The sequence below is a fragment of the Boleophthalmus pectinirostris genome, unplaced genomic scaffold, assembly GCF_026225935.1.
Source record: "Boleophthalmus pectinirostris isolate CB_2022bp ecotype Guang Dong unplaced genomic scaffold, ASM2622593v1 HiC_scaffold_17, whole genome shotgun sequence".
NCBI classification, from domain to species: Eukaryota; Metazoa; Chordata; class Actinopteri; order Gobiiformes; family Gobiidae; genus Boleophthalmus; species Boleophthalmus pectinirostris.
Window position 1 is genome coordinate 18,851,013 of NW_026571115.1, and position 72,089 is coordinate 18,923,101.

The 72,089-nt window shown below is 38.2% G+C and overlaps 4 protein-coding genes across 4 annotated transcripts; 2 read left to right on the forward strand and 2 right to left on the reverse strand.

Moving 5' to 3' along the window:
* Positions 1-29,095: 29,095 nt before the first annotated feature.
* On the forward strand, positions 29,096-30,208 carry LOC110169064 (somatostatin receptor type 2-like). The gene has a single exon (XM_020934572.1). The coding sequence runs from the start codon at positions 29,096-29,098 to the stop codon at positions 30,206-30,208; it is 1,113 nt and encodes a 370-aa protein (XP_020790231.1).
* Positions 30,209-33,223: 3,015 nt separating this feature from the next.
* LOC110167572 (ubiquitin carboxyl-terminal hydrolase 22) lies at positions 33,224-53,511 on the reverse strand. Its single transcript, XM_055152776.1, is given in 15 exon segments — positions 33,224-34,156; positions 34,712-34,861; positions 35,145-35,207; positions 35,915-36,006; positions 36,476-36,602; positions 37,786-37,944; positions 39,820-39,925; positions 40,638-40,797; positions 41,903-42,069; positions 42,777-42,869; positions 42,872-42,877; positions 42,979-43,092; positions 44,948-45,080; positions 52,276-52,308; positions 53,039-53,511. Coding segments are annotated over 15 exon segments (1,566 nt in total). The 5' UTR covers positions 53,159-53,511; the 3' UTR covers positions 33,224-34,113.
* A 2,619-nt stretch (positions 53,512-56,130) lies between these two features.
* med9 (mediator complex subunit 9) lies at positions 56,131-57,198 on the forward strand. The gene is made up of 2 exons (XM_020935355.2): positions 56,131-56,246; positions 56,470-57,198. The coding sequence occupies exons 1-2, from the start codon at positions 56,164-56,166 to the stop codon at positions 56,687-56,689; spliced, it is 303 nt and encodes a 100-aa protein (XP_020791014.1). The 5' UTR covers positions 56,131-56,163; the 3' UTR covers positions 56,690-57,198.
* Positions 57,199-57,929: 731 nt separating this feature from the next.
* LOC110169630 (dexamethasone-induced Ras-related protein 1-like) lies at positions 57,930-58,882 on the reverse strand. The gene is made up of 2 exons (XM_020935194.2): positions 58,559-58,882; positions 57,930-58,453 (listed from the first exon to the last, which is right to left on the reverse strand). The coding sequence occupies exons 1-2, from the start codon at positions 58,827-58,829 to the stop codon at positions 57,930-57,932; spliced, it is 795 nt and encodes a 264-aa protein (XP_020790853.1). The 5' UTR covers positions 58,830-58,882.
* Between the last annotated feature and the right edge of the window lie 13,207 nt (positions 58,883-72,089).

Consider the following 72,089-nt stretch of genomic DNA (forward strand, 5'->3'; position numbering starts at 1 on the left):
AGTGAGATCTAGTTTTACTACCTGTTTTCAATTTTATACAGAAATTTCATGACACTGTGGTTGGAAAACAGGTCCAGAAGGGAAATGTATCCAGTGAGAGGAGTTAGAGTCCAGATGGAGCTGTATTTTATGAGCCTGATTACAGCACACCTGCAGAACAATGGCAATCTCACATTGTTCAGTATGACGTCTTCTCAGTACAATGGAGTTGAACGATAGGTCAACAACCTCTGGGCTGCATGACTGAGGCACAGCAATGCTACTTTAGACAAACATACACCTTTATACAATATTACTTCCATTTAATAGCAACACATTAAACTAATATAGGTCCAAGTGCAATTTTCCATATTTGCTTTGATAGGGTTAGTTGTCAAAACTTGCAGTCAAGGTGGCTCACAAAATGAAGCCAAACACAACAAAGCATGTCAGAATAATTAAGGCTAACTGGTACGATGAGAGGGTTATCCAAAATACACATCAGTTTGACACACTATTAATAAACAACATTATCTTAGGAGCTTTTTGTATTGAAGATATACAGACAAAAAATGTAAACAATTTCCAGCCTGAATTTGAAGGATCATAATCAGACTACTTGAAGAAGCTAAAGCACAGGTCCAGAAGTTGTCGTATTATTCTAAAGACCACAGAATTTTAAAATTGTCTTCTTTTACATTTGAATTTTATGCCAATGAATGAGTCTTTGTCTGCAGAGGAATGAGATCCATATCGCCATGTTGTCACTAATCAGAAGCAGATGAACAGACAAGTCCTATGCCTGTAAGTGTGTGTAATGTGTGGAGCTCACTGGGTTTTACTGCTGAGCTATCAAACACGGCTGGGGTTACAACAGTGTGTCCATAGAGATCTGTACGGAAAACATTCACAAAGTTTAAAAATTTTATGTGAGTTTTTAAATAGGAAGCAGATGAATGGAATCAAAAAATCACTATCAGACCATCTCCAAGCCTAAATAAACAACTATTGCATATAAAACAACTTAAAGCACATCAATACTCCAGTTGGGTGCTCCAGAGCACTGGTATTCCTCACTGGTCTTGAGAGGAGTTCATATTGGCATTGAATTAAGGGTTGCATAGGGGACAAACTGACCTGCTGGAGCAATCAAAATGAGCGAATTATGATTTTTAGCCCAAATAAAATTGCCCTATAAAGTGTATGCTATGAGCATTATATGTACTTGCTTATTTCCTGTAAAATGTTTGGCAGAGATGAACACTTCCTTGTCTGGTGTGTTCAATGTACATACAGAATGGCATGTTACAATGAAGTTGCAGGATGCAGGGTTTTCCCGTGACTCCACTGTAAACAATGTAATGACATATCATTAAGCAGTTTCATAGGAATATTACACTTGAATGCACCCAAAGGCACTTTTGCAAAACTGTTCAACTCTGGGGTCTCTGTCCAAATGGCGTCACTGAGTGTGTGTCTATATGTGTTTGTGTGTGTCTGCGTGTGTGTGTGCGCGCGTGTGCATGTTTGTGTCTGTATGTGTGTGCCTCTGTGTGTGTGCTTGTGGTCTGGAGCAGATCACTGTCAAAAGGCAGTGGTCAAATGACCTCAGGCTCCAGTGCTGCAAGTTGAATGTCTCCCAGCAAAGAGGCTTTCACTGCAAAAAGAAGTAACTGTGATGTATCTGGGATGCATACTGCTCCCAAACTCCTCATGGCCACATTCATTTGGTACAAAGCTTCTCTGTTCGCCCCGGCCTCTCTCAGTATCCTTTTGTGAACTTCGTCGGCAAGTTCTCTGCACTGGAATGCCGTTCGGCGAAGAGGTAAAGGCACAGATGGATAAATGGGAGGAAATTTTCCCAGGATTTCAAAGCACACACAAAATAAATGACACGAGCATTTGATGTTTAGCTGTTTTGGTCTATGCCCAAAAATCAAAAGAAAACAATCAAAAGTTGAGGCTCAGTGGTCAAAAACACACAATAACTTGTGTTTGGAATAACATACATTGATCCAACCATTGCAAAGTTCCTATTACACATTATCTTATCTAAAGAGTTGAAAGAAGTTAAAATCCATTCTCTTTACGTGTTGCTTCAGAAGACATTTAACATTCTAAAGGCACAATATTTTGTCTCGTAGATCCATGAGACATGCAGAGAGAGCTTGGGAGCTTCAGACACCTTCTTCAGTGGAGAGCGCAGAGGGGGATGAATGTGGCCCTTTGTGAGCCCATAAAGCCTGTGGTCCAATCTGTGTGGAACAGAGCAACGCAGCGGCCTGGTCCCAGGCCTACAGATGTCTGGCCTCCTCACGCCGCGAGCAGCTGTTGTAGGGAGAGAGAGACTGGGAGACTGGGAGGGGGGCACCAGGCCTGAACACAAGACAGAGCTTCTTTCACGGCCCTGGTATGTCCTTCTGGATCCACACACAATGTATCCTTTGAGAAGCAAGAAGAATAACATTTAGATTGAAAGTTTTCTCGTCCTGGGAAGTTCGGGTCATTCGTCCAGCTCAATAAACTTTAGAGGGTTGAGTCTGGGGTGAAGGGAAAAATGGACACTGCATTGGAGCAGCTTGAGAGACTAAACTCAAGTAGTGTGGAAATACTTGTTGAAGAAACAATGAAACATTTAAAAACTTCCACTAAAGCAGGTTTAAACTAACAACTCAGACTCATTTAAGATGGGCTTATATAATCTATGCAGTGTGGAGAGTGTTTCAGAGCACTTGAACCTCAGCAGGTGTTTTTGAAGGCTACACCCTGCACCAGTGAAGAACTGAGACACACTGTTTCCAGCAAGTTATATTTACATGTTTTCACAGCTTTTGGCCTTTGGTAAAAATGTCTGTACAGAAAAAAATATAATTATGTATTCATTAGAAAGTGCTAGAATGCTTGTTAGAGGGGGCTTGTTAGCTTGTGAAGCCATGTATCTGAGATGCAATTACATATATTTATTTTACTTTTAATCGTTCTAATTTACTATAAAGGTGTGAGGACATTTGACCACATGCAGGTTTTATACTATACACTTTTTCTGTGTATTTTTAGATAAATATAAAATTGGCACATAACACTATGGGTATGGAATGCAATGCCAACAATGATATATCTGATAATGCTTTTTATGTACAGAATTTATAAATATTACTGTTGATCAGAGCAAAGTGTGTTAGTTATACATGTATTTGTAGCATAACATTTGTGTATCTCCTGGTCTATAAATGAGAATAATGAGGAGTGGGGAAGATGGTATGAAGCTTGGATATAAATGGAGGAGGAGCAGACCCCTTTGGGCTTACCAAACAGCCCAGGAATGCAGTGGTAAAAGTGACTTGGTCTCTGGCACAAGATGGCCCGTGTGACTGGGTTTAGATGATGGCCAAGACAAAGACTCCTTTCTTACTGCAGTTAATAACTACAATACGCCGGCCGAGCAACACAAGCAACCACTTGTTACAGAAACACTCCTTTAGCGTACAATGGAAAGTATACTTTCACTTTTGAAATGCCTGGACGCCCCATGCGGCAGCTCACGGTTAGCTCTGTTCTGAGCATTTATTTTTCTTAGTCATCAAGTACACAGCCAATGCACACGCCATATATTGCAATCACAATCATTTTTATTTCTTTTGCTATGTCAAAATAATCTCTTAACAGAGTGTTTTGGATCTACCTAGATCATAGAAAATTAATAATTCAGTAAGGACCTCTATCTAAATACCCAAAGGAAGCTATTGAAAGTAATTGTTGACTTATGAATCATCACTTTTAAATTATTTTCCCACCTCAATTAAGACCAAACCACATCACTAACACCAGGGCTAAAAGGTAAAGCCATATTTGAAACTTGATCATGAAATGTTCCCATGTACCACAGTAAATTGCAGAGGTCCCATGTGGGCAGCCTGGGCCCCCTCCCTCTCCACATCTGGATGGTGGTTTCCGGAGCATACCACAAGGTCCACTGCCTCTCAGTCCTTCCATTCACTCCTCGCATGACATGCACCTTACAAATGTGGGAAAAATTCAACCCAGTACATGTTATTCCACATTTTTTTATGGTTAATAAAAGGGGGTCTTGCAGGTGTTCAGTACTATGGAATATGGAAAGTACCTTTGTTTAAAAAAAAAAAAAAAAAAAACATTTCTGCTTCTTTCTTTGAATATTTTCTGGACTTATGACAACAAAGTTATTTCCTATTACCAATGTTTTAGTTGAAAACATCATTTTACCTAGGCTTGTGACCAAAATATTTCTCTAGATTATTTGAGGATTTTAGTAGTTTAGATGAGGTCATTTTGTTCCAGCAGTATAGAAAGCCATAATAGTAGGATGATTGTTGAGAATAAGTAAGAATACAACTAATGGTAGCTATAATAATACAATTGTCAATCTAAAATTTTTCAGCTTTTCTTAAACTTCAGTTTCTTATAATATGTAGGCCAAGCTGTTTATTTTTTCCCCAGATAGTACTACACTATATACGTTCAACAGTGACATTCTCCCAGTGCTCACAGTACAATGGGATTATATCTTCAGTGTTTCTGGATCTGGATGGTAGACATGTTCCTCTCTCTTTTCACCCCGGCCTGTGGTTCAGGTGTGAGGCTCAACAATAGATAAATTGTCCGAGCTGTCAGAGTGGCATTCCTCTGGCAGTGTAATCCCAACCACACTACATCATTCTGTTACCACGGGCGACGGAGGAGACTTCAGCTGCACAGACAGTATGGCCTTTGTTTGGTTTTCCACCTTTTAAGAGTGGACACAAGCACACCGTCAGAGCAAACAGGTAAAAGAATGACAGTAAACAATGTACCTTTCACCAAATTAAATCTACTCAACTTTTACATTTTTGAGATATGAATGGGCTCATGAAAAAGTGTTATTTAGTCTTAACTTCTTTAGTCCTCCTAAGTTTAGTCTTAAAGTATTAATTGTAAATGTGAACAATAAAAAGCAGATTGAAATGACTAATGACTTTCTTTTCAAACTGTGCAAGTTTCCAACATATCCTCTTTGTGATATATGAAGTCAGTCTATAGTCTGAAAGACTCATAGTCAACTACAATTGACATACAAGTTCACCTCATGTTACACTGTCATTCAACTGGAAATAGAGACACTGGTTGGTTTGTGCAGATGCAAATATTGAACTTCAGAGTATATCCTGTACATATGTGCTCATAGAGCCATTATTTCAGCTGTATCCTGAAACAGACAGAGAGAGAGGGGAAAGTGCAGTCTAACAATAAGCACTTTGTCCAGAGCTGGACTCAGCCCTGTGAGCAAACAGTAACAGTACAGACATGTAACAAGAGCCCTCATACACACCCTATTCATATTTTATTACCTTACAGATAGACAGATGGAGAGACTGGCATAAATGTTTATGTCTGAGATTTGTCCAGAAGGGGGCACCACTGCATCACATTTAGTGGATACAACCCACTGACAACACCAATATGCCTGGATTAAGTATCTTACAACATTCAGAGTAGTTTCAACAAACCATAATTGGTTCGGCAATAGAAACTACATTTAGAGGAAAGTGGTGCATTAAGGAAAAAAGATAAATTATCAGAATAGCGCATGTAATCTGAAATTGTGGGTTGATTACCCACATGGTTACAAACAAACAATAACTAAAAGACACATTTATGCAAAGAGAGGGTAGATGCCATTGAAAAAACAATGCTTCAATACTTGCATCTGCCAGTGGCACTATTGTGGTTCATGGCAGTCATGACAAATTACCATAAACCTTTTGTAAACTATTGACTCTTTTTTCAAATAGTAGATACATGAACATGGTAGTTCATGGTTAAGGGGCCCAGTCAGAGACTCACCTCATTGCTTGCCTTGGTCAGGACTAACTTAGCTGGAGCAATATACCTATGGTGCATGTTTTGGGTTGATGGAAGAAACCACACAGGGGAGACCATGCAAACTCCATACAGAAAGGCCCAAGAAACAAAACCAGAACCATTTTTTCACGCTTCCAACTCCAACTCTGATAGCCTGCACTATAAAAGCATCATTTGGGTCCACAGTAGAGAAAATAGTCATCTGCATGTTTAACTCACTTCACTCATAGATCCTCTATTCAGACTTAAAGGCTTTGACACTCTACAGTCATTTCAGTGCAGCTATAGGTGCCGGTCTGGCACACTGTCTGCGCTGTGCCGCTTTGATAAGATGACTTTATTCTCACCCCCAGGGATCAGTCGCTCTTGGACACTGGTGTAATGATTTCTTCATTGTCATTGCTGCTGTCACTTGTGCTATTGTGCTCAGATAGATCACTGCTGGCTCTCCTACTGTCAGCATCCTGCGCCAATTTACCAGCAATTACCTCTCCAGAACCATCCTTCAGAGACTGCACTTTTCAGTCCTCTTGAAGAGTAATTGTGTAGAATAGGCCAGGCAGCAGGGAACCAACTGTGATTTAGTGTATGTTGATGTACAGCCTCATGAAGTATAGTTTTAGCAAATCTAAATGTAAGGACACCTGCTGAGAAACATGTTTGTAGGCCATTTAAGCTAACAGCTATTATGTGAAAATTATATTTCTAAAGATATGAGAATTTAATATACAAAGTTAGGGTTGCATGATATAGGCTACATTTGAAACACACCCAGAGCAATAAGATAATGAGTAGATAGCAAGTTGATTACTATAAAAAGACATATTCCCTACATTGGTTGTGATTAATCATGCAGCTCAGGAGGTATTCATGAAGAATATCACTACTGCCACCACTGATTTCTACAGAAAGAATAAACTATTTTCTTTTTCTATACTAAACTTATTTTTTTGAGCTCTTAGCCCAGAATAACCCAGGGAGACTACTACTCCAACATTTCAAGCATTTATTTAAGGTTTCCAATACATCTTGCTGACACCATCTCTCTTCACTGTAAAAACATGATATAAAGCCCATTCCCATTCTATCTTGTGGCGCTGCTCAAAGTCTAAATGTGTAGACAGGATCTTAAAATGATTTATGCGTTGTTGACAAGGACTTTCCTACAGACTGTTGTATGCCATAGATTTATACTTGAGTTTTTGAGTAAATCAGAGAGATCATGTCTATGAGATCATACCTTTTATGGCACCTTAAATCCTTATGCCAGCTGAATTGGCATGGAATTGGAAATCATCAAACATTATTTTTAGTTTGCATTTTTTCTGGCATAGCACAGAAGATTTGCTCTGCTTTAGACTTCCTACAATATATTTTGGGGTTCAATATTAACTAAAACTGTCAAGATAACAGATTTTGAGGCACAGTATATATATTTTAAAGAAATATAGACAATAATACTGAAATGACTTTATGACAGTGACATAAAGCAAGATCCCCAAAAAGTTATTTTAAAGAGATAGTAGCAGAATAAACCAAAAATTTGTAGAAGTTATTTATTCTCCCCTGTAAAGCTCAGATCTTACATACTATTAACACAAATCTTCCCACTATTAAAGAAAAGAAATTATACACACAATAAATATTGAGCCCCAAAATACATTGTTGCAGCTTTCATATATTGAATGAAAAGACAATATAGTAATTATTATGACAGGCCTAATATTGTCTGTGTGTACATTTTCTTTGCACTTTTGCACTGTTAAATTTGTAACTATTTGTGTGCAGTATTGTACTATGTACTTATTGCAGATTGCCTATTTTTACAAGCCTGGTTGTTGATAATGCCACTGAATTAGTACACAAAATAAGCAGCTATACACTCTGTGAGAGCAGTGTTTAATGAATGCTTTGGTATGAGCCTTCTTATTCCCTGGACATTTGGCATCACAGGTAATTAGACGGCCTTCATGGGGAATACAGTGAATGGAGACGTTGCTGTTTATTGCTCTGTGTTGGATAATGGGAGCGAGGAGCAGATGAAGCGCCATTTAAAGGTCGACTCCCGTAGGAATGCAGTGTCACACAATTAATCTGCAGCACCACCCTGAGACCACACAGATGCATGTGGATTCTGAAACACTGTATATTACAAGTGGCTATTGCAACAGCTATTCAAAAATGATGGAGAAGGCAGATGATTAGTGTAGTATAATATGGTTAAGACAAGTAATTTTGACAGCAAAGCATCAACTCATCTCAAGACTGATGGTACAGTACTTTATCATTATTTCACTTTATCAGGATGCGGCATTGAGATTTTCAAGGGAGTCTTGAGTACACAGTTAAAAACATAAACATTTACAATTAATAAAATGCATAATAAAACGTACATTTAAATATTCGTTGAACCTGTAGTGCACAAGGCATTCAGTTAAAACAAGTGTAATAACAAAACTGAAGTCCGATAAAGCAGAATTATCCACAAAACACGACTCTAAATGTACAATATTGTAAAAAATAAAATAAAAAATATAAGCTGCAACAAAATGCAACACTCAGATAGTTTGTGTGTATCTCTAAGCTTTTTTGTCATAGAAGTTTGTTGGCCAACTCTCCACAACTCAAATCTACATCATATTATAGTATAGAAAAGTAAAGATAAGGAAAAAAAAAAATCCTACAAAGAAAGAAAAGAAAAAGTACCACTACTATCAAAAGTACTAAAGTATCATGTACTGAACAATAAGGCAATATAGTATTTATTGTGATAGGCCTAGGTACAGGTCAATAAAATAAAAAAGTGAAAATTTTTGGGACTAGTAATTCTTAAAAAAAAAAAAAAAAAAATTGCTGTGAACTTCTAAGATTTAGTAGTAGTCCAGGAGAATTTGCACACTTGTACTCTTTGGAACTATTGTCACTATTTCACATGATCTGTGAAAATCTGTATTTCACCAGACGCTGGAGCTGATACAAATCAATTTAGCTGCAAAAAAATTATCAATTCTATTTCTTTCTCCCAACCTAGCACCACATTCAATTATTTCTCTTACCAGTTTTTGCTATTAGATTGGCAAATTAGATTGTGTTACATTCAGTTATCAGTAGAAATTTAAATGAAGCAGGACATTACTTGATTATAGAGAGTTTGCAGACACATTGGATTAGCTATCCCAAACAGAAGAAAACCAGGTCCCTTCCTCCTTCTCCCAAGCCCCAGCACACCCTCTGTAGGACTGCATACATATTACTCACTACCCTCCAGCTTACACCTGCCCTTGCCTTCACATCATACCCTAACAGCAGCTTCCACTTTGTCCACTTGAAATCAGCTTGTAAAATGAACCTCAAGTGCCACTCGAGGTGTGATGAGACTGCCTCCTTCAGCCTCTGTTTACCCATAATTCACTGTGACGCATCATTTTGAAAGCTACTTCAAGCTAAAGCCGATACAAGACACAAGATTCATGGTGCTGTGACAGATAAGAGCTGCAGCAGTAATGGAGAGAAAATGATTATTTGGAAGAAGCAAAACACATTAGTAGTTTGAAGTTTCCCTTTCAATCTAATACTAGGCTTTTTCATTTAGGGGTTCTCAGCAAATACAATCAATGTCAGAAATGAGATGATGGTCAAAGGTAGCTAAGTGGAAGCCTGATAACTCATTGATTAGGTTTAAAGGGCTTGTACCCATTTTTTTCCAGGTATTTGCGCAAACTTTGTCTTGCCCTAGTACAGGGTCTGTACATAAGTCTGTACACAGTGGATTTATTTTAACCTCAAAGCTATAAAGCATTTTATTGTGTGAGAATCAGGAAGTACATGGTTAGCATGCTAGTTGTTGTTAGCATTACCGTGAGGGCACACCTCTGCACTGGCCTCTGAAAGTTGTGAAAAGTGATTAAACGCTCATTGCATTAATTAAAAGGTGCACTATGTAACATCTCGTGGAGGGTCTGCCACCTGTTTGTCTCTATGGAAATGTTAACACTTTGTCTAGAACAGGCATGTTCAAACTATGGCCCGGGGGCCAAATGTGGCCCTCACACAAATTTTTCATGGCCCTCAGGCTTCCAGGAGAAGTGGCCCAAATTACCTTGCATCAATGAAAAATGTACTTTTTATTGCAAGATTTTTGGAAATATACCTTGATAAAGCCAATATTTAATATTTAGTGTGTGGTTTTGAGAATCTTAACGTGAATAAAGGACTGATGGCTCTTCGTCTTAAACATGCACATATTTTAATCAATTGCGCACCAGTCTATGGCCCTCGATCGGCCCTCTGCCTTGTCTGTGTTTAGATATATGGCCCTTGATGAAAAATGTTTGGACACCCCTGGTCTAGAATGTTCCACAGTATAGATTAAAACTATCTTTCCCAAGGAAGACAAGCAGGTTACAGTATTACACTATATTACAATTCAGATTTGTGACCAGTTGCCCTTAATCATCAGCGGATTTCAATTCATGGAAACCGTCTGACCTCGCAGCATTAGGATTCGGTCGCTTGACGGTAGGCGGGTACTTTTTTTATTTAACCAATCGCTGCTATTTGGTCGTGACATTTGTAATGCGTCAAATCCCATAGGAAGAAGGGCAATAACGTCTTTCTCCTTGATAAAATTCACCAAACATTCTCTTTGTTCTGGCTTGAAATCCTCGATCTCGGGAATCGTTGCCAACACAGAATGTATGGGTTCATCTACATCCATTTCGGCCGCTTTGTTTACTGATGTGTTGTACCACAAAAGGGACCCAGACAGGCGCTTGAGTTTGACGTCATGGCTTCACAGCTCACAGTGTGCGGTCTACAACTTCCAGGGTTTTGGCAAACCGTCTAGTGTATTCCGATTCCTGACCTAGTCGCTGGAGAGAAAGTAAATTGAGCGGAGGCACCAGCCTGGCTATGTCACCCCTATTCACAGAAGGAATTATTGTATTTTTGAGCAATGGAAACACATCTACCATTTATTAATTAATACATGCTAAATGTATGTTCAATACCGTACCATGGAACATCCCAGGCAAAGCCCCTCCACCAAAAAAGTTGCACAGCGCACCTTTAATGTTTAATGGATAGGATACTGAGTCTTTTCTTCACCCATTTTGTACTTTATGTCAAGGGGTGTCAAAGTTAGATCACTTCACTTCTTTTGTGATACAAGAGACTCATCCAACAGCATTTTATTCCAACCTAGAGAAGACATCTGTTAAAAATTTGCTCAAAACATTTGCATGCAATTAAGCATGTAAAAAAGTCTATGATCACTTTTATCTAAATTGTATAACTTTGGTAATAATTGTGTTAGTGTAATGATAAAATCTGCTGAGAATTATTATGCAAAGCTGTCAGTTTTCTGCCATAATCTCACTAGAGGATAGTGGTTCATTTGAAGGCACCCATTAGCAGCACATATTAAGTGACAGCTGGTCTGACACACAGGAGGTGACACAGTCCAACAAGTGCACATGTCCTTCAGCCCTGGTTACCGTAGAAACAGCTTGAAAAAAATGAACTTTATCAACTTGCATTTCAAGGAGGATTTTCAAATTACTCAGTGTTTCAAATATGTCAGTACTTCCTGGCAGCTTGATGATCTTTGAGGCTGCACGATACAGAAAAGGGTTGATTTTTCTTTGTTTGCGATTAGATTAGCTGTTCAGCGCACACATTGTAAACAACTCCAGAAGCAATAACATTTGATAAGACATATGAACTGATAAACTAATACAAGCATCTCATCCATTTTGGAACATTTTTGTAGAAAATCACAATTTTATTTCAATTGTGGTATATTGTTCAGCCCTAATGATCTTGACGGCCAATATTAACTGCATAGTAACTTAACATGACATTAATGAGACCATCTCTCTCTTCATATTCAGAAGTAGTCACATCAAACATACAAAACTTACCCAACATAAATTTTTCTCACTGCTAATCAACAGCACTCTTTGTCATCACCCGTGAATAGCACTGTGGTCCTCAGTGTTCCTCAGTGTTGCTCAATGCATGTTTAGTTTACTTTATTCGGTCAACAAAATTAAAACAGGTTTGTCACTCAGAAATCAAATCCAATACAGAAGACATAGGCTGAAGCTCACTCTAATTGTGCTCACTGGGCAATTTAACATATGATACTTTATATAAACAAGAACAATATACATGCGGCAAATGCAACTTCATGATTCATGAACTTTTCTCTGCTAAATAAGAGTTGATGACTATGGCTTTAAACATTATTTTAAACATAAACAATGTCTTCTTTGCTAGAGTCCCCATTCAGTCAACTAATTAAAAAATAATAATTTCTGACCAAAAAGAACTACAAAAATAATTATTACCTTTAGAGAGGAATAGTAACTGGCTTGAAGATACTGTATTTCAAACCAACCTCACATTAATAAGACTGGTAAGGCAACAAAAATACAACAAAATAAAAGCTTTGCATCAAGAACTTTGACAGTGTCTTATTCCAAAGGGAGAAAAGCCACACAGAAATATGGACCCTCTGCTCTGGTCAGCTGTGGTCGATGTGGTGGTCATGCAGCTGTCCGTCAGTGGGAGTGACAGGTCTGAAAATCCCAGTGATACTTGTGGCTGTGGATTTATTGGGCTCAAAGGGAGATGGGCAGACAGGCCATGAACCAGATCAAACCAGTTATGAGACCGAGATAAGATTAAAAAGTATGTCTGTGGCCCAGTGTGGTGACGGTAACTACCTTAACAACATATATGCTTACACACCAATCTACAATATCAACCACACAAGTCAGGATATTAACCCGGAAATTGATGTCTGATATCACATTAACATTACAACCAACTGCCAAAGATAAAAATGTATGCCGTGTTAGCTTATAGTAGCTTAGACTTAGACGCAAAACATGAATTAGTGGAAAATAATCCAAAAGATGCACATTATTAGCAAAATCCTTCAAGTCAAACCAATGTCAAGATCTGGTGATGGGTCCACATAACCATATAGCACTGATGTTTTCCACTGCTCCTGACAGGTTACCCCAACGGATTTGAAAGATTGAAGGAAATAGAGAGGACAAATTTCCCAAGAGGAAAATAAAGTACAATTTAACCACACAATATATCTTAGTCCATTACAGTTTAGATATCATGTGCGCTTGGCAGGGGCAACAGTACTGAACTGATATGTTGCTTTTTTTCTTTGTGGCTTTACGGCTGATTCCGACTGATTTAGAACCTAGAGCCAATGGTCGATAAGCTCTGCCAATGTTTTTTTCACTATAATATTTAATATAATATAATATTTAATTTCACCCAGAGACCCTTTTTACCACAGACAACAATGTAGTCACATTTTTCCAGTGCCCTTTCAGCAATTAAGTGTTCAAATAAAGCTTTATGGGTATTCTTAGTGCAGATGTTTGACCCGCACAAAATATAGGCCTTTGCCAAAGATTTAAGACAGCCGATATGGTAAAAAGCCAGATGATGCTAATATATCGTCCAATTATTATATCGGTCTATCTCTAGTAAGAAAGTGTGTGAGGTAAATAGGATTAGTAAATTGTATAAACTTTCTTCTTTACATTTCGCACCTTGTCCACATCTAAATAAGTGCAATAGTTAGATTTCACATGTGAACAGTGTCAATAGCATCATTAGCATTCGCTCTAATGTTTTGCCGGCTTGTGTTGACTCAAAGGCTTTCACATCTGTCTCTGCAGTGTGTGTCAGCTTTAGTGAATGGGAGAGCTGCTGTTTCTAAGGACTGCACTGATAACAGCTCTGAACACAGGCCAAAACAAACATGTCCGCAGGGCCATCAGAGGGCACCACGAGCTGTTGAGCAGAGTGTCCTGTCCTCTGATTCCATAAACTTATCTTCATATACGTGTCAATACCACAAATAGAAAGACTGGTGGACCTTTTCAAGTTAGTGACAGAAAAATGTCTATTCTATTTTGTAGATATATGAGAAAAAGTACTGTAGGATCTATACTACAGCGGGAATGCAGTAAATATAACGTTCAAGTTCACTTGTTGAAACCAACTTGGGCAATAAAGACCTTATTCTGAAATAAACAATTTAAACTATCATGCAATTCAAAAAACTTTATATCATATAGAAAAGGTGAGGTAGAGAGTTTGTCTCCTGTGCTCAAGTTACATCGTGTAAAATGGCAAAAACAAAACTTGAAGCAGCATCTGAGTTTTTAGTCATTTAATTGTCACCAGAAAAGACATGTTTGAAGAGGGATATCAAGCTTTGCTCCATTTGACACCATTTTGCAAACTAACTAAATAACTACTTTCTAAACTAGAGCTGGGTCATATGGCAAAAAGAAACTGGATTAGATTTTATTTTGCCAAACAAACTGCTTTCAGCATTTATTTAATGAACATAAACAAGACAGACTTATAATCATTTCCATTTTGCACAACAACAGCCCAGTTCCAAACCATATGCTTTTACTGAGAGAAGATTGGCTGTAGACCTCTAAATTAAAAAGACCCAAGTATATAATAACTAGCAACAAGACACGACTGAATCTCTATCTTGATTAAAATTCTAATAATTACCCAGTACCAAGCATCTAAAACCATTGATTTTCTTGTCCCTCTACACACTAATAAGCAAACTTCTCTACATGTGCAAGCCAACATCATCTGACACTCTCGGACCATATCTTCTAATCTAAAACATCTGACATAAACAGTCTTTGTGGTGTAAACAAGCAATTATTTGGGTTAGTAATATTATTTGTGAAATTGTGGAACTCAGCTTTACCAATTAGACATTCAGGTTTGTGATGAGAAAACAAGATTCTAACATTACACAGCAGCAGGCTCCATGGTGATCCTTTAACGTTATCAACATGTTACAGCTCCAAAACAACTCAGCTGTGTGATGTATGGGTTTTCTGTACATCTACCATGCACTAATGTTTATTCTCTTACGTTGACATCTTATCACTCCAAACCACTGGTCTCATCACATTGGCCTCATGGTAAAGCTACAAGTGTTTATCTCTCACTGCGTTACACAATAGTTATTCTTTCTCTACCCATTGTCACTGACCAAAAACTCACCCATAATGGATTCAGTCGCACAGAGAACTGCATGAAACATCAGGCCATTAAAGGAATGATAATGAGAAAGAGAAATACAATGGTTTTTGATGAATAAAGCATCTATGATTAGTGTCAAAGAAGAAAAGCATCCATACAAACTGATATAAAGGACTACATTAGCTCATTTTAATAATAGAAATGTCGACATATATCTTCATCTCATTTGTTATTTGTGGCACAGGTTCATCTCCTCTCCAATATTCTCTTTCAAGAACAACATTTTTAACTTCTTTTAATCAACATTTACAGAGTTTAGTGTCTGGCTTAATAACTCAACAAAAGTCTATACCGTTTCTGAGTTTTTTCTGTTTTATTTTTTATTTTTTTTATTGGACACCATGATGTTTGTTTATACAAAATGGATAATGTGTATCTCTGATTGTTAATCACACCCATCAAAACCTGAGGAGATTAGACCCAGTTCCAGGCTAATGTTTGTAAAGTAGGAAATCGTGCAGTCTTGTCTGACCAGGCAAAAAAAAAAAAAAAAAATCAGTTTTTTATGGTCTACTGAGGATGAAATAACTGGTACTAACTCAAATACTCACTGCATAAAATACCCAAAACCTCAAGTGGCTCCTCTCACTCTGCTGTAGGACTGAACAGTTTAAAAAGTCCCTTGCCCCCACAGCCATTAGACTTTATAACCAGTCCTAACTCCTATGCCTATCAGTCACTGTTAAGATATATATCTGATAATGAAATATCTAATAATGAAATTTGTAAACAAGCACAAAGCTGTTTTGTGCTTATTTCTTCAAACTTAATTTACGGCAATATGTTTCCTGCAAGCTAATCTCCAGAACGGACTAATTAAAATGTAATTTAAGACAAGAAAACAATGAAATTCTGGAAGAAATTAATTTGCCACAACAGTGACTAGTCTCATGTTGATTAGAGAAAAAAATATTTCAGGCAAACTGAGTCTAATGAATGCCAAAATACAAGTATTTACAGTGTTTGTCCAACTGTGTATACATGTAGTGCTATTCTGTACATGAGCCTTTTGTGTGTTTTCTTTCATTGTTTTCAGAAGTCTTGACTCACAAGACAAAGCTCAGTGTGGATGAGCTGGACAGACATGAGGTTTGGTACACTGTGTCCTAATGACTCCTCTTACCCACTGAGAGGAGACAGGTCACAGCACACTCTCATTTAAATGGTGAAATGTATCTAGAACCACAACTAAGCAAGAGCATTTCTGTGAAGGTAAGCAAAATGAGATTAAAATGACACAAAATGAGGAAACTATAAAGGACAGTTCGATTTGCAACAGATTAAAGTTTAACAAGAGAGCAAGAGGCGAGATGGTGTGTGTTGCACTTTCTATTCTTGGAAACTTTGATTACTGCAAACAAAATTGAAAATGCAGGTGGATTAGATTTGCATTGAACATGGCTCCATATTGATGCTCTAGTCTAGTCTATGCAGACAATAGTGGCTCCCTAGGCTGAATATTGGTTGGTCACAGCCAGAGCTCTCATCTCCTCATTGTTTTGTTTGTATTATACAGGGCTATGGTCATCCATCTGCATCACCTGCAGCTAAAATCCACTGTCACAGTGCCTAAATTAGGTTCTATTAGAAACATTTGACCATTTCCTCAAGAGCTGGTGATTAGTGCTCAAATGAAGCTTTAGTTTAGACATAACACACAGCACAGACATACAAGCACAAGTGAACAGAGTAATGTATAATAAATGTATTGAGAAAAGACATCACAGGTTCATACCTCTGCCCTTCATAACCCTGGCAAAGGATTAGAATCCTTTTATACAAACTAAGAACTAACTGTTCTTTTTAGTTCAATTTTAACTAATTTATCCAATTTACAAACAAAATAAAACTGCTGAAAAAATTCTAAATCCTTGGTGAGGGTAAAGCCAGTCTACAATTATAGCATTGTAAACCACGATGTTTCATCTTATTTATAGGATGCTATTTGCACAAAGTTAATATTAACACACAAACATATGCAAAATTCATGCTTTCAAATCTAATCACATCTTTGCTGCTTGGAGCTATAACCACAAGATTTCCACCCTGAATCTATTTAATTTAATATTTATGTTTCATTACAGCATCAGTTTTCCACATTTACACATACCCAGCCAACACCAAGAGCAGCACCACGTTCCCGCTAGTTCAATATTAAAGATTCAAAGGGAGGGGTGCATGATTTAATGAAAGAGGGCGTGCTGCAGCACCCATAGGCGTCTGAGTTCTCCATCTCTGTCAGCAGACGTGTTTGTGTACGACTGCACACCTCAGCAGTGCATTAACAGCTCACTCTGCTTCTCTCCTTACACAGCCATCTGTCCCCTGCCCCATGTGGCACAACGAGCACCACACAAGATCAACAAGTCAACAGCTCCATGCTTTTTCTTTTTCTTTTTTATTATAGGGCACAAAATTCAAACAAAGCATAATTCAGTCTGCAACTACTTCCCATCTGTTTAAAGGTGCACTCTGTTTTCTGGTGGAGGGAATGTCACTTGCTTGTCTCCATGGAGAGGTTACTTATTTGAAAGAAATTTTACACAGTATGGCATTAAACTTATCTGTGTCCATGGAGACATACAGCTGGCAGAACCAAGTTACAGGTCAGATCAGACAGATAAGTTGTGGAAAATTCCAGGCGAAGCATTAACATCTCCATGGAGACAAGCAGGCAAAAAAGTCCATCAAAAAAAATGCATAGTGCACCTTTAAGTTAAACTGAAAAAAAAAAACTAACAAACAATGATGAATCCTGCAGGACTGCTCGGTTATGTGGAACATGAATACAAACCTATTACAGTATTTCTCTTAATGGAATGGAGAAATGTATTATAGTGTGTACATTCTAACTAAAGTTTTACTCAAGCACAATTTTGATAGAAAAAAGTTAACTTCAAGTCAAGAAAACTTTCAGCCTGAAAACATCAATTTCCAGCTCAGTGGAAAAAATCAGTGGAGGGCAGGCAGCATTTTCAAATGAGGAGTACTTCCACAATAAGCATTTAGACTGTGAGATTGGAGTGCTTTCTTCTAATAGAGAGAATAACCCCTGACCTGGAATATTCCTGTTCTTCAAATCCACACCTAGAGATGATGAGTATAACATCTCTATGGACATTTATTTAAAGCAAGTGTACAAAAAGTATTTTTGTTTCTAAAACTTCATGTCATATTTACCAACTCACTGCCCATGCAGACAGCTATATTTATCCTATTAACAAGAGCCTTCAGCAAGAGATTAAAAGGAGATCAGGAATAGAAGGAGAAAGCAGGTGTGGAATAATGGAGTGAGTGCATCAGGTGTGTCTGGTCTGAATAAAGAACAGGACATGTTCACAGGAGACAGGTGACCGGGGCTCTACTTTCCTCCAGATCAAATACAGCTTTTACATAAGACTTATCTGCACATTTTGTTTTGAAAATCTGATGTGGTTGTTGCCAAGATGAAGGGGGTTGGTTTTCAGACTCTAGAATGTCATTATGTCATACTTAATGTGGAGCAGTATACAAATGTCCAAAGGAAGTACTATATAACACTTATACAGTGTGTAGTGAAAATGGTACATAGCATAACTATCAGTGTCACACAAACAGACAAGTGATCTGCTCTGCCAACAGCAGATTGTTTAAAGGGCTCATATTTCACTATTTTCTGATTTATGCTATAATGTTGTTTCCCCATAAAAAAATTTACCTGGAGCCGTGTTTTGTTTCATTCACACATGTTTAACACACATACCTTGCATAATTAGGCTGTGTTCTCTTCTAAAGCTGAAAACACCTTGTGATGTTATGTGGTCATGTGGTAATGCAAGAAGTGCTCCGCTTCATACAACTTCACTATATATATATAATAATATATATAATATATAATAATTTCAGTCCTGGAATTGTCTATCTCTACTGCAACAAAGGTAAAATCTAGTTGTAAACTTGAAAACTGCCATGACATCACAAGGTGGAGCTTTAGAGATGTAGACAGACTAATAATGTAGGATTACTCAAGCATGTAAGAATACTAAAACACAACTCCAGGTATGTTTTTGATGAGGTAACAACATTCTGACATGGTTTAAAATAATACAGGACTTTCAATATGAATTTAAAATGCTGTTTTAATATTGTGAGTCTGGCTCCTTTTTTTTTTTTTTTTTTTTTTTTTTTTACTGCAAACAATAATTCAATAAATCAAATCAAATGACAACTACATTACTCACATTAACAGTAATTTTCCTGTCTCCTATCGGCATGGTCAGTGAACATATAACATAATATATAACCCTTAAAGGTGCACTTTGTAGCTTTTCTGGAGGAGAATATGTCACCAGCTTGTCTTGATAGAAATTGTATTGCTTTGCCAGAATTTTCCACAGTATGGGTCAAATGTATCCATCTTGCACTTGCAGGTGCTCAAAAATATTTTAAAAACATTCATTAATTCTGTGAGCTGGCTCACCTCTCCACAGATCTAATGTGTAACTTGGGTGTCAACCAGCGGCAGATCCAGACCAAACATGCTGAGGGTGCAAATGAGTTTCAAAGGGGCCCAGAGACAATACTCCTCCATTAAGTGTCATGTAATTTTCCTAAAATGTGAGTGCAAGCAAAATAATGTTGTTATGTACCCTCCAGAAAAGTTACATAGTGTGCCTTTAATGTAATAATTTTCAAATGAATTCATTTCTTTCATTTACAAGATGCAATATGGACTCACCATGATCTTGTCTCAGCATGTCTCAGCGTCTCTCAGCTGGGGAGGGGTGTGATGGTTGAGAGTGGCTGGAGAAGTCTCACACACAGAGATCTGAGAGGAGGAAAACAAGAAGACTAATTATGAAATGTCTTATCACAGTACAGCCCCGAGGCTGTATTTGTGCCTGTTTATTCATTAAAAAACAACAATAAAACACAAACAGCAAAGTGTACATTGGCTTCAAGTCCAACATGTCCAAGGCCATGGGCCATGATTATAGCTTTGATAGAGAACCATTTGTCTCTTAAAGGCTATTTGCTGGATATGCGGACATTAGAGGCAGGGCAGAAACACACTGCTAATGGGATAATTTGCAAGAGTATTACACTGATAGCAGGTGTTACTGTAGTTAGGTTCACAGGGGTCTGTGAGGTGCTCATGTTTATGCAGTAGAACTGTTGTAACAATCAGGGGTAACATACAGTCTATGGATGCACTCTTCCTGGGTTTCACATTCTATAGAGGGCTGTGGTTATTGGATATGATTATTAACAATTCTTTCTAGCATTAAATTCTTACCTCTTTTTATTTTTTTATATTATTATTTAGATCACAGAATTTCTTCTGCAAACAACTATATATATTATGGTTGTATGTACAAAACCTGCTTAACCATGCAGTACTTTAGATCCCTACAGACTGTGCTAAAATGTATGTAATTCATGTATTACAAACTTCTCTGAAATGTTAATGCAGCAGTCTGAACAGAATAAACATTAAAACATAAATCCCAAATTTAATCTCAACTGCAATGCTTGTCGGAAAAATAAAAAAGATAATTCTCCAAAATCTTTCAGCCCTAATATTAATATACACATCCCACGGCACAGACTAACAAGCATAAAAATGACTCTTGGAAGCATCTTTGAGGCAGGAGTAAGTATTCATTAATATTCATTAGGAAAACGCAATAACTAAACTGAATTTATACCAGCACCTGGTATCTTCATTTTTTTTTTTTTTTTTAAATCACATTTCATCTAGCTGCATGGACTGTTTCTTTTGAGAGAATCACACAGGTAAAGAGAGAGGTGGAGAAGCTGTACAACTCATACCAAGGACTGTTTGGCCATTCAAAACAAATCACTTACAAAAAGTCATTGTATCATTGCGTCATTTAGGATAGGAAATAATATTCAAGTTAATACTTGCTCTATAATAGCTACTGAAAACGTTCCATAAACAGTCCACAATTGTGTTTTTCACATAATACATTGGTAGTTGGCTGCTAATGCCATCATCCAGTTTTGATACAAGCCACATACTGTGAAGACTATTCGGCTGAAGTGCCTCACCCAGAATAAGAATTGATCTACAACACATCAGTCCCTCATGTGCAGGTCTATAAAGTCTGTGAAATAGTCAAAAAAAGCAGATACAAGCCTCCTGTGGGTAGTGTAATGCTTTGAATAACTGTGTATAACTGTGTGTATAGGAGTAGCCTGGAGTACTGTGGTGTGTGACAGCTCATTCAGCCACTGGCCCCAGAGAAATGTGATCAGCCACCTGCCTCCCGCAATGAACCACATGATTTATCATCGCACAGCTCCTCAAAGCAATTTGTGTTTCCCCTCTGCTGTGGCTCCTCTATTGTGTTTGTATTTACACATGCAAAAGTGTAGCAGTGTGTGAGCCACAGGGATACAAGGACTTTACTGGATGGTAAAACTGTATGGCGATTAGTAATGATGGATGGGGCTTATAACACAGAGGTTCCACTTTATAAACTCTGGAAATAAAATGGTTTGTGAAAAAAGTGCAAAAGTCAATATGTCCCAAATCTCAGGTGAACTACTTAAACACTATATTTACTGTAACGTGAAAACTCCTCCTGTTATTGGGGTATAAAACAAGGTTTCAAAAACTGAACTGAGAAATACTCTTGGATGGGAACCGAAATATCTTGAGCTTAAAACTTTGTCAATGGACCACTCCTGGATGAATGAGGGATTACACTGACAAAAATCAAACACTAAAACAGTCTGCAGAAGGATTTGAAAAGCACAATATATTTCAGTCCTGGATGGATCTGGTTCCAAACAGTTTCAGAAAGAGGCTGCACACTCGCCTTGTGTCATGAAAGAAGGCTCTTCATAATAATACAACTAATAATAATGCATTTGATTTATACAGCTCTTTTTGGACACTCAAACACATTTTAGAGAGCATTAATTCATTAACTCTATAGTTAGTGGTTGTAAGATACTATTGTAACCATAGCTCCCCTGGTAGCCTGACAGAAGTGAGTCTGTCAATCTGCGTCATCGTCCCCTCGGACCACCATCAACACTCACGCACACATTCATACTAGGCAATGTAGGTGAAATGTCTTGCCTAAGGACACAACAACAGATTTTGCCACTGGCGGCCCACAGTCTCCCATCCAAGTACTAACCAGGCCCAACCCTGCTTGGTTGTTGAGATGTGATGAGACCCGGAGGGGTTAGCTCCTCATTTTTATGTGATTTGGAAGCTGTAAAAAATAATGCTGAGAGGAAAAAGCAAAAAGATGCATTTTCAAGTGTTTAGTACTAGTCACGATTCCTGTCAATTTTACATTTTCTATATCAACTTGAAGATCTTCAATCTGTAGCATCTTCAGTCACACGTAACAGGTCTGAAATAAGTGTCAGAGAAAGAGCAGGCTACTGTCATAATTTCCCAAACCAAGTTTAGATGGATCTGTTCAATCTCATGGATGCCTTAATCAAATGGATTTCCTGTCGCATTTGTCTAATGTTATCTTGACACATTCACACAGAGGTGTACATAGCAGATGTGAAGCCTTGTTGACTTCACTAATGGGTTGGTTGCCTGTTCATTTTAGACAGGGCCATCTGGACAAAGATCAAGTAACAATGTTTGGAGCTATTGCCATTATACCTCGACTATTATTACCTGTAATTGACAAGGAGTGGTAATAGTAAAGATACAGAGCAGATGCAGTATCATAGAGTTGCTACATTAAAGATTTCTCTGCAGTATTTTCTTTGTTATTCAAGTAACTGTATTCAATTTACCTTCAAAGGATTCCTACACTTTAGTCATTGAACATTGGTCACAGGACAGATGCTGGCCTCAGTGTTGCTCGATAGTCTCCCAGGGTCTGATTAAATGCCCCTCCCCATTCTCCACCCATTTTCTTGTTGTCTTATTGAATAAAGCCGATACAGGACAAAAATATTTTTTAAAACAAACATATACAGTATTTTCCAAAAGCTGTCACTTTCTTTCCAAGTATATTTAAAAAAATAATAAATTATCCTTACTAAAGTTGAAGTAAAAAGGATAGTACAAAATAGAGCTCTCAAAAGTAAAAGGGATAGTACAGAATAGAGCTCTTAAAAGCATGTATTTAATATAATTGTTAGGCATAAGCCATAACCAGAACCAGCCTCTACTAAAATGTGACCAGACGATTTCCTGTGGTCGATAATGACTGGACCTTTAAAGCTCACCTCTCACCTAAATGACACTCCAGACAAATGGTGTGCCTCTATAATGTGCTTTAATGGTACCAGTCTAATTTATGACACCCATAAAGAACATTAGAAAAAGCCAAAAGCTTCAGCATGGCTCTCATTCAATAAGCCACATCTGCTGCTGGCTCCCAATGTTTGTCAGTGTAGTCTTAATTGGAATTTCAGTCAATAGTCTCTTAATGGTTTAGACACAGTCCAGTAATTAGAAAAAGCAGTGTCCAATGATTCAGTTATTGTTCTGAAAATGAAGGACTGACTACTTCTTGTGCAAAACTTCAATAAATGTGTTGAATTACTAATAAAGTGCCATTCCTAAGATAATTATGATGTACTGTGCTAAGAGCTTCGTGGAGTTATTCATAGCAAGACTTAAAAAAAAATCTTACAAGGGATATTTAAATCCTATATTACACAATGTGACTCTTTTGAACTTTAAGCCATGTTAGAATACTGTTCCCTCATCAAAAACATATTCAAAGTTGTGTTTTGTTTCATTCACACAGGCTACATGACCTGTGTGAATAAAGGTCATAGCCTGTTTTCAACTCAACAGCTACCCTTTGCCTTTATTTCAGTAGAGGTTGGTAGTCCCAAAGTTGAATCGTCCAAATGATTCTCGTGAAGTTGTATGGAGTTTAAAAACACAGTAGAGCATTTCCTGTATTCAGTGTTTTCTGATTGAGAGAATGACTCTGCCTACATATGCAGGATTTGTGTTTTAAACATGTGTGAATGAAACAAAACACAACTTTGTGATATCAGGTCAGAAAAGTGTAATGTGCCCTTTAAAATATCTTACCTTAACCTGCTTAGAGAGAAACGCAGCAATGTCCAAATGAGCTGAAAACAAAAGCACACACTCAGGTTTCTGAACTGCACTTAAAAGTTGACCATTTGTTCATTTAGATGAAATCAATAATTATTTACCTCGTCAACAACTAAACGCAACAGCGCTTTCCCGCTCCTTTAGTAGCCTACTTCCATTGGAACTGAAACATGTACGTTTATTATTGGCTCAGCGTTGCCTCTTGTGGTTTGGAACGTGTCACGCAGCCTGTAGCAAATGAATCTTATCAAAACAACACACTGTAAACAGTTATGTTTGATTAATGTAGCCTAGGCAAGGCAATTCAAGGCAAGTTTATTTGTATAGCACAATTCGTACACAAAGTAATTCAAAGTGCTTTACAGAATAAGAAATACATTAAAATCATAATAAAAACAAATCAAAACATAAATAATCATGAAGATTAAAATTAAAAAAGAGAGACATAATGAGCCTGGATTTAAACAGCGTCACAGAAGAGTCTGTCTCACATGTTCAGGAAGACTGTTCCAGGTTTTAGCTGCATAAACCTGAAATGCTGACTCCCCCTTGTTTAGTCCATGACTAAACAAGGGGCACCAGCAGGAGGCCCGTCCCTGAGGTGGTTCATGGTTCATATGACACTAACATGTCACAGATGTACTTTGGTGCTCGGCCATGGAGAGACTTGTACACAAGCAGAGCTGTTTTAAAGTCTATTCTCTGAGGCACAGGAAGCCAGTGCAGAGACCTGAGCACAGGACTTATGTGCTCGTACTTCCTAGTTCGAGTAAGGACCCGAGCTGCAGCGTTCTGGATGTTCTGCAGTTGTCTCACAGCTCGTTTTGAGAGACCAGTGAGCAGACCATTACAGTAGTCTAATCTACTGGAGACAAACGCATGGATAAGTTTCTCCAAGTCTGCTTTAGACAGTAAACCTTTGATTTTTGCTATGTTTTTTAGATGGTAAAAGGCTGCAGATGTTATTGATTTGATGTGGCTGTTAAAGTTCAAGTCTGAGTCCATTATTACCCCGAGATTTCTTGCCTGATTTGAAGGTTTTAGAGAGAGAGACTGGAGGTGACTGCTGACACTGTCCCTTTGTTTTTGTGGACCAAACACTATGACTTCAGTCTTGTCAGAGTTTAGCTGGAGAAAGTTGTTTTGCATCCACACACTGATCTGTTGGATGCAATGACCAAGTGACTCCACTGGTCCATAGTCTCCTGCTGCCAGAGAGACGTAGATCTGAGTGTCATCTGCATAATTGTGGTAGGACACATTATTGCTGCTTATTAACTGGCCTAATGGCAGCATGTAGAGATTGAACAACAGGGGGCCCAGGATTGACCCCTGAGGCACCCCACAGGTCAGGGCCATGTGATCTGAGACACAGTTTCCAATTTCAACAAAATACTTCCTGTCTTCTAGATAGGACTTGAACCAGTTTAGTACAGAACCAGAGATGTCCACCCAGTCCTCTAGTCTCTGTAAGAGGATCCCATGATCGACAGTGTCAAAAGCAGCACTCAGATCTAACAGGATCAAGACTGAGACTTTGCCTGCATCAGTGTTCAGGCGGATGTCATTTGTCACCTTGATAAGAGCAGTCTCAGTGCTGTGGTGGGCTCTAAAACCTGACTGGAAAACATCAAAGGAGTTGTTCATTTGGAGAAAGTTCGTAAGCTGTTGGTAAACAGCTTTTTCAAGGACTTTGCCAAAAAACGGCAGATTTGAGATGGGTCGGAAATTGTTCAGTACTGTGGCATCAAGACTGCTCTTCTTTAGGAGAGGCTTAATGACCGCAGTTTTCAACGCATTTGGGAATGTTCCAGATTGAAGTGACATGTTAACTATGTGAGTGAGTGGTGAAAGTAAACTGTTGAGGACAGACTTTAGAAATCTAGTGGGTAACATGTCCAGGCAGCAAGCAGATGAACTCAGACTGGTGACGATCTCTAAAACAGTTTTGTCAGTTACAGGTGCAAAGTGATTCAGCTCTAAGTGTCTCTGTGGCTGCATGCTTGTTATTTGTGTTGTAGCCTATAGGTTTATTTAATTGTACAGACATATGGCGCACTTGACTTTTACGCATGGCAAACAGGACAGCTCAATCTTTTCCAAAGTGACATTTAGCATGGAAAAAGTGTGTGCGCTGACACTATATGTAGGCTACCCAGAGAGCAAACAGGATTTATCCATGGATTATGTGAACGGAAAGTGACTCGCTGAACCAGTCTTTATTATTATCAACATATATACTGTTACATCAGCGTGGGGTTTGCAAGTTTAAAACCTGTCGTAAATAAAATATTGCTCTCTTATAATGTTGGCCCAATAGGGTTAGTTTGTATGTTAATGTCTCGTCTGAATGGCCCTCATCTGTATGTATGAGTGCGCGCGAGGATCAGTCAGAGGTGACTCTCTCCTGTAGCACAGAGCGCGCAACAGCGTCCAGACTCCAGACGCGCCACCACTCCGCTCCTCGCGCTCACCGTGATCTAGCAGCATCATTTTGGATCCACACTGCTTTATGGAAATACACTGAATACAAATGTGTTACTGTATCTGTGGCTGGTTGAAGAAGAAGTTATGGCAAAATTAAACCAAAAAAAGATTATGAAAGGCTAGACTTCATCATTCCTAACAGAGTGGCATTGGAGGCACATTGGCTCTGAAAGCAGGTAAGTTTTTTTTAATACTGACATTTCACAAGTCATTGATTGTACAGTAGCAATGAAAAAAGGCTATGCATGAGTCTAAAACGAAATCTTACAGAACAAACACTTGTTGATTGTGTAAGAAAATGCTTGTAAACGCTGACGTTGTGCCACTATAGGAGCTTATGATTTAGTCATCCACACCAACTCCTAGCAAGACTGATAGTGCCTACCTGTTGCATGTCTCCTCACAGCAGAAATAAAAAAGGAAATAATGATGGAAAATGTAACTGTCCATTACATATTTCTTAATGCTGTTAAAGGCACAAACTTTGACTTACTTTTTCATGAATAATTTGCACAAACCACTATCTCTATCTTATGTAAGACATGTTTCCCAATGAGTGTCCAACTGCTTCATTATACAACATAGTGACTCATGACTCACATTAATCCATGACCAGGGTCCAGTGACAGCTTGCCTGAGTAGCACCCTAAAGGATTTTGTTTTATTAGCATGTATCTAAATCAAACAGAGCCTCGCACTTTAATCTGACATGCACTCATCTCTCAATTACTCGAGCCCCCATACACCTGGTGCCCAGTAAATGATCTGTCTGCAAAGATGACTGTCAAACAATATGAGAGGGACACATGCAGGTTTTTCATTCCCCCAGGGAGATATTTAGCTTTATACTGGGCAACGTGATTTCCCTTGGCAGCAGTGTAGCCCCAATAACATGTGGGAGATAAGCCTGAAGTAAAACTATCAAACAAGCTTTCTCCAGAGATCATTGCTGTGACATTTGCCATGAGAAGTGCATATGACAGACTGATACGGCACTGAATCAATACAACTTAATGAGAGGAAGGGCTGAAAATTCAATATGTGATGGATGTGATAAAGAGCCATTTTCTTCGAGGGTGGTGAAATGAAATCAATGCAAAAAAAAATCTATCAAAGTCTATGATTACAAGACCAACGGTTAGCAAGGTCTAAATTGGGAGAAAACTGGAGTGGAGTCAATTCTTCCGAGTCTGTGAAAGGACATTCATATCTTGTAGATCCCGAGTTGCTCAAACAGAATCACTCACTTTATAATAATATCATTGCATTTCCCTTAGTGAGTGACTAGATGATTGTAGCTTTCATTAATGACGAAAGCATTAGTGGTTCTTGTGTAAGCCCAAAATGAAAAGTAAAATATATACAGGATTTTTTAAAGAAGTACACCACCTGCTTGCCTTGTGTAGATGTTATTGCTTTGCCTAGAATGTTCCTCAGAATGTGTGTGAGCTGCTGTGTCCAACTGTGAATCATTAAAGTCTCACTCTAAGTCAGTGTGGCATTAAATCTATCTATCTTGCATTTATTCAGTTACATGCATTTTATTGCTTAAATATACCTCAGAACACATGTGTTCTTACTGTGAGCAGGGTTGCCTCTCCACAGATCTAAACTGTAACTTGACTTGGTGGCATGGCATCACCCGATTGTGTCTGTGAAGATGGAAAAGTTGAATGCCACACTGAAGAACATTCTAGACGATACAATAACATCTCCATAGCAGGTAGCAGACCCACTACCAAAAAAGTTACACAGTGAACTTTAAAGTGATCAGCACAAATAACAAAATAGAAAAAGTTGAATGAATTATGTGTTTTGGGTGAGCTTTTGCAATTGGTTTGGAGACATGTGGAATTTTAGCAGTTACTTAAAGGGCCCATATTACGCCATTCTCTGATCTATTTTATAACGTTCTTTTCTCATCAAAAACATAGCTGGAGTTGTGTTGTCTTTCATTCATGCATTTAACACACAAACCCTGCATATTTAGGCTGAGTTCTTCTCTCAAACTGAAAACACTCTGTTCCACCCTGTGATGTCATGTGGTAATACAGGAAGCGCTCTACAGTGTTTTTAAACTCCATACAACTTCATTAGAATCATGTGGATAACTTCAGCCCCGGAGTTGCTAATCACTACTACAAAGGTAAAAGGTAACTTGAAAACTACTTCTTCTTGACATCACAAGGTGGAACAGAGCATTTTGAACTTTGGAGATGTAGACAGAGACTGGAGGTAGACAGGCTAATAATAAATGGTTACTGAAACATGTGAATCAAACAAAATATGTAAGTATTTGAAGAGGTAACAGCATTATAGCAGAGTGTAGTGCTCATAAGAGTTATTTTTGTGTACATTAAAAGTTTGTTTAAATGTAGTAGAATATTATAATAACAGAAACAAACTGAAAAAAATGATCAATCACTATACTACACACACAGCAGTTACATTTTCAGTTATATTCTTGTGCATCTCCAGAAATATGCGCTTTGACAGTGATTTTGTATCCACTGCAGGTCTTTGGCAGAGCAGATGGGACATCACTATCAGGCGGAACCACGCTGAGGTGCCATGGCCTCCTGGATCTTCCCCTCTGCTCCTCCAAATCTCTCTGAACACTTCATGTACGACAGCTTTCTGCAAAATGAATCCGACTCCAATTTTGGTAACTACACGGACTATGGCTTCAACCAGACCAGTACCATTGTCATCACGTGCATGTACTTCCTGGTTTGCACCGTTGGACTTTGCGGAAACGCTTTGGTCATTTATGTCATCCTCCGCTACGCTAAGATGAAAACCGTTACAAATATCTACATTCTCAATCTCGCAGTTGCAGATGTTTTGTTCATGCTGGGTTTGCCGTTTATAGCCATCCAACTGGCTCTTGTTCACTGGCCCTTCGGCCCAGTTTTATGTCGAGTTGTGATGACAGTGGACTCTTTGAACCAATTCACGTCAATCTTCTGCCTTATGGTCATGAGTATTGACCGCTACTTGGCTGTGGTGCATCCAATCAAGTCTACAAAATGGCGGAAACCACGTATGGCCAAGATCATCAATTTAGCAGTGTGGGGCATTTCGCTAATGGTCAACCTGCCTATTGTTATCTACAGTGGAGTTATTACAAAGCATGATGGGTGTTCTTGCACTATAGTTTGGCCCGAGCCAGAAGAAGCATATTACACAGCGTTTATGTTCTATACATTTGTGTTGGGGTTTTTCTTGCCTCTACTGGTGATCTGTTTGTGCTACCTGTTGATCATTATAAAAGTCAAATCTTCAGGAATTCGTGTCGGATCTTCGAAGAGGAAAAAATCTGAGCGAAAAGTTACACGGATGGTGTCAATCGTAGTCGCCGTCTTTGTCTTCTGCTGGCTGCCTTTCTACGTCTTCAATGTGACTTCAGTGACGGGCACCCTCTCCACCACGCCCTTCCTGAGATCTACCTTTGCTTTCGTGGTCGTCCTGGGGTACGCCAACAGCTGCGCCAACCCCATACTGTACGCGTTTCTGTCGGAAAACTTCAAAAAGAGTTTCCAGAATGTTTTGTGCTTGAAAAAAGTGGGAGGGCTGGACGAGGCGGAGCGCAGTGATAGCAGACAGGATAAGTCACGCATGATCAATGACCCCACAGAGACGCAGAGCACACTTTTTAATGGAGATCTGCAAACTAGCATCTAACAGCTGTCTCCAATTGTGGTTATATGTGTTACTGTTGTTACAAAGAACAAACACTGCCTACTGTTTTTCTCAGAGTGAAATTGTAACTTGTGAATAACATTTTCATTGGACAAATCAATACTTCATCTTCAAATAAATCTAAATTATGGAATATATATATAATACAAAGTAATATCACAATAATATTCCCATAAATTCCTTACAAGGTAACTGCAGCAACCAAGTCCTTGCCTGCAGCAGTTTTGCGTAGAGTATTTGTTTGTAAGAGTTTACAAAAAAAAACAAAAAAACACACTATATTGAAGAGTTTGTAATTGGATAAATTGTAACTGCCTCTTTTATACTGTAAAATGATTGTGTTCCGTTACCCATGTCTCAGATTTTTAAAATATTTATCACTATCATATTTAAAACATCAGCAGACCTGTGTGTCATTTTTGTTACTGGAGTTGTAAAGTTCCAAGGATGTATAAAGTTGTACAACTGGTTATTTTCTAGTGTAGATATACAGTAGAATATATAACACTTGGGCATTGCACCCTTCAACCTTTTGTGGACTTCGAGGCGTTGTTTCAAAGCTGTAAATCATACTTGTGAATAAGTAATGATCATGTTCAGTACTCGACGTGTGCTATTGATTTTTGTGTAAAAGAATTGGGCAATTTAACACCCACAAAATGTAAATGAACACGTCTGGTCAATAGCAGAATGTATGGCTGTTTTGTGCCTGATTACAGTTTCTTGCACTGTGTCTGTGTGAAGAAATGCCTTTAACCAAAGTGCTGCTAAACTGTAGAAAATCCATCAATCTAATGTACATTTTTTATATAATTATTCTACTATGGTGTTTGTTTCCATGAGTATGTGCAGTGTACAACATAACAGTCAGCCTGCTGTGTGTTGACTCTGGTGAGACTAGTGCTGCTAAGGCTCACTGCACTTGTAAATCTCCTCTTCTGCCACTCATCTGCGAGTCTGGGCAAATCTGGAGTACTATCAAGGCAGGCACCAACCACTCTGCATGTCAGCCAGATATGAATTTGAGAAGGGCTAGAACACTTAAAGGGGCTCTATGCTACTTCTTTCTGGTGGAAGATCGGCCACCTGCGTGTCTCCATGGATATGTCGTTGTTGTCAGGCAGGTGATACTACCAGGTCAAGACAGAGGTCAGACCTGTGTAGAGGCAACTGAACTCACAGAATGGCTGTTTTACCAATGCACTTTGCACCTGAAAAAAAAAAAAAGAAAAAAGAAAAATATAGATAAGTCATAATTAAAAGACCTATAAGATAAACATATACGACAAAATAATATCTTCATGGAAACAAGCAGGTGGCTGACCCCCTCCCTACCAGAAAAGTTATATAGTGCACTTTTAATCTACAGGGCATTTGATGTTCCCATATTGTTCCATTCATTTATGACATGAATTCAATTATGCATAGCTTAGATGCATTTTTGTGCATGCTATCATTGCAGAACTTTTAGTATGTAGTTTGTGATCATTCTACGAAGACAATTTACTGAAATTACAGCTTCAATGTTGCTTGTAAGAAGTGGTGAACATGAAAAATATGTCTACCTTGAATCTTACACAAAGTTAAACGAATAGAAATGAAGAGAATATTAACTGTATTTTAGAGATTGTATATATGTAAAGTACATTGGCATGATGTATTATTGTAGCAGGACAATACACATCGTAGCATTTTTATTGTTACCTAAATTTATACTGAATACTATTTTCAAAAATGTTCATGTGGCAGTTCTGTGGCGTTATATGTATTGTTGTGGAGAGTTAATTTATTTTCTCTTATTATTGTATTTTACTGCTGGATGTGCTTAAATGCCCCTTGGGGAGAAATAAAATGTTATTGATTTATTGTTGGTTGTCTATTGTTTACCTGTCTGTAATAAAATGTATCTTAAGGCGGCTCTCCTCACTGCTGTATTTTTTTTTTTTTTTTAAGTGGAAACATTTTAGCTAGAATACAGGAAAAGGAGCCATGTATTGGTACAAAAGAGTGCTCAAAGAAAATATGAAATTGTACATCCAACAAGCCATGAACGTTTGTCATGGTATCATTTGACCACAGTGTGGCGCCAGATTCAAAGATATGAAAATGGATGCGAAATACAAAACAATAAATAATTTATCAAAACCCTGGTAGTAAAGGGTGTATCTAGGCCTGTATGCTATTTGAAATGTAAACCATATTCTGTAATCACTGATGAATTACCAGAGTTAGTCCTGTAAGCTTTGACAACTGGTGCCTGAAGAGTGAAAGAAGAGACAAAGCATGGCCCAGAGACTTTCCAGTTTTGTTCTGAGTTTAATCACTGAAACGTTTAATGAAGCTCTCCTGTCCGTTTCAGCTGCATCCCTGAATGTCCTTAGCTAGCCTCAGCTGCTCCACTGTGATATGCAATAGAGCCATTGGTACACATCTTTGATATCAGTCTAGAAGCAGACCAAAAGAATATGGTGTCAGTATGCAGAAAACAGAGCAGCTTAACATTGTGGGCTTGTGATATTTGAATGTGACAGTTTAGGATGTTTATCTTAAACACGTGGGACCTTTTTTAAACAATCAAATAAAACATGTGATATGAATAAGCATTACTCAAGGTCTTACTGGTCTGACACTGGCTTTACTGCACTGCAGAAGACATCACAAACCACTCGGGTCCACACCACACCAACCACACAGTTGCCATGGAGAATATTAACACTGATGGATTGTGAGGCAGGCTATGGCCGCCTTAAGACAGCATGTGAGTAACCCTCTCATATTGCACAAAGATAAAATGTCAGAGATATGGTGACGAGCTGCAAGCCTTGAGGCATTATTGGGGTGGTTTTCACATTTTGCGAGATCTGAGTGTCCAGTAAGAAGCATTGCATTTGCACAGATTGTTGAACTGTACGTTGAGGACAAACCACAGCGCTCCCCCTATACCGATACTGTATACATAAGTGTTCACATTGTCTTACAAAACTCAAAAGCTCAACATTCAACATACAAGTCAATTTAATCATTGCCATCATTATACCCACAATTCCACAAGAATGAAAGTATAATATAACATTTCCAGTACTAAGACAACAAAGTACACGTGACTGTACTGAAAAAGGAAAAGAGTAAACAAAAAAATTCAATGTGTCGTTAAAAAAATATATTCCCTGCCCTCAATCAAGACGTAAAAATAAAACAACAGTAAATAAAGGATCATGAGCACACTTAGGTCCAAATCTGTTTCCATAGCAGCGCTTCCCCAGCAACTGGCAAAGGCAGCATCTTTAGATTCTCCCACATTTTTTCCTGTTAAAAATAGATGCATACTAGATTCATACAGTATTTGATAACTAAATTCACAAATGATAATAACCATAGCTTTAAAAAATGTCTTCTGTTTTCAAGTTCATAATAATACATTGATTTTATTCATTTTTTGCGCTCAGTCCCTTTAACTGTATATGCATATGAGCTGGACTGTCTTCCATCAAGTTTAAATGCTTGTTAAGTTGAAACAAGAGCACCATGGAGAGAAATGGTAGAGAGATGGTGGTGGTGATAGGGGGTTTGAAATACTGTGATGTGCCCTCTGACAAACGCTCCGCCTATGCAGCAGGTAACAGGGGACAGCAGACAAGGTCCTCCTCCAAAGACCTTCCTCCTTCTCTCCTTGTTCACTTGTCAAGTAGATGCCTAAAAGTAGCTCAGTGCTTGTTTGTTTTTTTTTAAGGTTGCATGATTACACACGGTTTATATTTGCTGTCCTCCTAGTGCTGGAGAAGCAAACTGGTAGTCAAGAGAGATTCAGGTAGGTTTGTGTGTTTTCAATCCTGTCCCCTAGTCCCCTCAGACGCAGTGGTTGTCATTCTGGTCAGTCTCCAAACACACTATTCGTATTCAAGGAACTGTTTATGGTAGAATAAGAGATACCTGTAAACAAAAAGACAACGATTTAGAATTAATGACACAATACAATTTTTAAAATTAAGTTTCTCAATACCAATTTCAATACCGCAATAATGAAAAATGTTGTTTTACATAAAGTACGAGTAGTAAACACATAATAATAGTACTTTTTGTTACTAAGTAGTCTTACGGGGTCAGTGTGGACTAGTCCTGATAAATGTCGTGACCATTTGAAAGCAGGTCAGATTTTGCCCTGTTAATGTGAATTTTTTTACTTGCTGATGAGTACTGATAAGTACTTTGTGATACTTTTGACAATCCTTGTTAGAATAATGTACAATGACATTGCTGATGTAGGTCTATAGAGGTTTACATTACAGACTCATGTATCAAATGTCCAGAGAGATAGATTGGCAAAAGTTGCTAAAAATCTCCATTGGTTTTAACATTGAATTGAAAAAAGACTTGAGTATTGTTTGAGATTTGACACCAAGTGATGTCACAAGAGACTGGCTGGAGTGGGTCTTGTGGGGGTAGAATGAAGTGCCCCTATGACACGTGTCTGTGGTTTAGTCTTACCCTTCACTGTCAAGTACGTCCTTGATGCTGGCCTTAGTGATTATGGCATCGTCGCATTTAAACCACTGGTCTTTGTGCTGACGAATGAAGCTAGTATAGTGTCCACTTTCTAATGTGCCTTGGTGATTTACCACTGCAAACAACGAATACCTGTAAAAGCAGTACATCAAATCAGTCATTATCATCTGTTCAGTCACCAGTTAGACATGCTCTGACCCTGCATGTGTCACGGTGCTAGCAAAGTAAATGTCCTACAAAATCTAATCTATTTCAATTGTCATGGTTGAAGAAACAAAGCAGCTTTTAATAGACTTCAATTACATTTCACTTTTGGAAGTCACAGCTGGATGGTTAGGCTCATTAAAAAGTACCATCATGCAACACTGTTACAGCCTACATTACAGCAACTGCATCATGAATACCATGTACTTACTTATTGTCATTATTTAATACGTCGACTGTCTGTTGATACTGGCCATTCATTCTGCTTTCTTTACTGTGTAGGGATGAAGAGAGAAAAAAAGGTGCAAGGAAAATTAGAAATTGTTGAGACATGAAATTATTTCAGTTATATACCTGAAACACAGTGCTTACTATTAATATATTACACAGAATGATTACAGTTAAATTAAACTTACAATATGCATAACTGTGTGTAAGGAACCTGAAAATTTGATTTCTTTGCCTGTAATGTTCCTCGGTATGTGTATACTTTTAATTTTGTCTAGTCAATTGCTTGTCTGTACAGAGTTTATCAAGTTTTATTCCATTCTCTGGAATATAAAACATAAAACAAAGGGAAAACAATGAAATCCATGAAGAAAACTAGGTTTCCACCATGTGAAAACTTATATAGCGTCTCTTGAAAAATTTAATACTTTGCCAGTTAATTCCAATTATGTGTGAAGAGTAACAAGGTTTCTTATGTCCACTAGATGGCAGCATATTACAAACTCTAAAGGTAAAATGCCATCTCTGCTGTACCATGAGCATCCCCACATCCCTTTGAGCTGAATGAAAGCTAGAGTCAGGGTGGGGCAAGACTGCTGCAGGCTCCACCAGCAATGACATATTTTCAGAAACAGGCTCAAATACTGTAAAAACACTTATGTGCCATTTCTTGTTTTCTCATTGTCCTTCTTTTAATAATGCATACCTATTCTATGAACAGCTTTACTGCTAATATACCAATAGGCTGCTTACCTGGATGCCATAAAAGGTGTCATGTCTAACTCTAAAGGAAAGGAAACATATGTGGTAATCTTCCTCCGCAGTTTTGCAGAGTGCTCAAACCGCTGGAGATGGTCAGAAGGAAGAGGAAGGGGGTGAAGGAGGAAAAAATGGAAAACAAGAGGGGGGAGGGGAGAGAGAGCACATTTAGACATATCAGTTTGCATCATTACAATAACATCAACATTTCTACAGATAAGAAAATGGCTGCTACTCCAGCTCTCCATCACACATGAACATCCTTCTAACGTCACCCTCATGATCTTGCGGTTTGATAAATTGTATGCATTTGTAGGTGATTAGGGAGGGAAATTTTGTATTGTATGACAAATAAAGCTTAAGCATTGAACAGATATCTGAGGTCAGCCCATTGAATTGCCATTCTGAGTCAAGAAATCTTTCTGTAAAATGTTGTTATTGTTGTATTTTTAAACAGTCAAAACAAGATCTGCTTAAAATGCACCTGGAGTTGTGAGACAGTGAGTTAATGTAACAAGTGATAGCTGTCAGCATACTGCTCTCAGGCTGACTCACTTTGAGATGGAAACATGCTACGATGGGGAGCTTCTTCATTGTCAGCTGTTTAGTCGACTCCTGGTAACTATGGCAACCGCCACACTTAATTTTGGCACTGCTTCCTAGATGCTCTGGCCGTGTAAACCTGCAGAGACAAGGACAAAAAATAAATGTTGAGAGGTAAAATTATAAAAAGGTGCATTGATAAAGAATTAACTAAATAACTGAACTTCTAAATGTCACTGACTGCACATGGCAAAAAAGAAAATTCAAATCAATAAATGAAAAAGGTTTCTGTCACATTCAAAATCATAGATGGACAGAATAATTTGCAATGGGACAAAGAACAACAAAATATGTTGACATAAAAAATCTAATAGTCGAATAACAATAAGTAGGTTGCATATGAAACAGGCCTGGTTACAAGCGCATCTAAACCTAAAACCCTGGTATTACCAACCCCCGTCACCATGGCAACAGCACTAACCACTTTCTGTACCTTTAAGAGACTTGCTGCAGCAACTAGGCGTGTGAGCAAAGCTGCAGCAGAAAAAAAAAATCGGAGGCAAAGAAGGCAAGAAATGAGAGAGGGAGGAGATGAGATACATGGGGGGTGAATGCTGAGAGAAAGAAGAGGGGAGGAGGGAAAAAGGAGAAAAAGAAGGGGAAGACAATTTGCTATAATGAATAGACAGTAAAGGATATGGGAGGTCGCACCTGCTCTAGCAACCTGCTGATGCTCACAGATGAGGGGTACAAGAGAGGTTTGAAGTGCACCTCATATGAGATTTAGGAGCTAAAATTAATGATATTAAAGTGCTTGAATTGGACAGTTATAGATGGAAGGGGTGAGAGGAAAAATCAACCCGATATATGGACACGTATAAAAACACCGTTCATAAACAAATGAAATAGGCTGCAGATTAATGATGAATGAAAAGGAATATGTGTATAACAGTTAACAGACAATGAAACTCCTTGTGGTTTTATTTTTGTGACATACTGTATTCAGTTCAATAACAACTGAAACTCAAATGATCTCTGAATGATGCACTGAAGCATACATCTGTCTGTTGCAGGGTCATAACATATCCAAGGGTTTTAGTGAAAAATAGGGACTGTTGCTATAACAATAAATTTTTTACAAATTACATCTTGTGCATGGATAGAAGTCCTCAAAATGGCACCTATAACAAGAAGCTGAAACCCCTGATACTGGCCACTACCACTTATATTTCTGAGAGATGTACTTGTTCTGTGTCCACATCGTGCAACTATTGACGAGTCGCTGCAGAGTCAAATCAATGCTGAGAGAAAGACTAGTGCACCTTCGAAGGCAGTCTGTTAGTGTGGTGGCCCCTGACAGGTGGCTCTCCCCGTTCACGGTGCTGCCGTCTCCTCCTGGACTGAGGGGCCAGAAAGGCGTGGATGAACCTGGCAGGTCCAGACTGATATCCCAGAAGGGATCTATCGTCGTGGAAACCCCACTGTAGGGAGAAGAAAATGGAGCATGGTCAAGAATAACGAGGTTGTGTGCATTCTGAGGCGTATAGATTTCATGAATAAGTCATGGGGAGGGGTGGCATCGATGGCAACACATCAAGAGAGTAAAAACCCTGAGCAAAGCCTGTGTGGATTCTGGTCATGTTTCCAACAAATCCTACTCAAGATCCAGAGTGTGCATGTGCATAATATTCACAATGTTCTGCCCAGATCATTTGCAATTCAGTGAATTACATCACTGATAAATTGGCTTTATACAAACAATAGTTAGGTTGTGTTCAGGCACTATAATTTGATTATTTTGTCATAATTTCAGGTGGAGGGCAAGTACATATATATTTTATATATATATATATATATATATATATATATATATATATATATATATATATATATATATATATATATATATATATATATATATATATATATATATATATATATATATATATATATATATATATATATATATATATATATATATATATATATATATACATACATATATATACATATATATACACACATTATATATACACACATTATATATACACAGCAACTTGGAAAATTCACTGTTTTTGCAAAAAGAAAAAACAACACATCCAAACTTATGATTCACAAATGTTGAACTTTATCATTATTTGTTAGGTATTAGATTATTTGTTTGGTTCCACAAAGTCTCCTTTCAGCTGTCAACAGTCACATCTTTGGAAGTGAATAACAACACCACTTTCACAAGCTATTGTAAAAGAATATTTCCACTTTGTAACAGCAGGTTTGGCCTTTATGCCAGTTTTTGTTTCATGTGTATTCTAAAAATATTTATCATATACCGTGCCAACAAATCTGCATTTAGACAGCTAAACAGGAAATTTTACCCTACAATTCTGACCTGTCCTCCAGCTCAATTAATAACTACAGGGATTGTAATATATTGTGATGGATTATAGCTATAATGGAAAAATAATACACACAGGAACATATCATTACATTCTGTTACTGCCAACTACAAGACTTGTGTGGCTGCAGTACTTTGTCCAACCAGGAGATGGTTGTTGACAAGAACTCAATTGATCTCATGGAAATTAGAAATTACTTTGTGATAGAGGCAGGTGAAATGAGATTGATGGAGCCTGCCTGTTAGAATGAGCCCAATGTATTTGGTAGCACTAATGTGACAGGATAGCTCTGGAGAGGCACGCTCGCTTTATGCTGCTGTCTGTTCTGTTCCCATACAGTGAGAGCACTGGGACCTTATCTTTAAATAATATCACAAGACAGGACAGGATAAGCTGATTGGTACACTTTGAGGATTCTGCTGTCTACAATAATTACATCAGAAGAACTGAATACAAAAAACTTGTGATTGCTGTTTTGATAATATTGTATAACTTATCAAACACAGCGACAAATAGATATGATTAAATATAAAAATAATAGAGATTTCAGTTTCAATAGCAAAAAGTGATATTTCCTTAATTTTGCAGTCCATTCACTTACCCATGACTTTTAAAAGAGACATTTTAGCAAATTTCTAGCATCAATATGACTAACTTATCATGAACAGAATTTATCCAACATACTTTAATTGTAGTAAAGTAGTAAAAAATATTTATTTTTGCAAATGTCGCTCGCCCCAGCTATAATATGCCAATCAATGAAGAAGCTCACAATATTCCTCCAAATTTACATGTGACATTAACAATATATTGCTTTTTTCAGCAACAATGTTGGGATGGCATTTTTAAAGGTCATACGGGGTCACCCTCCATCTTTCCTGTTGCCTTTGTATATACAAAAGACCACTGCAAGTAGATTGGTTGAGCGTGCATAACATAATGTTTATTATATTATCTTACTGGCAAACTTGGCAGGTAACATCTGATTGCAGGCCACCAGTGAAGATTTGGTCTATGATGCAGTTACAGTGATTTGGATTGTTGGCCTTCTTCCCGTTGTCATCTCCTGCAAAAGACAGAGTATAAATACACAAGGGAATCAAAGAGACAACCCCTTTAGCACCTCTGAAGGACTCTTTGCCCCTCTTTCTCACTTATAGTGTCGCCCTGTGGTGCAGCATAACTGGCACTTTACAACTGTCCAGAGTGCCCGCAGCCAATCAGAGGGAGGCTTACTGCGGGGTGCGGGGGTGAGTCAGCCTGTCATTGCACTGCAGCAGGCCCTATTGAAATTCCTCACACTGCTCACTCGCAATCCCCTGGTGCTCACATTGTCAGTCTCCTTCAGTAGCATAGGCACTGCACTCTGTGGGTACATCTCTTAGCTCTGATCTGACTGTTTAAAACCATGTATCAAAATAAGAAGGCCACATGGTGTTTTCTATGCATCTATATTTCAGTCTAAGGTTAGCTAGGGAGAATTCATACTATAGCTACAGAATGAGAATGAATATGAATACCAAATGTTTGCATTAATATAAAAACAGTCAACATCTAAAATACAGTATTGCAGAATTGCCAGTTGTGAATAAAGAAAATGTAATTTATGTCAAGTATTGAGATTAGAATTTTGATTTTCAAATCAAGATTCAGTTCACAGGAGCAAATTCTAAAACACAAATTATTTCTGTAATTACACTTAATGGTGCGGCCCTTCTGGATTATTCTTTTATGTAATGACATCTTCTCTGATAATCATTTGTACGGTTAAGGCTTACTGATGGTGTCTCCTTTGCAGTGCCTGTGCAGTACATCCAGCGCCGCGATGAGGAACTCGTGGGCATCTTGCTGCTCGTAGCCCGCGAGGTGCCGTGCATGTGTCCACACCAGGTGCAGCAGCCGAAAGGGAATGTGGGGTGAGCGGTGTCCCGAGTAAAACTGTACACAGGGAAGACAAATGAGATATGGGGTTAACCTATTTTTCCAGGTGACGCATGTTGAGTTATGTTTTATCAGCGATGTCATCCATTATTCACTGTGAGATTGTGACAGCACTGGAGCCATCAGTCTCAATGAGTGTCTGACTCTTAACTGCCTTCTGCCACAGTCAATGGAGGAATGACACATCACCAAAAGAACCAGCTGAAGGAGGCCCATGAGGTTAAAGGAAGCAAAGACAAAGTGGTCCGAAAGATGGGAAATAAGAGTGCAGCAGTATGAACATCCTTCTATGATGCATTGCAGTGTCTCAGCGTTGCCATGGGGATGGAGGTGAGTGACAATCTATTTCAGGGCCAGGTAATGCAGGTATCAAAGTAGCTGAGAGAAACTAGTGATGGCAAGATGGTACAAAATACACTCACTGAACACTGAGCAAAAGACCAGAAAAGGATCATTTATGTTATTAAAATTCAACAGAAATACAAGCTTCACCTTCCATCTCTGTAGGGTCCTCTATTATGGTGACACATGCATGATATGCAAAATACATACAGAGCCTTGACACTTTTACACAATGTCTTTATGACCCTTGGGATACACTAGAGGGGGTGGAGTTTAAGAAAACTGACTATATAGTGAAGAATAAGAGGTGAGATAACTAAAGCATCAGTTGTAATGGGCAAGGATCGTGTTCTTTATGTTGTGTCTACACATTATTGTCATCATTTGCCATCTGTGTGTGGAGAAGCGTAAGAACAGGGCCAAGCAGAGTGACAGAAATTGGAGGGATACAATCTAACTCCAATATGTTTATTTAGAAATCGGTATTAAATGCAGCATGGGTCTCCATCACTGGTCAGAACGAATATGTAAATCCACCATTGTGTCTGTAGCTTTGCCTCTCTATCTCAATTTTGCCCTTTTCACAACTTAAGACTAGAGCAGTGACTCAGCCCTCTGGTGTACACAAGGACATTCTCTAATCCACTGTATTTTTGTTGGGAAGTCTTACTTCATGGTTTCACTTTAACAAGCTTTGAATCTCACTGTGGAATTGCAGGAATAAATGTGACAGTTTTTTTTTTCTCTCATTGCATCATACCTCCTGAAAAAGCTGCGACATCTCACACACCAGACAGGAGTTTGATTGCATCTCGCACTTGTGTCTGTCGGAGAGGAAGAAGTCTCGCAGCAAAGGTGTGTGCGTTAAGGCCTGAACAATACAGTTCATGAAGCACGTGTTCCCCAGGTTTATTAACCCTCGTAAACCTGAAAGAGACAAACAAAGGGAGCATTTTATTTAAGATGGGCTAGACCTGCTAAATAAAGCAACATAATGATACAGCAAATCAGAGCACATTATCAGTATGTTTAAACATGTATTGAGATATAGTACTATCTATTTGTGCATTACTAACAATCACATTATGACATTTGTTCTGATTATGAACAGAATGATGATCAGTAATGAGCCTGCCTACATGCACTATGTAGTGTGTTTGGCACAGAGGCAGTGTGTAGCCTGGAACAGACAACCAAACTGTGAATGGGTTCATTAAAGGAGAGAGAGAGTCTAGACTCCTGACCAAAAGACCAGGAAACAGGTGAGACACAGCATGATCCTGGTGGAAGCCCAAAAAGCACAAAGGCTGCTTCAGGAACAGAGTGCCTGGCATCAGCTTAAAGATTTGCATGTAGTCAATTGCCAAACAAGATAACCAATTAATTTCCAGATTTATAAGGAAAATGAGTAAAACACAATGTAGAGGGCAGAAAGAGACCAAATTGAACCAAACAGTCAATTGATTAAAGCACAAATGAGCACAAGCCTTCAGCCTCGATTAGAGAAAGAACACCATGTCCTCCATCTCTCACCGCTGGAGCGCTGGCCAATACAGCTCCACTTTGATTGCACATTTAATTGTATGTCCAACTCCAGGACATAATATAGTGGTGTACAGTATTCCATTACCTACCTATTGTACAGTTTGTAGTGATTTTCCTTCGCTTTGGATTGTGTCGTAATAATTCTAGTTCCCTTTTGGTCGGCTCCCACGTGGTATATTTTCCCCAATGCCTGAACAGAGACAAAATGTGAAAACAGTAATATATAGAATAATTATGTAAAAAAAAAAAAAAAATCAGTGAAGCTGAGACATTATTTTACAGCTTTTCTACCTTGTAATTTCCACGCTTTCCTCTGCTCCTCTTTGGCAATCTGCTCCATGTCTTTGTCGTATATGTAGTCTTGACACACAAAACAATATATTCCACCGTATAATAGGTCTATTGCTGGAACAGAGATAATGAATATTAGTTTTTAAAGAGCTAATTTGCCAAGAACTATTTTGACATGGGCAGTGAGGATGAATTCGTGTCATTCACCTGTGGTTTCAAACCAACCCTTTTCATTCTCAAACTCAGTGCAGCTCCAGTACCGTACCTCTGTTCTGTTGCCGTGACAACCTATTTTTAGCGATTGGACGTTGTTTTTTCTGTTTTTGGCTCTAGCCAGTACCCACGCATAAAAATGTAGCCAATATATCATTATTTGACATGGAAATTTTATTTTATGGTAGAGCATACATTACAGTAATCAGGCATAAAATTACAAGCTAGATATTAAAGTCTGCTCCCTTTCTACTTTGAAAGAAAGGGAGCAGAGCTCTCTTTGAGGGCAAAATGTTCACATATTGCTCCCAAATACATGCTCTGTAACTGACAATGCAAAGAAGATATCTGTGTTATTCGTGTATTCATTTGTTTTCATAGAAAACCTAAAAACTGTTTTGTGCAAGAAAAAGCAAACAGCGTGCATTATTTTATGAGAGATAAAAGATAAAAAGGACTTCAAAAGCGTCTACATATAAAAGGTTGTCATTAGTACCAGCTAAAATAAATATGAAAGGTTGTCACTGAAGAGAGCAGTTCTGTCTGGCAGAAAACTCTTAATTAACATGGACTTTGCTCTTGGGTCGTGCTAAAAAAAAATTACACCCATTGAAAGCTGCCTTTTCATAATTTCCTTTGTTTTGTGCCATTAGAGTGTCTTGTCAGGTTAATAAGAGATCTTGTTAATTAGCAAAACTGACTTGGCATAATTAAGATGTGAGGTTAAAACTCAAAGGGCTGGAAGCGACAGACTTATTCAGCTTTGCAGGTGTACAGGGAGTAGACTGGCTTAAATTGTTGATGACATTTGACTGGATAAGGTCTAATGCGCTGCAGTTGGAGTGGAGTTCAGCTCAGAGGAGGAAGTTGTCTATAGTGATGTTGTAATCCCTCACTGATAATAGCTGATGCTGCATAGGGGAGGGAGGGGGTAGGTGACGTTATGAGGTAGACAAATGGTTGGATTGTGGCTTGGTGATTTGGGGGAAAAAAAGACAATAAAAAGAAAGCATTGATCATGAATTGTGATTTTAGTTTTCCTTATAAACATAGTTGTCAGTCTCAAATTTCACAAACATAAACAACACAGATCTCTAATCTGTACCATTTAATACAAAACGATATTGACAAAAACGTCTGAATAAAATAGACATTAAAAAGATTTAAAAAGCCCCAAGATAATCACTGACAGTTAGATTAAAATCTGTTTTATCGCAGAGTCCTCAATATGATTCAAAATGGGGTCATTTGGCCATCAGCATTAAGTGGACTGTGTATTTTCTGAAACTAAATTTAACATTACATTGTGAAATCGCTTGTGCTACAATGATCTATTAGAAAAGTTATCAACGATGACTGTAATGCCACTGACATGTCAAGTGATTACCACCAATTTGCTTGATCGTTTTAATCAATGCACCTCATTACTTCATTTTAATTACTTCATTTTTGAGCTATTTGCTTCCTCTGAGAGTTCACACTGGACTGTGATTGGTTTACTCTTCTTTCCACAAGGTACAGAACACTGAACTGTCATCGAGTGGAAATTGTGAGTTGCAGATAAAAATTTTATTCAGTGTTGTTTATGAATGACTAAGGATTTTTACTTTAGCTGCTTGAAAAATAAAAATAAATAAATAAAACTGAAAAAAAAAAAAAAAAAATCATCACTAGCCCCTATCACAAATGTTTGAAATGGTTTGATAGTTGACACCCATTAGAATTAAAAACTCAAGATATCTGTAATGTTACTTACCAAGATTATGTCTTTTGTTCTTTGCGTGTTCGTGAATGTGTTTCTTCGTAAAGCAGCCAAAAAACACACAGTAGAGGCAGGAGTGGAGTCTGTTCAGGTGGGCACCACACATATGACAGATACACGATTTAGCCTGGAGGAGACAATAGGGAGATGGGGGCAGGGGGAGAGAGGAATTGGACAATGAGTATGATAAGAAAACAGCAGGCTACACAAGCTAACTGCATGTCAGCTAAACTTGAGTGCATCTCCACTTTGAGACTGTCACACGAGCACTTGACGCCATACTGATATAAATTCAAGTCAAGACGTCTGGCCCTCTTGACAAACTGAATTCGAACAGCGCCTTTCCGCAACGAGACCCCCCACTTGATCACATATGCAGGATTGGTGGGATTTAACGCTTGGCCGGTACACAGGGGAAGTCAGGTGGGATCTGGATCAGAGACAAACCACTGCATGTAAAGCCTAGAAACGCGTGAAGCCATATTAAACAGGTAGTGAAATGAATGTGTGCAACAGAATGTGAAGACCAACTACTGCTCCTTTAATACTGAAGTTGCACTGTTGAAAAAAAAATACAAATTCTTAAATCGTTTTCAATCTTTGCTAAATTCAGAGCCACTACAAATTAAAAAACGGGTTTGTGGTAAAAAAAAAAAAAAAAAAAAAAAAAAAAAAGGGCTGTGGAGCTGGTTGCGGAATTAAATTACATAATTTGAGAAAACTAGTCAAAAATCGCCCAAAAATATTGGCAGAGCTTATCGGCCATTGGTTTCTCTGGATTCTGAAACAATCGGCATGAAAATACCAATATCCGACAATTTCTAATAGAAAGGGTGATACAGTACATGCCTACTTTCCGGTAATTGTAATAATACAAGAAGACGTGTATCTCGCTTAAGGTATCCAACATGAACTTAATGACCTTATCATGTTTTGTCTGCAGACTCTGCACATTCATCTATTGATCGCTGATACAATGGGATCACCTGACACCATTAGAACAGGATTAAAGTTTATTGTTTAAGAGAAACACAAGAGGCTCAGCCAGTTACTTCATACCACCTCCTTTCTGGCGTGGTCTAGTATAAAAGACGGGCACTACACTGTGAGGAACTATTTGAGCAAGACCAGAAACAACAATACCATTTTAAACCACAAAAAAACATTCACTCTCAAATATTGAAATAAGCTTTTTCTATGATGATATCACATTATGTTGATGAGCACATTGTATTTCAAAGGCTCTGCAGTTCCACTTCTACACCTCTCATATTGCTCCACACGTCTGGACTTTCATATTGACTTTTGAGCTGGAGAGAAATCCATTTCTGCAGGATTCTGTTCATCTATTGCTCAGTGTCAGAATCCCAAGATCCATCTCTCGTTCCAGGGCTTTTAATGCTCGATTAGATCACATATTGATCCAGGCCGACTCAAACGACTGGACAAGTGTTTCACAGGTAGTAATCAGCCCCTATGTCAGGTGGAATGACCCACAAAAGATTGTGATAGATACAACCTCAAATCAAACAAGATGTTGTCAAGATGGCTCTGATATATTTTCAGCAGCAGTGTGGGGGCTACTTAAGTAAAACAGTTACTTTGGGATAACCGCAATACTCAGTTTGGCTTAGAAGTTAAGGCTACACAATTTTGAAAGAAAAAAAAGAAAAAATCAGCACATGAACAAGAATGACATGCATTTCACAACATACTGTATTTGTGGAGGTCTAAACTAAAGGATTCCCTAGTCTGTTTTCACTTTTCAGTAAAAAGAAATTTTGTTGTTTACATGGGACGTGCAGCCTTTGCGATTTGAAACTGCAACACTTCAAACTGCATTTTTGATTGAATTGCGATATATTGTGCAGCCCATGACCATAGGTGAGAGTAGGAACGAAGACTATGTCATGAGCTCTGGGTAGTGACTGAAAGGACAAGATACAAGCGCTCGAAATGAGTTTCCTCCGCAGGGTTGCTGGGTGCTCCCTTAGAGATAGGGTGAGGAGCTCAGTCACACGGGAGGAGCTCTAAGTAGAGCCGCTGCTCCTCCACGTCGAGAGGAGCCAGTTGAAGTGGCTCGGGCATCTGTTCCGGATGCCTCCTGGGCGCCTCCCTCGGGAGGTGTTCCGGGCATGTCCCGCCGGGAGGAGGCCCCGGGGAAGACCCAGGACACGCTGGAGGGACTATGTCTCTCGGCTGGCCTGGGAATGCCTCGGGGTTCCCCCGGAGGAGCTGGAGGACGTGTCTGGGGTGAAGGAAGTCTGGGAGTCACTGCTGAGGCTGCTGCCCCCGCGACCCGGCCCCGGATAAGCGGACGAAAATGGATGGATGGATATTGTGCAGCCCAGTAGAACAAGCTGTTCTCAAAGCGCTCTGTCTCATTCTGTGTTGATGCGTTGGTATATGAGGCAGTAATACGATGAGATGTAAGTGAGGAGGGCGAGTGGTGATCCTGGACAATGGGCTGCCTTCACTGAGCATGTTCATACAACAAGAGCCATAAAAGCAGTGACTCACCATGCTGCCATTGCACTGTAGCTTCAAAGTGCTGCTGCTGCTGCTTTTAATTGGATGGCTTATATAATACATGGGATAAAATTAAGATCTTACTGGAATGTGTTCATGACTAAGCCTCCCAACACACTGTGCTATTCAGTTAAAGGAAACCACAAGCCAAATAGAGTTTTATGAACTTGGAGCCAATGTCAGAATGAAGTCGCGATAACAAAATGATAACAACAGAGATATAGTGTGAAAAACGATAATATTGAAACTACTTTATTCCACTGACACAATAACAATAAAACTGGATAATCCTAGTGAACTGTTTTTAAATAGACTGTATCATTAAAAGGTCTGAGCTGCAACAGATACCAATAATTAGCCATAGGATCACTTATTTAACATCTACAGCTCAAATCTTATTGTATTACAACAAAAATACCTAAATTTCTCCACTTTTACAAAGAATCTATACACACAGCACATACTGAGCCCCAAATGATATGGTTCCAGTTTTGATAATTGAGCTATAAGTCGATATAATAATGATCCTTACAGGTCTACATGGTTATACCTCTTCATACATTTTTATGAATAATAATGTATTATTCAAAGTTGCATTTTGATTGATTCCTGCACATTTGAGTAATTCTATGGTCTTGCATTAGAAGCTTGACAGCTCAAGAAAATATGTTTTTACCTTGCCCCCACCCCACTCACAACAAAAAAAAAGTCACTCATATATGTACAATTCAAAAATGCTGCATAGCTATTTGCCCATTTCTCAAAAATGAAGACATGTAATCACCTTCTTGCTGTAGTGAAATGCCACTATGAGGGGGTAGGGTCTCTCAGTTCTGCAAGGTTGAACAGGAAGTCAAGAGTTCAATTTCTTCTATGAAGCTGATAATTATAATCTACAGTACTGGTAATATTAACTACATACAATTATAATATTACATGTTAATAAACTCACAGCTGAATGATATGAATGAATTTTAAATCACAGTAAGATCGAGTAGTTAAAGTTGCTAACTCACTATGAAACATTACCTACAACTGTTGCATGTCATTTTTTTTACCTCTGCCCTTGTTTACAGTCTGCTTTGCACCATTTCTCTTGCCAAATAACACTTAAACTAGTACATTTTTTATTTGTGTAGGTGGGGCTGTTGGCCTCTACTTCAGAAGAATATCAGTTTCATCCCTCTCGTATGGCTTCAAATGCACCATGTAACTTTACTGGTGGGGTTTTAATAGCCTTAAATCTTAAACTTCTATCTTGCATCTACTTAAAAACAGGTGATTCTATTGCTCAAAAACACCAAAACATGCATTCTTACTGCACAGTGTAGAAAATTCGAAAAAAAGAAATAAAATCTTCATGGAGACAAGCAAATGACGGGAACTTCATGATAAAGTTTTGAATAAGAATTGCTATTTGAACAGTTACAAATCAGCAAAGGCTGTAAGACTGTAGAATTAGCAGTTAATAATTCAGTCTACTCTGAAATGCTAATGCCCCTATAATATAAATCTTATGTGTTGTAATTACAATGTAATCTCCATTGGTAGTTGTTGAGAGACGCCTTTTAGTAGACAGGTTCAGTGGCATAGGCTGAGGAAACAGCTGAAGCACTTATAAATAGTTGCAGACAGCCAAACATGCGTGGCACTAGGGCAGACCCTGCAGGCCGGAGCACTGTTTTGTTTTGGTCAGCACAGATGGTTAAAAGTGGAGCTGGAGTTTAACAAAAGACTGTCTGATCATTTGTCAGACCTTGCAGCTACCAGATGCCCACTGCCAACCCACAACAGCCCAGAGATGGACAATACATCAGAAGAAAGACACCAGTCTCCCCATTTACTCCCATACTATCATCTATGCAACATTACCCAGTAAGTAAAATGTAAAATGGCTTGTCCCCTAAAATGTTGCCACTAGGATTTACAAAGGCAAGTGAATAATTGAGTTTTCGTAGTGGTTAAGATGGATGGGCTTTTGGGTTTTTTGGGCTTGGTTGGCCCCCGGAGAGTGATTGACAGCTCATTAGCCAGATGGCAGAACTAAAGGAGGGCTGGAGAGCTTGCCGTCCTATTGGTTTGCTCTAACTCTGACCATCAGCACTCTCTGAAGCAGTGAAGACACAGTGAAAGGGGAAGTACCGTGACATTGCTACTTCAAAAGGGGAGAGAAAGCTGGAGACAATGATGGGTAAAGCTCGCACAGAAATTGGAGGCAACGTGTAGATTTTTTTATGTACGCTGCGTAAGTACATCACAAGTGCAATTCAGACTTGGGCATTGCATCATAATGATTGTATTTCAGAGTTTCATCATTATTCCACTTCTAAAGTGGAAGGGAGGCATATGAGGGAAAAAGGTTAAGATAATGAGGTTCTCTTTGCGACAGATGGGAATAAACAGGACAGCTCAAGTTGATTTTTTTAGAAAGGGCACATTGAGAATGAGAGAATGAGGTCTGGACTAGAGGTGGGTGACACGAAATTGGAGATCACATTTTTGTTCTATAGAGTGGTCTATAGGTCATGATATTGATTTATTGATTCTGTACACTAAATGTCATCACAATACTAACATTTCTTTCATTTCTCCATTTTGAAATTAAGGAAATGGCTCAATACTGCAATGTTTATTTAAAAACACTTATTTTTTTTTAAAGGCAATTTTACACTCAAAATATGAGCCATTTATCCTTAGGTATAGCTTAGATATGTCTAAAACTAGCAAAGAAATGACCAATTTATGCAAATTTCTTTTCAGTATCAACGTTACTGGACACTTAATAGCTTTTTCTTTAAACTTCTGAACAAATTGAGCACAGGGCACTTCTGTAATAAATTAGAAAGCACTGATATGACGACCTCTCCAAATTGGCGAACAGTCAAGAGTCAGATCCCAGTTTGATTTTTCATTATACCATCTCCCGCCCCTAGTCGAGACACATACCCAGGTAAGCAGAAATACAGTTCTCAGAGATTAAAAGGGTGAAATGTTGCATATGAAATGTGGCCACAGGGTGACCAGACATAACACTAATCAGAAAGAAGGTTATGGACCTTTCGTTTAGTCTGACTCACAGAGCAGCCGCGATGACTGACAGCCTGCAAGCCACATGAGACAAGACCAGGCAGTGACACAGACAAGCCAATGAAACATGGAGGAAACAGCACTGGAAAGGGCCCAAACCCTCAAGTCTGACATCATCAAACGCACTCAACATAATGAGAACAAAAAGGGAAGGTTTGAAGCAAGGCAATGCATTTTTAAACAACTATGAAGAAAAACAGAACAAAAAGATAAAAGCATCCTTCATTTTGAAACAGCATGTTCAAGAGATGTTGGAAGAGGAAGCTGAGCAAGGTACAAAAAGATATTATAAAAAGCAAAAGGAAAGAGGATGAAGAAGCGTGGGAGTGCGCACAGAAGAGGAGCTGAGGATGAAGAGGAGGCAGGAGGAACACGCTATAGTCGAAAGTATGCTGATGAGTCAGGGAGCAGGGCTGTGATGTGATGGAGAGAGATCTGACAGAAAGATCTGCTCTACGCCCGGCTGCATCTCCTGAGAAGTGAGGTCGCTGTTGTATGGCACTTAATGTGTAAATCCTACCTCTGTGATTCTAGCAGCAACAAGAAAAATGTGCAGTATATTCCTACTCTCATCATCAACAGGATTTGCTCCGAAGGGAAAGCAGGGTTTTAGTGACAAGGCCTCTTATCATATATGATTTATCAAAAGCAGAGGATGAAAAAGTTGACTTCAGTTGACTCTCTAATCATGGCCCTTAGTCCTTTAATCTAAATGACAGCAAATGCATCAAAGAGGCTAGAGCTGTAAAATAGTGCCAAGCCCACCCACTCAGCTTTCATCTCACCACTTTTGACTCTATGAAAATAATAGCATGGCTTAATTTCTTTTCTGTGCATAGAGACAGGAAGCCTCCTACATTATACATATAATGAATGATTTCACCAACGCATAATACAAAAGATGAGTCTAATATTTCTTCTTCTGAGTCAGCATGCAGTGTCTTGTACCCTACATCACAATAGAAAACCATAGAAACTTTTTTTATAATATAGACCTGACAACGTCTTTCTCATCACAATGTTATTGTCTAGTTCAACAGAACTCAATAGGATTTTTAAAAACAATTAATAAACAAGGTAACTGTAATTATGCCAATTACAGCAATGATGCTCACACACAAGTAGAAAGTGCTTCTGAACTAAAATTCTTTTCTCATTTGCTAAATATAAACGCCTAAAAACAATGTAGCCACAATACTGTCTGATGCTGTATAATACACAAATATGACATCCCATCCCAATCATTATGCTTAAAAGCAGGGGTGTCCAAAGTGGGACCCAAGTTACAGGGGGGGTCTAATTTGGTCTGCAAGGGAGCGCTGAGATTTTGATCCATTTTCATTCATTTTGTGCAGAAAAGACATCAGATGAAAGGGAGCACTGCAGTCCATCCTACTAAAAAGCACAATAAATGAAGACCCTTTTATCATAAAAAACTTTGGTGTGTGTTTTATTTATTTATTTATTTTTTTATCAAAACATTAAAAAGGTTTGGCACCAGGCCAGCAAATACATATTCATTTTGGCCGGTTGAGGGGAATATTTTGGGCAACCCTGCTTTAAAGCCAAATTGTACCTCCTATTGAGTCCTTGTAATTATTATATTGCTGTTCAAAGCAGACTACCAAGAAGCAAAACAACAGTAGAAATAGTGAACACTACATACTATTTGTTGCTTATAAGATTAAGAGTATATGTTCACTTACCACCACTGACAGGCCTGCATTTCCCTGAGGTACCTATTTACCAGAATAGAATGAAAAAAAAAAATCAAAATCAGTATATTTACAAAGACTATAACCTATCTAGCTACATTATGTTTTAGAGAATCAGTAATATTACATTTCTTAGTAAAATGAGATTTGGAGATAGAGTTAGAAAAACTAACACACAAGGATTACATCACTCTTCAGAGGTGTGTAGGCCGAGCTGGAGTGTGGGACTAACAAAAAAAATCTTGGCTAAAGCAGCCACATAGGCGTCACAGCATCCTCCTAACCCGGGCTGAACTACTGCAGGAGGCTGACAGCAGACAAGAAGTGCACCGGGCCAGTGGACCCAGTCCAACACAATGGATCCATTTGACTCAAACATAAACCCCAATTGAACAAACTCGTACACGTCTGACCAAGTTACTTTGTAAAACGGTATTCAAGAGTTATCACTGTAATTAAACTTGGAGCTGCACTGCTCTACCGCAAGGAGATAAGTCGTAGAACTTTATAAAGCAGTTTCTTACAAGTGTATTTACAGGTCTAGAAGTGATACCACCGCTAGCCTAGCTTTAACAGAAGACACATCTGGACGTAAACACAAGTCTGCGTTTAAATGCATCATGTGGGCCAGCCTTTATCCCTAGATCCGTGGCACTGTGTATAGTACTGTGCATACTGTGCATGGTGAGAAGTGTGATCACTTTGCTCACAAGGTACCGTTACAGTTGCTGTGTTTTTGAAAGGAGTTTTTTACCTTGCGTCTCCTGGTTTCTGCAGTACCACTCCAGACAAAGCATTGGTAAATGACTCGAAGATTTTGTTTCCAATTATCCACCTTATAACCGTTCACATGGGAGCACCCGGCCGGACTCATGACAGACGAAACATTCAGTTTGAGAATTTAGGTGACAATAAAGAGTCTCCTGGATGGTTTACTTTGCTAGCTACCAAGCTAGCTCGAACTATGTGTCCAGAGATGGTTTCCGTTTGGAAATGGGACAATCGTTGTAGTATCCAAATTGCTCCTCGGGCATCTGATAGCACGGTCTTTGATTAAGTAGTTAGAAGTATGTTCATTGAGTCATTTACACGATTTATCACGTCACTTGAAATGCTGTTCCCCTTGCTGCTTTGACAGTTGCCTTTTCCTTTAACGTTAGCTCTACTTCTACTCTCACGATTAGTTAGCTTTCTTTCTCTAGTTAGCCTGCTAGTATTCAACTACGGCTTCACAATGCCCGCCCATGTGCCCGCCCAGCGCTCTCCCTGATTTGTCAACACAAAGGCCTTACGTCACTACGTTGAGGTAAAAAGCACGCTGGGTTCGCTTGTTTTGTGCCCTGTGTCCGCCAGGCCGGGGGGGATAAGCATACACTGTACAATGAAAGTCTTTTTACCATTAATCAATCACAGACAGGTTGCTGTTAAATCACCGATTATGTTCTCACAAATTCCTATTTTTTATGATGTGACTATAGCAAAGTTAGCAACTGTGAGAACATATTGCACGATACTTGTTTTAAGACCACTGTTTCATGCATATATTTTATGAAGTTAAATTTTATTTGCAAATGTTTAGATAACATGTGATAAATATAGACTTTATCAAGGCATAATCTGTAATGAAAGAATATCTGGCGTTATAGGCCAAAACACTAGGCTAATCTATGGTAAAATTATCAAAGTATGCCACCTAGTGGTTATGTTGACTAGTGTTGTGAGATATATATATGTACTCCTATGTGCAATGTCTAGAGTGGCAAGTGGCGTGTGCGTGAGTGAGGGACTGCGTGCGCGCCCCCGAGGCACGCGTTTTTGAATGGGCCCGCGGAGCGTACGGGTGTCTGTCTGGTTGGTTTTTCAGTGTGTGAAATGAATGGTAAGGAGGCGACCGGAACGAGTGCCATGTTATTTAGTGCAGTACGTCAAATAAAACCACGAGTCTTGAGCGAAGACCTGACTTGTTTATTGAGCCCACGCACTCACTGGAGGTTCCGAACACGGGAGTTAAACCCCGAGGGACGAGCGGCTGCTGCGCCCCTTTGGCCCTGGAGACGAAGACGGTTCTCCCCTGTGTCCTTTGACCACGGTCCGAGGACCGAGACAGGAACGGTTTAACACTAGGCTAGGTCGAGACTTTTTCTGTTCCCCCCGTATCTTTCGTATACTTGTACACGCAAACAAACAAATGGCAAATGTTACTTTAGACTGATATTCAGTCTCTGGACACATGACATTTGGGCCTATTTTTATCTCTACTTTTACATTTATTGGCATTTAAGTATCAAGCTTTGGGCTAATTAACTGAATGAAAATAAAACAAAAATAATTCATAATTGATCATCATGCATGTTAAACGTTGTTTCACTAGGGGGCACAAGTGTTGCAAAAATGAACACACCCTCTCAATTTCATACTAATAGTTCTTTACTGTCAAGACTCATGAACGTATGAATCTTCAGTGATGGTCCTGCAGCATGACGGAAAAACTCCCTTTTGTTATTTAACTTAATGCATGATGGCTTGAAATTTAATCAAGATGTAGCCTCTGTTCTCTTTGAGCTACTTAAACTGGCACAGTTCATTCATATATATTTATTTAGGCTATATATTTTGGCCAGGTTGTCACTTTAAATGAAGATGTGTTCTCAGTAGACCTGTGTGCAATATTGAATAAATAATAATACTGTTTTTTTTTTTTTTTTTTTCATTGTCCCTTCATCAATTATATGGTAAGTTTAATTCAATAGGCTTCAAAATATACACATAAACTTCTAATACCTGTTTGTGTAGGCCTAGCCTGTGATCCCAAGTTTCACAAATAAATAAATCGCTTACTTTGCCTACCTGTATTTCTATCAAACAAGATCTTTTATCTTTTTTTTATGTGTTAATGAGCTGTTCTGTGGCCATTTCAGTAGGCTAAATAATATCAAGACATCAATGGACTAAAAAACAACAACTTTTTCAGAAGAGCACTTAGTCATTTTGAAAGTTCAAATTAAAATTTGGCGACTACATCAAAGTTTGCATTAGGATGGCGTCACAGAAAGGGTAATGATTAAACATGAGACCAAATGGTTAGCACACCTGGCGCATCTATATATGCACACTTTTCATTTTAAGCCACTATCTCATATGTGCGGCCTATATTGAAGACAGACAGCCTACTTGAAGTTGCTAGGCAAATCTCTTGACACCAGTGATTGATGTTTGTTCTGTGCATTATATGCCCTAGTTCATAAAGATGTAGGTTAAAGGCTTTACAAGGTCAGAGGGTCACTATCAGTTCATTCTAGTTAAAGGATAAATGAAAACTTATCAGTAATAAATTGCAGAAAAAAATAACCTACTTTCATTTAGTCCTGATTTGAGCATTCAACCAAACACTGTGCATTCAACACTCGTGACACTATAACAACTATAAAACATAGCCTAATTATTAAAGGCCTATGCTTCATGCTTAATGTGAGGTGGACAGCCAAACTACCTCTTGCAGATCTACAGTGTTCCATGAAAATGATCAGGTAGTCCAACAGAGTAAAAAAAAATTAAGTTAATGTTAATGTAAGGTTAACTGGAAGGACAAAACATTAAATAATGGACAAGGGTATTTTCAGAGTAGATCACAAAAATAAGAAAAGTAGGCTAACTAATATCTGCAGAAACAGTGCAAGAAACACAATTAATTTAATACTGTTACCATAAAGCTTCTGTCTTTTACTCAAGTAAAAGTACTGTGTAGAGTATATATTATAGGCGTAATATATAATGTAAAATCATCCATGTGTAAAAAGTATAGAAGTATAATGGTAGAAAGAAAAAGAAATGTTTAGCTGTCGCATCCTGTGACGTCACATTTCCGCGCCACGGTGAATCATGATGGCGACTGCTCAGCCCACTCAAGAGAAAGAAAATGAAGATTGGTCTTTATTACCTTTGGTTCACGATATTATAAAATGGTAATGTTGTTATGTGTGTGCGTCTGGTTGTTTCAATGTTGTATGTTACTGCTGTAATGTGTGTGTTTGTGAATTGGCTATACGAGCACACTAGGCTAGCTGCACTTTTCACTCGCTACCATTTTTTGTGTTTTTTTTTTGTTTTGTTTTGTTGTTGTTGTTTTTTTTTTGGGGGGGGGGGTTGTTTTTGCACTAACTTGTTTTTTTGTTGTTTTTTTTTTAGCATGGACAAAGATAGCCAGGATGTCCACCAAGAACTGACCAAGCTAAAGTCTAAGATCCAGGAGGCACGGGAGCAGATCTCCAACATGCCCGGTATCGAGTGCAGCCCACAGGAGCAGCAGCAGCAGCTCTGCACGCTACGGGAGCAAGTGCGCACAAAGAACCAACTACTGCACAAGTATAAAGGTCTATGTATGTTTGATGTGCCCAAAGCATCATGATGTACAGATGTACTCAAAAGACTGTGGCTCACAAGATCTACGCAACATCCTTGTCAGTTTGATTCAAGAACTGGATAATTGCCTTGTGGAAATCTAACAAAGCCAGCGTTGAATTTCGTGACTCATCTTGGATTTTTGTTCAGATGCCATGATGCTACTGTAACCCAGATGTGTCTCCTGTCATTTCTGGATAATGGACTTAATGCTTTCTAGTAAAGAAGAGACAAAACACATTTTCCAAACACATTTTTGGAAGTGACCTTGGACTTGACTCTGATATTGAAGGACTCAACCAAATATTCAGTCTCTATGTCAGCTGCTAAGACTGACACAGTATCCTCATATCCAAACAGGGACTAAAAATAGCATAGGTTTGAAAAGTATGGATATTAAAATTTCTTGATAGGACATAGTTTATGTTTGTAAAAGATGTTTTTCTCACAGAAATTTCATTTTATTGTTGTCTAACCTTGTACAGGATTTTGTAATAAATGTTGGTTTCCATTTTACTCAGTGAATTTCTCAATGGTTAATACCCTTATGACATGGACATGTAGTCTTAATCGGATTGATATCTTAATTTGAAGGTCTGCAGTTACAACTAATATCCTGTTTTCTTGCAGTAGCCATGAAATCCACTGGCTTTGTCAGACTACTGCACACATTTCATAAAGGTATGTGGTTTGTTGTGTAGATCATATTTAAGTTTTTTCTTGAGTGATGGTCAATTATTTATCAAACAATTTTTCTAATTTTCTTTCAGTCATAATGCATTCAGTTTTTAATTTACAGTTTGTTGGGCATCCTTGTGTCATTTTTACTTGACTTCACTTGAAGGTACAAATTTGAATATTTTCTCTGGCTGGAAAAAGGGGTAATTCAAAATAAGCGTTAATAAAGTTTTTTTATTTTCTCTTTGTACAAAAGTTGTAGACAATAAATACATAAAATTCATATTTGTTCAGCTACATACATTCAAGTCAGGTAGCAAAAATGTAAACATTTTTAAGTGCCACAAGAGGCTACATTGATTAGACCTAAGACATTTCAGAGCATCTACTGTATTACTACAATATAGCCTGTAAAAATGAGGTGAGACAGCTGCACTTGATTCTGCATGGACCAAAACGTCCACTGTAGTAAGGGTTGATGTGCCCCCGTAAACTTTCACACAAATCCGTAGTCCCCCCCCCCCCCCCCCCCCAAAAAAAAAATAAATAAAAAATAAAATTTTAAACAGTCAACAAATGGTGCAGCCCCTTTCTTTAGTTTGGCTGCCGCCTACGGCTTTCTCTTTTATGTACATCAAGTCACTGTGCACGCTGGGTCTGCGCGCAAACGGTGCCACAATGCCATACGCGTTCCCATCTTTGCACTTCTTGCTCCTGAACGATTTTCTGTGTAGCACCTCGCAGTATTGCAGCGTAACTTTGCAGTGACGGTCGGGGCTCATTTCGTTGGGAAGTTTGGCCATTGTAAAGAGAGTTTGAAACATTTGGTCCACATTGATGTTTTTCTTTGCCGAGATTTCAAAGTACGGACAGTGCTCGTCTCCACCAACAAGCTGCTCGATTTCTTCCTCCTGGATTTCACGGTAAAAGTCTCTGTCACACTTGTTGCCGCAGATGACCAGTGGGACATCCACGTTCTCTTTGGTTTTGTTTCGCAGGCAAGATTTGGTCTCGTGGATTTGGCGCTTCAGACGCTGCACCTCCTGGAACGAGTCCCTGTTGTCCAGGCTGAACACTAAGATGAACACATCACCTATAAAGACAAGTAGGTTTATTAGTTTGGCTACTTGTATTATTGTAATGATAATAAGTCAGTTGATGATCAAATAAATACTTTTAATAATATGGATGGACTTACCAGTAAGAATTGAAAGTCTGCGCATTGCTGGAAATGGGTGATTTCCAGACGTGTCCAAAATATCCAGTTGATAAACGTGTCCTCGGATACTGTAGAATTTTCTGTGAAAGTCCTCAATTGTAGGTGTATAGTGTTCGTCAAATCTTTCGTTGAGAAACCGAGAGATGATAGCGGTCTTTCCAACTTTTGTGGAGCCCAGAATGACCATCCTGTGGCAGTTCTTGGCCGGTATGTCAAACTCGTTTTCGCATGAGGACGTTTTCTTAATCATTCTTGCTGGTATTTGCAATGCTCTGTAATAGAATAAAAATCCCTTTCAAATGCGAGAGAGATGAACGCTCTCTGTCTGAGGGCTGAGTGCGACTGACAGGGAATTTATAGGAGAAGTAGTCGCGCCTCCCCAAAGCGTCATGCGTCATGATGCCTCTCCTCCAGTTTGGGGAGCAGGACCAAAGCCCGAAATTATCATGTTTTTTGTGCGTCACAGCTGCCAAATCCTCAGCTACACAGAAGAGTTTGTATTGTTTTTGTCAATATTAGAAATTACTCGGCTAAATCTTTGCAAAGCGAAACACATTCAAATAACAAAAATGGTAATTATTGCAGGTAAATTAGCATGCATTTTTGGTAAATAAAGTAAAAGCATAAGAAAAGTTTGTTAATAATTCAGTTCATTATTTGATAAAAAAAAAAAAAAACACTTTGTTTATTATTTACAAAAAAAAAAAAAGGTTTATGTTTGCTGATTCTGGGCAAACAGGCTACTTGAACCATCTTTGCATCAGAATTGACCAAACAATCTCAATAATACTCATGGACTAATATTCATGGACCACAATACTGTCATCACTGAGAAGTTATTATAATTGTACTTGTGGTTATTCGATCTGTTTATAGCCCATTATTGTACTATGACTGTGGTACTCTAAAAAAAACATGTTATTTTTATGTTCAAGGTTCCATGATTTCTGTGCGAAATGTAAAAACGTCACAAAAGTGTTACACAGCTGTGTGTGTATCTACTTCTTCAGAGCTGTGCCAGTCCAATTTGTATTGACTTTCCCATATGTGTAAATCGAAATACCCCACAGGCAGTCTAAAGATAGAGCCTGGTGCCTGTGACTCAAACCTGCCTCAATCACTTTAGCACCTTAACCACTTATCACTTTCTACAGGTCTTCTTTCTGAGAGAAAAACATTCATTACATTTACATGGAGCAAAAAACAAAAGAACATTTTAAGTTAAGCATAAGTTAACCTGCTATAGTTTACATCCTGCACTGTTTGCCTGCATTTTAGTAGCCTGGTAACTGCTGTGTGGTGGCACTACTGTAGCTCAAGCATAAATTGTAAAATGAAGCCCTGGCACCATGCACAACTGTAAGTAACACATGACCTATGCAATTAGTAACCCAATATAATATTCCATCTGTATGATTGTCAGTTTTTTCTTGTGAGTATAGTGGGGCATCTATTTACGTGATTTCAGAGGAGCTAATGCTGCTGACCTTTTTGTTAGTAGAGTGAAATCAGATAGGTGTACCTAAGCCTGCTTGTCCAACGGGTGTGCATTAGGTTTATAACAGGGTCGAGTGAGCCTCTGGTCTATTGGTCTGTAATAAAGCCAGCATGTTCCCAAATGTATAATAGGACACGTGCACAAGACCCTGTAATATAAACCAGTCCTACAGCCTATGGATTATCAGCCTAGTTTACATATAGACCAAAAAACAAAAACAAATTCTAAGATCATTTAGAAAAATCTACCACTAATCATCTAAAATTGATCAGCACAACAGAATTGTGATTTAAGTTCACCTGAGAATGACAATCTGTATATGTAGTATGCATGATTATTGTTTCTCTCTTTGCACAAACTTGAAATAAAAATTAATCAATTAGTCAATCAATCAAAAAAAAAGCTTGATTGCCTTTTGACTTGACAGGTGGACTGTGTAAGTTTGTTTTCATTTGGGGGGTCAAACACCTGCTTGTCACCCATAGAGATGCCTTTTTCCCCAGTATGGCATTAAACTTATCAATGTTGTATTTATTCATATACGGGCATTTTTATTGTTAAAACAAAAACATATATTCTTATTCTGAGTGGGGTCTCCTCTCCACAGATCTCATCCACTGGTAACTTCTGGTCTGGTGGTATATGTTATATACTGTAGAATATAAAAATATAATACTCCACCAGAAAGGTAACGTAGTGCACCTTTAAAGCCTTTCAACATCTTACGTTCACTTTACAGAAATGTATAACTCCATACTTTTTAATGAGCAGTAGCAATTATTCTAAAAAGAAATGTCCTGCTTAATTTACAGTTGAGAACACATATCCAAATAAAGGTTCTTTTTAACAGACCCTTGTTTACACATACCATATTAAAACAAACCTTTATTTGGAAATAATATTGGAAGACTGAAATAAACCTCTTTGAAGTGAGAACACATATCAAAATATTTAAAATGGGAAACGGAATATCACTGAAGTGAGTTTATCTTTTGTATTAACAGCTCAAAAATTACAGATAATTAAACCAAACCTAAACTTAAACAGAAAATGCTACAGTAAAATTCTGCTCTTTGCTTCAGTTTCAACTGTCAGCGCTATATGGAAAGTGACTGTTTTGTGTTTTGTTGTGTAAGTTTAGTCTGTTCTGTATCTTCAGGTTGTTCTGAAGCATGGCCTGTCCTCAGCATGACCACCTCTGCCTTGGCAACATGGTGAATGGAAAACACAACCAGCTCCAGTCTGTACGGCCCACAAGGACAAGTACACATTAGTCCTACTGCTCTGGCAGACAGGTTTAGTTCATAATTAATGAGGACAGGAAAATATTGAGAAACATGGCAGAAAGACTGGCAGCTTTTTCAGGACAGCATATGATATTTAAGCAAAACTAATTTCTGTCAGCCTGATTAACTTAAAAGACAGTTCAGTGTATATGTATCTATTCACAATTAACCATTTATTTATTACTGATATAATTACTTGACTAAACAAGTCAAAGATACAATGTTTATAAATCACTGTAAATCATTGCAAAATCAGCACATTAAATCCAAGCCTCATTGCTAGTGTAGTTACTATGAATTTATGGATAGTGTTGGTAGGTTGATCTCTTTAATCAGATTTGACATAAGAGCAATATTTTCAAACATAATTCCCATAACATTTCTTATATCTTTGTGAGGGATTGTTTTTTTTGAGGGCAAACTACTGAAAACTTTATAATGTTAATAAGTCATAGTAATGTCAAAGGTGAAACGTAAAACCACAAAAAGACTATTATTTGACTGGTGTTGCCGTATGAGCATCTGTGACGTATTTGATGTAAAAATACAGAAACAACACAGCAGCTCCTCCCTGGCAGAGTGTCATCATACCGTCAACTGGTTGCGATGGTTCTTCACGCACGTAATATGTTTAACACGCAGTTTGTGGTGAGAATTCTCATTAGCAGTTGATTCAAGCATATGGGGTGAATAAAGGTGTCTGTAAGGCTCAGGGTACATGAGGTAATGTGTGGCAATTGTGATAAAATGAATATGTATGTGATTGTGTAAATATGTATTTCTTAAAAAAAAATTTAACCATGTGACGAAGGAGTGGTACAAATGTGATAATAGTAATTTTTGTCACTGTTGTTGTAGTCCAAGTATCTGGTACAATATTTTAAGGTGAGACAATGGATAATTCACACAAAAGATGAGACAGGAGGTTGGGTCTATGAGAACGAAACTAGGTGGGATTGATTTAATTTATAATAATGGTTCACCTCATAATGTATTTGTTTATGTTTTTATATAGTTTTGTAGTGCTGTTTTGCAAGTTCAACTTGTAAGATGGTGTAACTCAACAGCTTCTTTTGTACAGGCTAAATGTAAACACATGGAAAAAAAAATCTTAGTTCCTTACACAAATCCCCTCCAGTCCCATGCTTGTTTACTCAAAATTTAGTACTGGTAGCCTTGTAGTAGAACTAACAGTACAAAATTGTTTGATATTTTATATGCCTTGGCAAGTACTTGTACATAAAATTGTAAAATGTTATGCATAATTATTTTGTGCAATTGTTCAAAACATATGAGAGTAGTCTAGATTGAAGCTGTGTTGTGATGGCGTGAGACGGCGGTCATTTGCGTGTCAGTCGGGGCCTTTCTGTTGAATAAAGCAGTAGTGTATACAATTTCCAATACAAAAGCCAATCACAGCCCTGGCCTTGCACCAGATTCAGATCTCAAGCACCTGTATGTTTAGATAAAGCAGCAATCTGTCAGCTCTTAGTAATCAGGACAAGCAACTCCACTGCTCTAGACACGGCATGACATACACAACATCAGTATCAGAACCAAAATATATCGTGTGGCAATCATGAAAAGACGTATAGAGGCTGTGAGAGGATTTGTTGATGGGGGAATCATTTTTTACATCATTTTCGATTGTTTTCTCAGCAGGAGGGCTGGGAGGAAGGCTTCTTGAGTGCTTCGGTATACTTTTAAACTTTGGTGATAAGAGCAGTTAAAATACAGACTGTTCCAGTCACAGTTTCTCTAGGGTGTGTTCACACTTGCACACACAATGCATGAAACTGTGGACTAAACCAAGACTAAACTTGGAACTTAAACATGGCTAGACTTGGACTAAGCCAGGACTAGAACAGTATCAGACCAAATCTACATAAAATTACAAACTCAGAGCCAGACAAGACCAAACACATGGCTAGTATATTTGTCATGGTTCTGCTTACTGTATCTTTATTACTTAATTGCTTTTTGTCTTAATCAGATTTTTGATACTCCATAAGTTGTAACTTATTTATAGCATGCTTATAGATGCACACACTGATTTGCAATTTGATACATAAATAGCATAACAGTGAGACTGCAACAAAAGACCTCCTTTAACCTTTTAATAATGGCAGCGTGTTCTGACCTTTGGCTTGACACTGTGAAAGTTGAATTTAAAAGGAGAAAACAAAAGGTAAAAAATATGTTTGCTTGGCCGTAGCTTTATCTAACACATTCCAAGTTAAACTCCTAATGCTACTTGTGCCCATACAGAATGTACCACTTGCTCTCAGTGTTGCTATTGCAGCAGTTGGATGCTTAGATTACTGCTTTCAGAATGAGACAACATGGAGACTCACTGACTGTTTCTTTTGAAATGACTTCTTTTCAGTATGGCCAAACTCTGTTCATTGATTGGATACTTTGAGGCAGGTCACTTGTAATTGGAAAATTGGCCTTTGTGGTGGAGTTGGACGTTTCCAGTGCTGGGCGAGTCTATATTAAAGCTAATGGCCAGGACCAGTGGGTGTTACCTCAGTGGAGCTGGTAAATGTGACTACCACAGAGTGATCTTATAAATGCTTAACCTTAAAATACGTCAGTGAGCAGTGCCCTTTGCTGATGTGCTGTTTACGTAACACTAATGGCTTCATGCTGGGACCACTGCCATGGCAGGAGGTAAGAGAGAGAAGGTGAAGACAGAAGAGAAGACCTGCCATGCTTTTAATTTTATGTCCTACAAACAGTTGCAACAATGGTTATGTGGATTAAAAGTACATAAAGTCTGCACCACGGGCCAAGATTAAATCTACTGCATGCACCTAACGCATGGGACAATCAGTGACTTATGCTTATAGAGTCTACATAGATACTTTCAGCATGTACTTTACTTACATATGTGCCAGTTCTGCAATGCAACAATGTAATAACCTGCTTTAGGCCCATAGTTCAGTGATTTGCCTAACTAAGGATGAAAGAATCCTGTGTAGAAAACTCTATAGTTCTCGCAGTAGATTTTTGTATTAACATGACAGGAATTAAACAGTAGTTTCAAGTACATCAACAATAAAAAAAAAAGTATACTTTTCTTTTGGGCTTACTACAACAAACTACCCACCAGTCAGTGTGCACTGCAGTGTATGAGGACACTAGAGTAAGAGAATTACTATTTGTCCCACAACGAGGAAACCTCTTTGATGCAATCTGAACTACAAGGACAGAGACTAAGCGTCATTCGTATATTGCATGTATTGTAGAATATCAGAGGCTCATATTTATATATAGACAAAAGATATAAGAGCTCAAGAGCTGCTTACAATATATCTGTACTGGGACAAGACGAATTTTGCTCCAATACATGGACAGAGAAAGATAGGGTAGAATCATAACTCATGGGTAAGAATGTCCTAGTATCATACTACTAAGCAGTAATAAGGAGTGTATTAATAGTGTTTGTAAATGTCTAACTAATGGCAGAATACAACTATGCTAATTAGCAGGTAGTTAGATGTTAATAAGTGTAATAAAGTGTTACCAAGATAACTTTTATTTGTCCCACAATTGCAACATAAAGTAGAATGTAAAAGATATTGAATATACATAAATATTCAAAATGTGCATTCAATCTAGAAATCTAGAAATGTAACTAGAATGTTAAGGCACATTTTGAATTATATCAGATTTCGAATTATATTATATTAGATACCGTAGTACGAATTAAATAAAATCCTACTGATATCCTCCCCCATGCTTGGTTGGTTTATCAAATGATCACATGCCTGTGGTTAGACTACTGAGGGTCACTCACAATTCTAGTTTATTTTACAGTACTTCTGCCTTCTTTGCTGTTCTGTAGTTTTGTAACAGTGTCAAGATCTTTGCTCTTGAGGCTAATCAACCCGAATCAGTAGCAGTCACACAGCCGTGTTGTTTGTGCATCAGGCCGCTGTGCACAGAGCATCATGGTTTAGCGCTCACTTACACTATGTGATTAATTCTTCTGGAATCCCACTCACCACTGGCCCTGCCCTGCTGTCTGCGTCAGAGCACTGGGGCAGGCAGGTGAAAAATCGTGACCTCATATCTAGACACTGAAGACAGAAGAGGAGACAGAGACAGGTTTTTTTTTTTACACTTATCAGATTCACATATGACTTTTTACCACATTTTTTCATAGTATGACATCTGAGGTTATTGCATGCAGGAGTGGAAAGTAACTAATTACAAATACTGAAGTTACTGTAACACTCAAGACAGTCTCCATGGATATTGGGAAAACAAACAGCTCATTTCACTAAATCCAGCAGTCCCTTACTTGTGTCCTTTGAACTGCATAGTTACACTTTTTAGTTGGTTAAAACTCCATAATATGATGTTCAAAACTGAGTTCAAAAAACAAAAAGTTTCAAAAACTCAGTGTGTGAGTCAGGTAGTCATAAAAGCAGCCAACCACTCCATTGCCATGGTACTGGTGATAAGCTGATCTTGACATTTTGTTACTTTATGATTTGTATAATTTATTTAAATATTTTTGTTGTGAATGACAAATTGAATGAGGAAAATCTATGCTCTCAGTAGTTGCCAAAAAAATCTAATTATAGTTATTAATTAATTTCTAAAACATGCAAACAATATAGACAACATCTTGCTGGGTATATAAACAAAGTAGTATTTCATAACGGGATTGGTCTTACCCAGAGGCCTCGTGTTTTTGTTTACATCCGCTGCGTGTAACTGTGCCTGTTGTGTCTCAGCGTGAAGCCAATACTGCAGAGCGCTGAGAAACCGCCGAAGGGCCGTCTCTCAGCGGACACATCGGACATTCCCACTGTTTTCCTAATAGACCTATTTGCACGTCCCCTGTCTGTAATGACTAAGGCTGTATGCAGGACCTGGTTTGTTACAATGGTACAATAATATTCATGCTGGATCCACAATTAAGCCCAATGTTACTGTTTACTATTACTGCTCTGTTGATGTGTTTGGGTTTGTCCTTAAGATGTTTAAGGTATGGGAACACTTTAGATAAAAACAGATCAAGAATGTGCTTAGTGTGCTTTGTTTTGTTTGCCAATCAGAATTAGGGTTTAGTAAAACAGTGAATTGCCATTTTCTGTTAAGCGTTGTGATTAGATTATGTTATAGATGAAGAAGTATGTCCAGTAGTATTAGAAAGAAGACTGAAATATGAAATGTTAAATTATATGACAGGAATATATCAGAGAGTATATAGTTAGCTGCAGAGTAGGTTATTGGAATCTAATTAATTGCTGGTTTTGCAGTTGTGTTGAGGTCTGGGGCCTGTCACAATAATTTCAATATTGACTGCAATCATGCAATAAATAGAACAATATTTTCAATATTTATGTCTGTATACTATTACTGAAACTAATTTATGCCACTGACACAATAACCCACACCCCCAAAACATGTGAAATAAGCTCTGCTCAGGTTACGTCACAAACCAGGAAGATGTTTGGAAAGATACGATTACAACTTTCAGTATAGTTACCAACACTGAGCTCACCGACTGACTGTGATAAAACCCACCGAAGTTAATGTGATCAGCTGTAAAATGAAAACTGCACACAGATGTGCAGTTTGGAATCATCTTGAATTTGGTGCCCTCATCTCTTCTAATGGCATGTTCACAGTGTGCTCGGAGTTGTGCGTCAGTGGGGAAATGATGAAAACTGAGGTATGGCTGTAATTGTTGAGTAGCCAAACATAACGAAACGCTACAATGACATTAAAATGAAGAAAACTGTGCCTAGGAAGTTGTCGCATCTTTCCAAAAGTCTTCCTGGTTTGTGACGTAAGCGAGAATAGAGCTTATATTGCTAAAAACTTGAGCCACAATATATAAATAACAGAATGAGACGCTTTAATAGTTGGTTTGAATTTAAATAAAAGCTATTTATTGTATTGCCGAAAAATGACAAAAAGTTTCTCACTAGTACAAACTAAAAGTATGCATGATTAAAACTGAGCCTTCCATCTATCATACTATCGTACTGAAACATAAGTTGATATAGCATTTATTGTGACAAGTTTACTTGGATCCTGCTTCACAGTTATTGTGTCAGTGGCATAGCATAGTTTCAATATTCTTGCTTACTGTGATATTTTTCTATAGAAATATAGCACTTGAAAAAGTGTTACCTTGACAGATGTAATTGCTTTTGATATAATAGTGCTTTAGAGTGCCTTGTTGCCATGGGTTGTTAGTGTTTGTACCATGCATACTGCAGTTCTGCATCTTTTTCTAAACTTTTTGATAATATCTGTGACTAAATAAGTTCCCCACAGTTGCAGCTGGGCACAGACTAATTAGCTGAGTGTTAGTTGCCCTCCTGCTGCTCACAGCTCCAGTCTCTGAACCTATTATCAGCTTTTTGCAAGACATGGAGCAGCACAGATTCTGCTTCTTTTGACGCCGTCCTCACCCTATTTCACCTCTGAAGACCGGGCCAAATGTCATTGAATTATTCAGTTGCTGTTTATAAAAAGATGGGGTAGATTCTTTGGCTTATTCATGCAAAATATGTGCAAACTAAAATTCATTAGAGATGCTATTTTTGTGTCCTTGAATGGCACAACAGTGGAATTAAGGGATTTGAAAACATTTAAAAACAAAGAGGTTAGACACAATTTTCCCTAATATGTGTGTTGTGTAATATGTTGAGTATTTTTTTTATGGTAACATGGAAGTAAATTAGATAATCTGATGCATCCAAGCTACTATGGGCCTTAGTCATGATTAACTATTAAAGAATATTTAAAGTGCATTATCCAACCTTTATAGTATTTTTAGCAATAAAAACACTTGTAACAGAATAAACTATACTATACTATGAAACATTATATAAAAGCAGTAACATCTCCTTGAGGACAAGAATGTGGTCGACCCTGCACCAGCTACCATCCACTAGCAATGGGAAACAGCATTGAACATAGCTATTTGTGTCTGTAGTCTTTATTTGTTCAGGTTCATGGGTTCTTTTCGAGGGTCCCGCAGGACAATGTGAACACCAGGAAATCATACGCCCAAGCACTGCACAAAATGATCGACAGCTACAATATTGTGCTGTGTAGTCCTTAGCCTGGACACAAGCTAAATGTGTATAATTGCTGCTTCTAGAACATTACCATCTAGATGGTCTCTGAGGTGAACAGGGCCTAAGAGGTGAACAGGTGTAATAGGACAAAAGGCATTGATCCCCATGAACCCATATGTTTTAATGCAAAGCCGAAATCCCCCGTACACGCTTCTATGACCTGAACTTGGAGGCCATTAGGTAGTACGCACCGTGCGTCAGAGCAGCTGTTAAGGTAATGCCTGTTATCGGCTGTTTATGGATGAAGGTAGGATAAAGATGGTAGCTAAGAAAACAACTCAATGCACTCAATGTTTCTTTGACCTCAGTGAACCCGTAGAGAAAGACCTGCACGTACAACATGTCCAAGTGTGTGTCCGAGCATAGACCAGGCTGCAATATATTAATTTGTTTTTGTTTCATGGGATTTGTCGAAATGGTCACTTCGCAGACATCTTGGTTTAAGATGGGTAAGAAGTAAAAAAAAAAAGAAAGAATCAGAATTACTTTTATTCATCCCCAAGGAGAAATTATTTTCATTACAGACATCCAGCTGACCAGCAGAAGAATAGTTATCAAAAAAAAGTTAAGAACATTCATATAAATAATATAATACTGATGATAATAATATGAATATATATAATTAATATAAAATATTTGTAACATAAGAAAATAAATATAATAAGTATATATATCATAATATAATATTGCAGGAGGACTATACAGTCAAACTTTACAGCACAGAGTTCAGCAGTTTAATGTTGACAGGCAAGAATGATTTCCTGTGTGTCTTAGTGGAGCAGCTTGACAGTTACAGTTTATGGCTGAACGAGCTCTTGTATCTGACCAGCACATTGTGGAGTGAGCAGGAGAGTCCAAAATTCCTGATTTTAGACAACATTCTCCTGTCACACACTACAGTCAGAGAGTCCAGCTCCTCTCCCACAACATGGCCAGTCTTCTTTATGATCTTATTGAGTCTATTAGTGTCCCTTCCCTGCAAACTGCTGCCCCAGCAGACCACAGTGTACATGATGCATTGGCCACCATAGACTTGTAGTACATCCTGAGGATGGTTCTGCAGATGTCAAAGGACCTCAGCTTCCTCAGAAAATACAGGCGCTTCTGACCCTTGCTGTAGACAGTGTCCATGTTCCTGCTCCAGTCCAGTTTATTGTCCAAGTACTGTTTGCCCCTGGTACTTACTCATCCACCACGTTCACACTGCCCCCTAGATGGAGGTGGGGTCACAGCAGCTTAGGTTCTCCTCAGGTCCACCACCCATACCTTGGTCTTCGTCACATTGAGTTGAAGGTGGTTCCACTGCAGTCCTGTACTCAGTCTCATGATTTTCACAATAGTGAGAATCGTGTTCTTGGGTGTAAACTCTGTGGAGCAGGGAGATGAACCACGTCCACTCCTTAACTCATTCACTTTTTTTTTTGAACATGCTTCTTTAATATTTCAATCAAAACCAATTTGTTTATGGATTAAGAAAATTTAACTTGGTTAAATTTGCAGATTTGTTTCCTAAGTTCATGTTTAATTTAAATATAAATGGTCATAACCTATTTTTAACTTATTTATGTGAGATGTACCAACAGATGTACCAACAGATTGTTCTGAAAGATGTTTTTCCTCTTATTGTGATGGAAGTTTGTTCTGTTTGTGCACTTTGCCGTATCTAAAAACAACCATTTCCACAACTTGATGCACTCAGTGTTTCTCTGACCTGAGGCTACCCAGACACCAAAGCCAGCTCAGGATTGTGTGTCCGCAGATGATCCCCACTGGTAGTAATAGAACAATCTTTATGTTCTTTTGAGAACACAGTTCAGAAAGTTAATTTGAATGGTGGCATATCGTATCATTACAGTCAAAGTTATGTCTTTTTGTCAATGCATTTATTGGAAATTTGCTATGGGACTATGGCAAGTAAATGCGAGAGCTGAAAATGAATACATAAATTATTGTTATATGATCTTAAAATCTGGTTAAATTATTTCTAAGGAAACATTCATGTTTCTTGATTTGGTCCTGGTTTGAGCCCAGTTCCATCCTGATGTTGGTTTAGTCCTGTTCTGGTCCTGGTTTAATCCTATTCTGGTCCTGTTCTAGTCCTGATTTAGTCCAAGTTTAGTCCCAGTTTTGTTGTGTTACGTGTGCAAGTTTCACAATGACCTGTGCTATATGTAGCAACCCTACTACTTTATTTTGCTACATTATTTTACTAATATTATTTTGAATTCAAGGTATCTACTCGGAACAAAACTTTTTTTTTTTTTTACATTTGCCATTGTTTACCTTGTACTAATACTCCTGTGATGTAAGTAAAGATAAGTGTTTGAACTCTCTGAGCAACTGCATGACCTTTTCACTATGTAGCTATATATAGGATATGTACATGCATGTATGGGTCACTATGGGCACTTTAACATGTAACAGCCTGTTGACACCCATGTTCCTGCTCTAATGATATATCAAGCCTTATCTAAGCTATACCTGCAGATAAATTAGCTCAACAGTTCATCAATTTGGTATCACAGCAATGGCCTTTTCTGTGGCAAATTCAAAAAGAAGTGTAGTCCAACTATAAAAGCAATTACGTTTCAGTTCAGTGTTAAGGTAATCTCCTGGTGCTTTCATCCTCACTGAGTCTTTGAACATAAGAAAGGGTCATGGATTACATAAATACTTGCTGTAATTCTTAGAAAGGTGTTAGGTAAGGCTGGGAACAAAAATAAATGTCATTGTAAAAAGATATAAAGATATACCAGATGTAAATGGAAAAGGATCATAGACAATTGGCAAGACACTTAAGGTTAAAGGTTCTATATTACACAAAATGGATTATTGTGAGACTTTAAACACGTTGTTACCTCATCAAAAACACATCTGTTGTGTTTTGTTTCATTCACACATGTCTGAGTAATCCTCAAGTAATCCTAAAGTTATTATTGGTCTGGCCATTAACAGAGTAACTGGTGAGGGCTTTTATTCTTGGTTGGTTTCTTCTGCCTTTTTTTTTTTTTTTTTTAAATATCATTTTACACCCCTGAACATAGACAAAAAAATCCCCTAACTGGGTATGGGATTGACTGGCCCATCAAAAAATTTGATCAAATTGCCATTGCGACAATGCCTGAAGTGACCCAACTCAACAGCGCCACCTAGAAGTGGACCCCTATGGGAGTGGGGACAAGCAAAGTTTGGCATAGGCAAACAAAATTTCGGAACAGTTATAGAGAACAATAAGGCAAGCCAAAAGTTGAATTGACGCATTTCTCTGGCTATCTATGATGAACATGCAGTCGGCCATATGTGATAAAAAAATTTCGCCCCCCCTTTACTGAGTGTTTGTAAAGCGCGTCTAGTCCCTGGTTTTTGGTCAAAATGAGCTCAGATTTTGCATGTCACACCTAGACACATAGGTTCACAACATGAAATCTAATGCAACGCAACACTATAGTGCCTCCTACCAGAGACATGAAACACAACATTATCGAATTTGTACCAAATTTGGGGATTAAATCCTATGAATGAATAAAAGCAAAAAGATATATTATAGACATGGGGCATGTTTCGCATTGGCCAGCAGTTGTGCAAAGACTCCTACAAAAACATTTAAAGGTGCA

Bases quoted from the DNA above. Each gene is read 5' to 3' on its own strand.
- LOC110169064 (XM_020934572.1), top strand. From the start codon at position 29,096: ATGGCCTCCTGGATCTTCCCCTCTGCTCCTCCAAATCTCTCTGAACAC.
- med9 (XM_020935355.2), top strand. From the start codon at position 56,164: ATGATGGCGACTGCTCAGCCCACTCAAGAGAAAGAAAATGAAGATTGG. The intron at 56,247-56,469 runs GTAATGTTGTTA...TTTTTTTTTTAG, and splicing joins GTTCACGATATTATAAAATG to CATGGACAAAGATAGCCAGG.
- LOC110169630 (XM_020935194.2), bottom strand. From the start codon at position 58,829: ATGATTAAGAAAACGTCCTCATGCGAAAACGAGTTTGACATACCGGCC. The intron at 58,454-58,558 runs GTAAGTCCATCC...TTGTCTTTATAG, and splicing joins CAGACTTTCAATTCTTACTG to GTGATGTGTTCATCTTAGTG.